Below are 71658 nucleotides of genomic sequence, written 5' to 3'. Positions count from 1 at the left end.
AAGCGAAGAAGTGCTCAATCTTTGTTGTCTAATAGGTATAAAGATTAAAAGTTACATGAGCTCTATAAGAACTAAAATCTAATCACACTTTTTTAAGTTTCTACGAAGTCTGTGCAAACGATTATTGTACAAAACTAACTGTGATAATGGGAATGCATCTATATATTACCTCAAATGAATGTGAAATGAGTCATATGGTAAACAACCCATTTTTGCAAAAGAAACAAGGTGATATTTGTGGACATATCCATGCAGAATGCGGACCATTCAAGTGATTTATGACTATGGTGGATGATTCAAAGTGTTGAATTAATTATGTTTCACGAGAAATTATGCGTTTTTGAAACAATCCTAATATATTTTATACAATTTAAGGGATCACAAACCTTGTCAATGCTACATATTTACATCAAAAGGACTTGATGAATACTGCATGTTTAATATGATCAGTGTACAACATCCTTACTCCATGGTATCGCATGGACTACCATAGAAGGTTATAGTTGAGGTCTAAGGATAGGTTATGCGTAACAACCTTCCTACAAATGCTTTGGGGATACGCAATATTGCACGCACTTATTCGTTTTAGAACCCACAATTATTCACCCATTTTTGCGTACCAGTTGGTGGATACAAGCCTGACATTTGTGTTCTTACGCATTTTTTGTTGTGATATGTATGTGCCATTACTACTCCACATCATACTATAGTTGGTCATCAAAACGATTAAGTAATTATGTTGGATATTAATAACCAACAATTATCTGCATTTTGAAACCTTTGACAGGTGATATCTTAACCACTATATTTGTGAATCGTCACTGTTAGAGCATTGCTCGGTCGAACTCGCATGCACTGCTATCTCAAGCATGTTTGTCAATATTAGTGATCAAAACTATATGTCTTAATTTCTAAGTTTACTTATGACTAATTCTCGTTCTATGATAGTTAAGTGTAGTTGAAGTTACACACTCCGTAGCGATCATCTTACGAAGACGAAGAACTACTCGAGGAACCGGTGTAACTTCATCTGACTAAAAGGTATGTGGAGACTTGAACTTATCTGTCACTCAAAAGTCTATTTTATCTCATACTCTAGAGACAAAGTCGTTTAAGTATGATAGTTTTCATACATACACATTTTCTATTTAGAGCTGAATTTACTCGCCTATTTTTTTCTCGAAATATGTGTTGGTAAGCTTTAGATTTAATTATTTTCATCTTTAACCGTGAAGAAATCCATGATGACGTTTCAATATTGAATATAGCTTTGATGACGATAGTCGTGAATAACGATTATTATAACATTATAGAAGAATATTTCAATGATTTAAATGTAAAGTTGAGATTACCATCTATGGATACAAGTATATATAGTGTGTTCACACATTAGTATATAAATCCATGTACCGGAAGCCAAGTGTGTGCATATGTGTGCGTGCGGTATTGGTGAAGCAGACAGGTTGAGTACGCGTACCCACGAAAGTTTTCATACCGAAAATTTCTGTTGGAGTTTTTAAGTTTGCAAACTAGTAAACCAATCACCTAAAGTACACATACCCGTACGCCTACCCACAGAAGTTTTCGAGCCTAAAATTCCTGATAAGTTTATAAACTCAAATCTGGTAGCTCAGGTACGCATACCCGTACGCGTACTCAAGCTGGTGATATCTCAAATTGTTAGTTCATGAACTTAAAACAATAAATTATAAGTAATGCAATCTTTTCAAACCGTGGATATATTGTTCATGAATTGATTCAAGTGGATCAAACCGATTTTGTTTCAATTGTGTCTATGAATAAAGACCTAAGTAATTGAACAACTCTTCAACTAGTTCTTATGAGTCATTTGAACTAGTTATGAGAAAGATGAATACAGTTAATATGAAAGTGCTCATATGGCTAAACATTGGTTAAATATTTTTGAACCAACTAAGTGTATATGTTTGGGTACGGTTATTCAAACCTAAATGAATGCATTTCATTTGTGTGTGTGACAAGCTAAGTTTCGATATAACGGTTGAAAGATATTAGCTTGGCTGAATCAGGTTTTTCATTTAAAGGTGAATATTGAATGCTTTGTTACCAAGGTAACGTAGATTGCAAACCCTGATTTGAAAACTATATAAAGGAGACATCTAGCATCTGGAAAAACTAATCACCACACCTCTTGTACGATACTAGTTGGTTTGCTTCTCCTTTAACCTTAGGTTTGTTATCGAGACCCTGTAGGTTAACGAATGAAAAGACTTCATTGGGATTGTGAAGCCAGACGAAACTACTTTTGTTGTAGTTGAGCGATTGATAGACGCATTTATGTGTCTAATATGTCTCAATTGTATGCATTGTTAGTGCTCGATTTTGTCTTTATTGTGTTATTTTATGTCTTTGTAGGAAATTTTAGAGAAATAAGCCCTTGCGGCAAAATGGGCTCAAAAAGTAGTGTTTTACACCCCGGAGAAAATTACTAAAGGCAACCCAGAAATGCACCGGAGGCACCCCAGAAATGCACCGGAAGCGTCCCAGAAATGTGCCGGAGGAATCCAGAAAAATTATTATTTCCACCCCAATTGCTAAAGGGACACCGGTACAGGATTAGGGGGAGGACAATTTTCTTCTCAAAATTCAAATTGGAAAAAGGCGGGAAAATATTTGTTACCACTAGCAGATTTTTGATCGAACATTTGGACGTGATTTTGTGCGATTCAATGGCTGAAACTTTGTGGAAAGATGTGAATTATCATTAAGAATCTGTTATGGGTGTTGGGTTCGTTCAGAATTGGCTGGAATCATCGCAATCATGAAATCAGGAAGCACGTTCAAAAAAATGAATATCACACGATCACATCAAATTTAGACGTGTACTCACTTGTTTGGAGAGTGTTGAATCAATTTTACAGCGTGTAAGATCATGTATGGATTGTTTCTACATATTTTCAGCGCGTGGAGAGCTAATTAAAGGTAGAAAATATCCGACAAATATTTTCTCTTCAAGCTGAATTATCTTGACTTATGGCGTGATTAAATGAGGCTGAGGAGTATAAATAGGTTACTAGTATCACATATAAGGGGTGTCGAGATTTTGGGGTTGATATGAGAGCTCAGGAGCAAGAAATCAAGAGTTTTCAGAACTCTGTTACTGCTGCTCATGCTGCTCGTGAAGAACAGGGAAACATCGACGGTTTCTTCATCCGTCGTAACAGTTTCTTCAACAGTTTGTAACAGTTTCTTCAACTGTTTTGCAACATTTATCTTCATTGTAACAGTTTCAGACTTGTAATGATTATCTTCATCATAACAGTTGAGACTTGAAAGTCGGTCTGTAACGCACATGCGCTATTGCAGATTTCCTGTTTCATTGTTTTCTCTTCTTGTAGGCACTTTTTGAGCCAGAATTAAATATTTTGAGAGTCTGTTTGCAATGTTGAGCTAATTCCATCGTAACCAAGGCAATGGAGGAAGCTATTTACGCAACATAAATGGTAACTATTTCATTTTCTCGTATTATATAATTCAGTTAATCACTGCTTTTGCAGAGTTCTTCAAACTGTCTGAATGATAGTCTTAATTATTTGTTATTCAGTTTGATAGGTTATGCTTAGTTTAATCTCTTGATAATCTATGCTTAAGGTTTACAAACAATGTTTGAGAATTTGTATGATTGATAGTGAATTAAAGATAAAAGAGGACTTAAGAATTGAATAGAGTTTCGAAATATTAGTCAATCAATCTTGCGTAATAGTGGAATCTAGTGTCTTGGTTACCTCTCGCACCCATTGTTAATATTTTTGTATATATATTTTTAAATCTAATAATTCTATTTCCTTCACAAGTCTTAGAGTTCGAACCATCCTTACCACTATACAACAACCATTTAAAAAATCATTAATCAGCGATCTGATCTTTTCATTTTCTATCGTACGATTTCAATTGAATAATTGGCTTGAGATTGTATCTCCGATAGGGCAAGATAAAAATAAATCAAAAACATCTTCGTCACATCGTTCGTGATTCCACAATATCTAGTTTCTCTACCATACAATTTAGAATATTGTGAGGTGATTGATAATACTAGGATGTTCTTCGGGAATATAAAACCAGCTTATCAATTAGTTATTGTTCACCTTGATTTATCAAAAGATGGAACAAAAATCTTGGGTATTTCTGTGGGAGACAGATTTATTCAATCCTATAGACTTTTCTGTGTGATACAGATTTGTCTATCAAGTCTTCGACTTTGGGTCATAGCAACTCTTAGTTGTGGGTGAGATCAACTAAGGGAATCAAGTGCGTAGTATCGTGCTGGGTGATAGACACATTTTTAGTGTCTGAATTGTCCTCAATGTCTCTATTGTTAGTACTTGTCTTTGTCCATATTATGGTGTTTTGTGTGTTTTTAGGTATTTTTTGGAAATAAACATTTTTGGAAAAATCAGCTCGAAAAGTTGCAAGGGGCACCCTTGGAGGATAATTGTTATTCCGACTCTCACTAATGGTTAAGGGGCACCTCAGTGGATACCTGCTATTCTCACATCAGGACTGGATAGGGGGCATCCCTTCTCAATTTTCAAATATTCAAAATGGCGGAAAAAATGGTTTTCATGCACAGTTCTCTGGATAAATTTCAGCTCAATTGTTTGGGTAATTTTAGGGAGACTAAAGGGCTGGAAATGTTTGGGCTTACTCTTTGGACTTATAGAACGCTAACAAGAGTGATCAGATCAACCAGAATTGGCTGCATGATCGTGTGGAGCAAAACAGGGTCGTGAGTCAATTACGGTTTCTGTTTGGTTCTAACTGAAGTTACGTGGCCAGAATATCTTGTCTTTGATTGCTGCTCTATCTTAGGAAGTTTTACAACCAACAGCCGCGTAGAAGAGAGAAATAATAGGGAAAGAAATACCAGACTTGCCGTGAAGAATAAAAAAAAATCCGAGTTAATGCTTTTACTGTAAGAAGATTTGGGAGGATTATCATCAATTATGGCAGGAGATTTCAAAGCTGTGGAGTATATAAAGTCTCTATGGGAGTCATAGAGGGGATTATGGAGAGTTAGGGGTAGGCTGAGGCGAAGAATCACGCTGCAGGAGAAGTGAAGCAGCAGCAGGAAGTAGTTGCAGACGACGAATCCGAAGTGTCGTTGTCAAGAACACGAAGAACAGACAAAACAAAGCTGTCGTTTACGAACAGTCTTCGCTAGCAACAGTGCTGAAGGGTTCCATTTGTAACAGTGAGTTCTGTGACGCAGAAATAGCGTTGCAAATCTCTGTTTTCTAATATTTTTCAAATAAAAACACCTTTTGAGCTATGAGTTATCTTTTTAAGTGTGCTTTCACCATGCGGATCTAGAACCTATCACTGGGACAACGGAAGAAGCAACTTTTCATGATTGTGGTAAATGAATTAATTCTTTATATGACTTTTTGCATAGATTTAATTGTTTTATGATTTCTAAAAATTATTTTTTATTTTGTCTGATGTCGCATGCTTAGTTTAAATTACTTTTGATGCGTCATGCTTACGACTTACAGATAATGTTTTATGAAATCTAGTTTTGGCAAAGAATTAGAGTCACAAATTCTTTTGTTTGATCTATATTCTCTAGAGTTAATGATTGAACCACAAGAATATGAAAAGTAGTGTAATCCTGCGTCCTAGTGTCTCTTCACCAGTGTTAATATTTTTTTTGTATATATTATTTTTTTTATTAAGTCTAAAAAATTATCCTTCACAAGTCCGAGAGTTTGAACCTCATCATTACTACAACCACAGAAAAACATTAATCACTGGGATCAGAGACGTAAGGAGCGCAGCTGTACCTTGAATCAATATTAAATTTATTAGGGTTTAACTACAGTCCAGATCGAAGTTAGTTTTTAGCAGGCTAGTGTCTGTAGAGGCTTAATACAGTGTGGTGTTCAATATGGACTAGGTCCCGTAGTTTTTTTGCATTTGCGATTTCCTCTTTAACAAAATTTCTGGTGTCTGTGTTATTTATATTCCACATTATATTTTGTTATATAATTGAAATATCACAGGTTGTGCATTGTATCGATCAATTGTGAAATCCAACCTTTAGTTGTTGATTGGAAATTGATTGATCCTTGGATATTGGTCGTTGGTACCATCCAAGTTTATATCTCTTGTATCTAATCAAGACTCGCAGATTTGCTTGAGTCAGAATTAAATCAAGAGATAAAGATATAAAACTCTTTGATATACCTTTCTATTGAGTTTAACTGTCTAGTTGATTCTCATAAAAGTATAATGGAGCTTGTCCATACAAATTGCTAATCGAAATATTGGGTGAGTTTGTTAGACCCCCGCTTTTTCAATTGGTATCAGAGCAGGCAAACACGTTTAAGACCTCAAAAGTCTGCGTTTGTAGAAATCTGAGTTTGTGGACAAAGTAGTATCTCATATCTACACATAGTCTATGTATTTCCATACTTTTGACTATGTCAAGTGTCTTGGTTTTTCCTCAAAGGATAACTCCTTAGCTGATTCTTCCGAATCCAGAGAAAGGAACGAGACTATTGGCAGGATGTCAGAAGTAGAAAGGAATGTCACCAGAACCAAATAAAATTCAACATAGACAATTGATTTACACAATCATTCTAAACTCTTGGATGAATTTGAGAAGTCTCTTAGTCGAGAACGTGAATTCTATAAAATCATTGAATCATTCTCCAACAATATTAAAAGACTCACTCAAGAAAATATGATATAACAAGAAAAGATTAGCATCCTTGAAAATATCTTTAAAGAGGGAACAACTAGAGAAAAACGTTTGATTGAGACACACCTCTCCGATTTGAACAGTGTTGCATCTCTTCACCTAACCCAAAAACATTATGTCACCTTGGTGAAAGGAAATGCTGTAACGAGAAATTCTCGTATGTTACATGCTGAGTTACCTGACATGGAAAAACATTCATCAAAGGAAGTCCCTGAAAAATACAAATGGCAAACTTCCAAACAGGACATGGGTTTGAAGCAGATATCTTTTAACAATTATCTTTCACGAACTTGTTCCTTCCGTGAGAAAATGAATCATAGTGATAAATATTGTTTTGCTACGAAGAAACAGATCTCTGATCTTCAAAATCTTCTTTTATTTATCGTCAGCCGTGTTAATCATCGGGCTGCACCAACAATGGATTTCACTCCAACAGAAAACCAATTTTCTCGTAAAAAGATTATTAATAATCACTGATTTCAAAATCTTTATAGGGATTGTATTTATACTCATGGTGGAAACTAGACCACAAAAACACAGTTTCCAAGTGTACATGAAAATAAAACTGGTAGATCAAAGTCTAGAAGGTGGAGACCTGTCTTAGGTAATCCTCTGGAACCAATTTCTAGAGGTCCTAGACTTAGTCATCAAAAGGTTTCATTTGATGGATTCTCTTAAAGGACTGTAAGAAACTTTTATGGAGTTAAAAACAGTTAAAGAGAGAAAAGGGATACAGAATTTAGACTGACCGATGATATCCCCAAAACATCTCTAAACACTCATGGTGAGATGATATCTCATCCTATGACATAATATTCTTTCTCTATGAACTCCTAGGATTAATTTCTGCTTAGAACTTTTGATTTTGATATTCAAGTAACCTTGGGCTTTCAAAAGACCCTAGCATAAAAAAGAAAAAAACTGTTGGTGAGATAATTGGCCGTATCAGACAATCACAGTTGGACGAAGTTTTCGGACGGGAACATCAAGCAAGATCAACCTATAAAACACCCAAGACAATTTGGTAAGTGGGACCCTATTAGTCACTACTCTTTGGCTCCACATCGCAGCCAATTGCACTATTTTAAGTAGTTGTTGATCCATTCAAACGATTGCCTGAGTTCTTAGATCACTAAACAATTTCGTATCATTTGTTTTTTAGCTTTGATATGTCTCGAATACGCAACCATAGACTTTATACATATTATTAGCAATTCAATAATCAAGTTGCACCTAACAAAAATGTCTTTGTTCTAATGCACTTGCAAAGAAATATTTATATAGAGAAGAAAAAATGTGCATCGTTAGCAGCAAATGGATGTTATAAAAATTTCGTTTTTCTTCATCGTCTTCCTCCAATTCGTTCCATATCCAACTCGAGGTGCAGAAATATGTCCAATCTATCAATGGTGTACAAAAGATGAACCAACAGTTCGATTTCCTTTTACATTAAAAGGCCGTGGTAGCGAGGTATGTGGTTCCCCCGGTTACGAACTCACCTGCAATGAAATGAATAAAACAGTGCTAGAGCTTCCATTTTCTGGTAAGTTTTTTGTACGGAACGTGTATAGTTTAATGCAGAAGATTGAAATCTATGATCCAGATAACTGCCTTCCAAAACGCATTTTGAAGTTGAATCTTTCCGGTACACCTTACGAACTTGGTTCTTCATATCGAAAATATTCGTTTCTTAATTGCTCCTCATCGATTGATAGTCTGCTTAATATTACAAAATTGGTACACATCAGTTGCCTAAGTAGCTCCACACATACCGTCATCGCTACAAACATTTCGATTGCCAATATTGCGCCGTTCAATACAAGTTGTTTGCTAATTGCCGATGTTTCGGTTCCAATTTCACCGACTGAGGACGACGGTTCACACGATTTGAATGAGAATTTTTTTCTGTCTTGGCCATGGCTTCAATTACCACCTTATCTCACTAGGCCACCAAAGAGAGGTAAAATTTTCTTACTAATCTTCACATGACTTTCGGAATTACTGTAATTAATTATAATCGAGCTTCGACAAGAAGTCGCCTGAGTTTTTTTTTCTTTTTTGTTTTTTTTTTTGCAGGTAAACGAAGAACGATTCTCTTAAGTACTCTTCTTAGCATTTTCATCGGAATACCACTTTTGACAATTTTCCTATGTTTCTGCTGGCCCCCGATAATCAATTGGTATAAACGTCTACGCGCTAGACGTGCTCGCATGAGAGCTACTACATATGAAGGCCCCAGTCCGGCTCGCCCGCTACCGATAATTATCCCTCGACCACCGGTAGTGAGAACCGGCCTCAGCGACTCTACGATCCAATCCTATCCGCAGGTAATTCTTGGTGAGAGTGGCCGACTTCCTAATCCAAATGATACTACTTGCGCGATATGCATAGCTGACTTTCAACCTAAGGATATATTGAAAAATATGCCAACATGTAACCATTGTTTTCATGCTAACTGTTTAGAGCAGTGGCTTCGAGTGAATGCGACTTGTCCTGTTTGTCGAAAATCTCCACTTCATTGACTGCTGCTGCTGCAGCAGCATAAACATTAATCTTAATTGTAATGTAGCGTGTGATTTGAATACAATAATAACTTGTACATACTTGCTCTGGTTTCACTGCAACATTATTTCGACTTGAAGACGCACTAATCCATTTGTCTACGCACTTGGGGTCTAAAAATGATTAGAGAATAGTTTGGGTGTCGATCAAAAAATTCGCCCGAGTTGACTACCTTGACTGTGCACAGGGATTCAAGAACTCAGAGATTACTAAGCCAAACTTTTGGATTCTTTTCCTAATAAATAAGAAAAATAAAAAAAGAGCCCATTTATTTGACCCATATCAAATGGGTCACCAAAAGTTATACTAACCCATATTAAATCATGATGGATAGAGATTGAATGATTCCCCCTAGACAGACAAATATAGGTGTTGCGAAGAAGAAAACTCTCTTTTGTTGTTGGTTGTTGGATTTGGATAATACCCAAAGTAATTGGGGTATGCTCAAATTTAAGGAACCATTTTTTGTGGCCATGATTTTTTTGGGGACCATGGTCTTATTAGGCCACCTACCCTGCAATGATAAGAGATGTCCTAACAATAATCCTACTTATCAAGTTTACTAATTTGTCCTTAACCCCAGAGATGGAGGCTGAAATTGATTGGCTACCCCAAGAATTTTATTTCAGCCCCAAATTGCTAAGCGGACACCGAGACTGGATAGGGGGAGGTCACCTTCTTCACGTTTCAATTTAGAAATTTTGACGGGAAAATACTCTTCACTTCTGCAGATTTTGGAATCAAATTTTAGAAGAGTTTTAGAGAGATTAAACACTGGAAATTGATTGGGCTGGACTTGATATAGCATAACAAGTTTACTAGAAGCAATTGTATCGATCGATATGGGCTAGAATGGCTGAAATAGGGAAACATAGAAAATAAGGAAACACGGTCCTGTTGGGTTTGTTTTTGGATATTCAGAGAGATTAAAGGAAATAAACTCTTTCCAAAGGTTCATATTCTATCTAAGGAAGAGTTTGATATAAGTAGGAGAGCTCAGAAACGCGTAAAACAATTTCTGGAAGGAATTATTTGCCGTGACTGCCAAGGAAGGAAAGAGGAGATTTCGAAGCGATTCGGGAGAGATTTAAACGTCCTTTGGTGTATAAATAGGTTTCTTAGGGTCCATAGAAGGTTTTCGAAGAGTTTGGAATAATTTAGAGCACCACAGAGATGACAAGATCGAGTTGCAGAAGTCTGTTTTCTGCTGCTATAACCTGCTGCTGCTGAAGAACAACTGTTGCAAAGAAGAACAATGTCTCAAATTTGCAACAATGCTACAGTTTTCTCTCTGTAACAGTACAATATATCACACACTTTCATTCACCGTCACCAATTCTTTCTCTGTAACGGAGTAACAGCAACTTCGCAACAGGAGCTGCTGTTGCGATCTTTCTGTTGCATTGTTTACTTCTTTTAATCAACTTTTGGAGCTTTAAACATGTATTTTGAGCAAGTGATTAATATGAGGAGATAAACCCCTGAGCCAAGGCAACGGAGGAAGCCATTGTTTCATGAAAATTGGTAAAATTTTATTTTATCTATTTATTGCAATTATTTTATAAGATTATTTGCATAGAACTTCAAAGAATAATTGATTTTTATTGAGTTGTTGTGAATTATTTTGATGGAGCATGCTTGTTTTTAAAACTTTTGATGTTTCATGCTTGGTGATTACAACTATTACTTCAAAAATCTATTAGAGGCAAAATATTAGATCACTTTAAAAGAAAGAATTGCATGAATATTGATTAGAATTTATCTCTTAATTGGTCATTGGTGGAATCCTGAGTCTTGGTATTTTCTTATTATCTTTGAAACAGTTTTATTCAATTTTCGAAAATCCTTCACAAGTTCGAGTTTGAACGATACTCTACTTACCACAATCTATAATCACATCAGTATATGATTGTGTACTTTGGAAAGCGATAGAACAAGCGCATCATAAATTTGATGTTGTCATTGTTACTGCGTTTGCTGAGAGAGCTTATCCAGAGACGGATACTTTCCGTCTATCCTTTGGCGAGATGGCAATAACTCCAAATGGTTTTTATAGAATCACAGGCCTACCAATTACTGGAACAAGTGTTCGAGCTGGCTACAATCATAATATGACTTTTGGAGCTCTTGAAAAGTTGGTTGAAAAGTGCCTAGGACGGGACTCTAAAAAGGCACAATGTGAGTTTAGAAAAGCTGCAAAGAAGCCTAAGAGAGGTGATGAGCTTAATCCGTTCAATGCTGACCGCACTGCCAAGAAGATGTTGAAAAAGATCAAGTGGAACACCTTGTTTGATGAGTTCTCAGGGACTAGAGCCAAAGTTCTTGGAGGAAAGTTGGTGATGACGGAGGAGAAGCTTACAAACCATGTGACTGCTTATTTGTTGTACCAACTGGGAACCATTTTCTTCCCTGACACTTCAGGTGCTGCGGTAAACGCCCATTGCCTCCAGCTATTGAACCCACTAGATGAGGTGAAAAACTACTATTGGGGAATTGCGGTTCTTTCATTTGTTCAAGCGGAGCTCAGAAAAGCTTCGAGGCTAAAGAGTCTCTAATTTGGAGGGTTATACACACTTGTTCAGGTACGTCGTTAAGTTTTCCTTTGTTTTCCATAATTGAATTAATGTGTATTGTTACTAATCATAATTGTATCTTTTCTTGGTTTTTCTCATAGGTTTGGGTGTACGACCACTTCTCTGAACTGAAATTGTCTCATTCTCACGACCCCTGGCCTTATGGGAAGCCTACAACAGGTAAATATGATTTTTTGAACTCACAAGACAAGAATAAGGAAGAGAAGGTGTTGAGGTTGAGGAAGAAATTAGATGATTTGACTCTTGAAGATGTGGTTTTCCATCCATACGCTTATAATGAAGATCAAGATGATATTGATGTTGAGCATATTGATTTCTCTCCAGTCGCGGGTTACAACGAACCGTTGTTTCATCTTGGAGGTTGTACAATGTATAATCCTCGGAGAGTATTGAGACAATGTTCTTGCATTCAAACTATCCCAGATGAGGACAAATTCAACTTCAAGGTGACGAAGCGGGGAACCAAAAACACCGAACTGAATTTTGTTCCCAAATACGACCCAATTCCATATGTGGACCATTGGAACAACTTGTATGATTATATGGTTCCTATTGAAGATTTATCGGATATCACAAATGATCCAACTGCTTGTGAAGAGGGTTACATTGAATGGTATCAAAACTGGTCTCATCCTTTGGTAATAAACCATGTCCAACAAGCTCGTGCTGATAAAGCGAAAATGAAGATGGTTGAGAAAGAGACTCAGAGGATTATGAAGAATACTCTCAAATGTGGCGATGAGGCTTTGATGTTATGGAATGCGGCGGTAAGATATTTTTCTCGTCTTTTATTTCTAGTCCATTATTTATGATTTTGATTGAAAATAGAAATAATAGTCGTTTATTTATGCTTTTGTTCTCTAAATAGAAAAAGGATAGTGCTAAAATGTTGAAGAAACTTATGGAAAAGATCAAGAGTGGAGACTCGATGAAAACTAATGAACTGCAAGACCTCTACGGTGAATTGAGTCATGTTTTTGCACGCCCCACTATTGATACAATGCCGGCGAAGAGAATTCGCAAAGAAGGTGAAGGTACAAGTCATATGGTTGAACAACAAAGCAGTGAAGAGGATACTCATAGTGACGAGGGAGTGCTAGAGCTCCAAGACGCAAGAAGGGAAGAGTTTCTCGTAGGGGTCGTGGTAAATGAGTGACTGGAGTTATTTGGTTTCTTATTATGGTGAAAAATACTTATGTTGACTCGGAGTTAGTTTTATGAGTTTGCAATATTTATCTGGTTTCATTTTATGTTGAAAAAAGCTTTGAAGTTTGCAATATTTAGTTTTTTTAAATTCCTGACTAGTATTTTGGTTTGATAGCAATTTTGGAGTGTGAGTTCAGTTACACTTCAAATGTCCATTATAACCGAACTGAACTGTTGAACTAAAATGAAAACATGCTAAAACATCCAGGAGAAGGTTCGGTGAACTGTCAAAAAATGGCAGGTAACCGAACTCCTAAGTTCGGTGAACTATGACCTACAAGTTCGGCTCGATCGCAAAGAAATTGTAAAATCTCTATGTAACCGAACTCTAGGGTTAAAAAAATTAGACAAAATTTCTTTTTATGTAACTGAACCTTGTTGTTATTCCCATTATTTTGAGTACCGTAAGCACCGAACTATGACCTACGAGTTCGGTTGGATCGCAAAAAATTGTAAAATTTCCATGTAACCGAACTCTAGGGTTAAAAAAATTAGACATAATTTTTTTATGTAACCGAACCTTGCTGTTATTCCCATTATTTTGAGTACTATAAGCACCGAACTATGACCTACAAGTTCGGTTGGATCGCAAAGAAATTGTAAAATTTCCAAGTAACCGAACTCTAGGGTTAAAAAAATTAGACAGTATTTTTTTTATGTAACCGAACCTTGCTTTTATTCCCATTATTTTGAGTACTGTAAGCACAGAACCTTGCTGTTATTCCCATTAGTTCGGTTACTTGTTCATCTCAGCAGGAAACTGAACAGCATCTTCATATGAGTTCGGTTACTTGTGCATCCTCACAGCTAACCGAACTACACCTTCAGATGAGTTCGGTTAGTTGTTCTTCATATAAACTAACCGAACTGTCCAAAATCCAGTTCCAAATCTTACATTTTTGGGGAAATTTTACCAATTAAACATACATTATCTATGTTTTTCATCTTACCTTAGTGATGAAGAATCGGATTAATCAATTGAATACTCAAATGGGGTGAATTGAAAATATTTTTTATTTTCCATGTTTTTCTCCTTCATCTTCTCTAACTCTAATCTCACGAAAAATTCTACTCATAATAATTTACTCATCTAATAAAAACCCATCTTTTAATTTAATCTCACTAATTATTTTTAACTAAATCATTTCACTAATCATAATCTAAAATTAATTAGGAGGGTAGTTTAGGTATTAATATAAATATCAGATATGGAGTGACCTAAAATTACTTCCAATGTCTTTACTCAAAATAGAACCATGGTCCCCCAAAAAAACCATGGTCCCCAAAAAACGGTTCAATTTAAGTCCCTCTTTATCGTCTCTATCATTTCAATAAAATAAAAACGCAATTTCTAACATTGACGACTAAGCCCATAAGATATTAGTCATTATCTTTCTGTTTAGTCGAGCATGCCGCCTTTTCTTACTTTTAGTTCTGAAAGTGCTGATTTCTTCTGTAATTTGAAGAATGAAACCATTAAACAACTTTGCAATCCCCTTTTTTAGAAGTGTTTGGCTAGTGTGATTACACTTCCGTTATAAAAAATCAAAATGGAAAAATCATTTTTTTTCTCAAAAAAACATCCCACATAATTTCATGACTTCTAGTTAATTAAGCTAAACAAATTTATTAGTTCTAATTAAGCGAGAGCAAATTTCTCATGTTTTAAAATATATGGCTAAGGGGCTTTGGATTTTAACTTCCTAGTAACCGTATTTTGTTTTACTAAGTATACCCTAATTATGGGTATACCCCAGTCTCGCCAATATATTAAAACATAGTTGTATTTTTTTTTTATCATACGTCACTTTGTTTCTACCGACTTCACCTTGAAAATTGAATACATTAATTTTATAACCGAAAATAAATTTTCAAATTCCTAAGTAAAAAAAATAAAATAAAGTTAATTACTCACTCCGTCTCCAAAAGACAGTCCGTTTTGACCTTTTCAAAATATTAAGGATAGCATAATACTTGTTTATTCTCAATTATTTACCTATTTTATATGTTAATAAAAATACAAGTATTAAAAACTGCATAAAAAAGGATTGTAAATAGAAAATAAAAAAGTAAAATGAAAAGATATCGAATTGGTGGAGTATAAATTCTTTAGGGAATTTAATTCCTAGAGCCAAATATATTGTCTTTTTTTTAAAAGAAATAAAGGATACATTTGTTTCCTTATTGTAGAAATTTCTTTAATATTTTAGATTAGGTCCATTAATATGCGTTTATGAATATAAAAAAAATGAAAAGCTATAATAGAGAGTTCATTGAAAAATACGTCTGTAAACAGAAGCTAGACACAATTTCGAAACAGACGGAAACGGAATAAAGGACGATCTTTTTGAAACAAAGGGAGTATATAATTTTGATAATTAAAGTTATGTAAGATCTATGGCATAATTGATGATTTTTAAAAAATACTCAATTTAATGTAATCATGATTGGGAGAAAAAAGAACATTATCTTAGAATTTTTTTTATAGAATAATAATGTTTATGGAGTTTTAAAAAATTGATTTTTTGGAAAAGAATCCAAACCTTAACTGATTTCATTTCTTTTTCGATTGATATTGTCGTGGAGAATTTTTAAGGGAATGATTAAAATATATAACCTCAAATGATATTATTATAATCATGATTCAGAAAAAATAACACTATTTTAGAGAGAACGTGTTATTTTTCCAAATATTTAATGGTTGCATTAGATTGTTTTGGGGAAAAGTAAAATTTATGATTTATAATTGGGCAATTTGTAACGAGAGAACAATTAAATTTTGAAAAGAAAAAGCTATGATTTATATTTTGATTTTGGGAAAGAAATAGAATTATTAACAAAAAAATTAAGACACATTTGGTAACTTTGATTTTTCATTTAAACTTAAATTTTTTGGACTATAGTTAATAAAAATGTGGGCTACATTTAAAAAAACCTTTTGATAATCTCCGCCACTAACAGATTTGAACTACCACTCTTTCCAGTTCCGCGTCATTTGATTATACGAAATATCTTCAAAGTTCTTGATTCCCAAGGCCCATAGAACATAACCACATTAATAAGCTGGTCGCCGGTTTTCGTCTTTTTGTGAAACACTCTAGCATTGTGTCTCCACTGAAACACTCGAACTTTCCATCCTTCAGAGATCCTCAAAGTGGTTAGTATTCTTTGTTTCTATTTCCATCCTGAAGTTTTTTCCTTACTAATATTCCATCTTACACGGAGATACATTTGAATGAACATTATGTTCTGTCATGGTCATGGCTTCCATTTGCACACTTTATCTCACTTATGAAAAGAATACTAGTACTTCCTTGGTTATTTTCAGATGAGATTGACATTTAAAATCCAGTTTCGGATAAATTAATCTCGGCTAACATTTGTTTGTTTTTCTACAGGGAATCAAATGAAAATCATCTCAATAAGTACTCTTCCCAGCATTTTCATAGGATTGCCAGTTTTATTAATCCTGATGTGGTACTTCTCCCCCCAAATAATCAAATGCTTTCGACGGCGATAGATGGGCCGGTGAGTAAGCGGGTTATTATTTTTTCTACACTAAATATCTCACGTGTTTCCATTATATTGTTGTGTACGTAATTTGAACATACGGACACCTTGTACATACGATTTCAGGCATCGTTTTCCCGGTTGTAAATGCCTTTGTAACTAGTTGGATTGTTGGTTGATTATTTTTATCAGAATGAGTATTCGATTTTTATTTTCACAGAAAAACGAAAGTAGTTGACATTCTTTTTTTTTAAGCATCAGTTGACATTCTATTTTTAAATGAAAAATTCTTTTTTTATTTCTTAAAAAATAATTGAGATTTCTTTTTCACAGAAGTTCAGAGCTGAAAAATAGACAACCCTTTCAATTGCTTGTATGCTACTCGATTGCTGCATTATTTTTGATTCTTTAATATAATTGAATGGGTCTATTCAACAACACCAAAATAGCAAAAAGACTATACAGTTAAATATATAGAAGGTAATAACTAATAACTCATCTATTATCTCCAGATGGGTATCATTAAATTTTCGTTCTTCTTCTTTGTTTTTCCCCTATTCGTTTTTCTCCTATTCGTTCCATATTTGACTGAAGGTGCAGAAAAATGTCCAAGTCAGTGGTGCTCGACAGATGAGCCAATGATTCGATATCCTTTTACTTTAAAGAATCGTGGTAGCGAGGTCTGTGGTTCCCCCTGTTACGAACTTAATTGCGATGAAATGAATAAAACAATACTAGAGCTTCCATTCTCCGGTAAATTTTTTGTTCGAAATCTTTATAACTTTCCGCAGAAGATTGAAATCTATGACCCAGATAACTGCCTTGAGAAACGTATTTTGAAGTTGAATCTATCGGGTACAGCTTATCATCTTGGTGAGCATGGTGTTTCATATCAGAAATATTCGTTCCTTAACTGCTCTTCATCGATTGATAGTCTTCTTAAAATAACAACAAAGTTGACACACATCCGTTGCCTAAGTAGCTCCACACACACAGTTATCACTGCAGATGTTCCGACTGCAAATAATTTTTCCGTCAATACAAGTTGTTTGCATATTGCTGATGTTCCGATCCCATATTCACCGATTCAGAAGGGCGTTCCAGTTGATTTGAATGAAAATTTTGTTCTGTCTTATCTCACTTGTAAAAAGAAAAGTAAAATTTCCTTTGCTAATTCTCAGATGATCCTTACCAATTATAATGTAGGTTTGCATAATCTCAGCTGATTTTTTTTTCTATTTTTTTTGTTCTTTTTCCAGGTGATCGAATGAAAGTTCTCATAATTACTCTTGTCAGCATTTTCTACGGATTGCCATGTTTATCAATCCTGATAGTTTGGTGCTATCTTTGGTTACGCTCCGGCTCCCAACGGAGCAATGTACGTGCGAGTATGCGTTGCTTCTTCACATGTAACGACACATTTGGAGAATAAAAAATGTGTTCTGTGAGCAACTAATAATTATGCTTCAAAAGAAAACCAACAGTTAATAGTAATTATATAATGAGGAATGTTGTCTTTTTTTTTTTTTTTTTGTATACAAAAAACCGATGGTATTGGATCTGAAACTGTCATTTTCTAAATATGTTGTTTTTTAACAGGTCTATATATGTACCAAAAATGAATATATTCCAAATTATTTAGACTTACAATCTACCGGTTTTCATTTCAATGGATAGAAAAATTCTTTTATTTTCAACGGATCATAGCCAAAATAGTAGACATTGGTGTTATAGGTTTATGAACATATTCATTTAGATGGAAAAGTTTAGCTTCACAAGAGGAACATATCTTCAGAATACGAGCCGGGAGATAGTGTGCAAATAAAAGTGCAAAGAGATCTCAAATAATTTCGTAACTATTATGAAATTTTCCTCTATTTCACATGGAATATATGTTATTTTGGGAATTCCTATATAATTCCTACCCAGTGTCGGGCAAGAATTTCATATCAGTTGTTTTTTCCTTTGTTATATAAGATGACCGCACAAAACGGGTGCCGACCAAAAATCCCGGTTTGGTGGACGTAATTTTAACTGCTCTTTTATTTGGGACGAAAGATATTAGGGACGTATATATGTGTTGTTAACCTTTTTTTACATCACAATTTACTGTATACAACGCTTTTCAAAACAAAACTTTTAATTAGAAACAATTGAAGGTGAAATTTATCGAACTCATTCGGCTTTATGGAGATTAAATATAATTAGAACCCCGTCTTTTTGATTATCAAACCAATTCTGAAAAAGAAAATGATCAATTTTAATGCAATGTAATCGAATCAAACGAAATTGCAAAAAATTGATTAGACCATGGTCATTTTGGGGTATTCGATTCGACATAATCAACAACCAATTCGAGTTTTAGTCAAAGCCGTAGCGTCTCTCAATAGTCGGGGGTTTTAAGTCCCTGATTATGAATTTATTTTTGGAGAGAAACTATCAATTCCAAATCAGTTGAGGGTTGCGCTCGTTGCGGGACTTAACCCAACACCTTACGGCACGAGCTGACGACAGCCATGCACCACCTGTATCATAAAAGAAAAAAAACATCTAAAGTACATTTTCTCGTCGCATAAAAGGCTCAATTGAGTCATCCAATAAAACTAGCCAAATCATCCGTATTAAAAGTTTCGGTGTAATTTAGTTATAAGTATATGTTTGATTATTGATGAGATTATGGGAGAATTCTGATGGATAGTTTTGTATAGGTTTGAGTAGTACTGGAATTTAGTTGGAATAACTCAAGTACTCTCTGCAGATTAAGAAAAAAACAAAGAAAGCTGAAGTTTAGAAGTAGTTCTGTAGTCTTGGATTGACTCAAAAGAGTTACAGGGAGGTAGCTTTTATAGCCTTACAACTGACCATCTTGGGTCTTCTTAACTTAGTTTGAAAGGAAAGAAACTAAAGATATTTTGACTGTAGAATGTTTGGACACCACTCCAAGTAAGCTACAGTAATTGCTTCGGGACCAAACTTCTTGAGTTCACACTAACTAGAAATTTCTGACTATTAACTTTTACATTGAGTAAAGTTGGATATAGTAAACTGTAAAAATGCATTACTTTTAACACTATACAATCACTGTTATTAATTGTTCAAAGAAAGCATATTTTAGTCGACAAATAAGATATCACTAAAACTAAACCACGGCCAAGACCGGAAATATATCAGTAGAGCATCTAATATAGTGGAGGAAGGATTTACTATCTGATATTAGATTTATCCATTAAAAGTTTTTGCAACAATGCAAGTAAGATGAATACATCCAAATTAAGAATACAATCGAAAATATTTGTTTTCTTGAAAAAAGTGTCTACCACTTTATTACCAATTCTATAGACAAAATAAAAACCTAAAAAAAGTAAGAAAAGATTTAGCAATTTATCTTCTTCCATAAGAGTTGTTATCTCGACAACAAGCAATATAAGCTATATAGCCCACCCCTACGACGAATAGTAAATTTGGCAATCCGATAGCCAAGCAGAGTACGAGAATTGTCTTTCGATCACCTGGAAAGAAAAAGAAAAAAAAAGGTCAGCTGAGATCTATCCGAAGCTGGATTTATAATGTAACATCTGGGAATTAGTAAGGAGACTTTACTTTCACTTTTCTTTTGACAAGTGGGATAAGAAAGAACAAAATTTTCATTCAAATCAACGGGAACGTCCTTCTGAAACGGTGAATATGGGATCGGAACATCAGCAATATGCATAAAAATCGTATTGAGTGGAGCAATACTTGAAGTCGGAACATCCACAGCGATAACCGTGTGTACGAAGCTACTTAGGCAACGGATGTGTGTCAACTTTGTTATTATTTTAAGAAGAATATCAATCGATGAAGAACAGTTAAGGAGCGAATACTTCTGATATGAAACACCAATCTCGCCGAGATGGTAAGGTGTACTCAAAAGATTCAAATCCAAATGCGTTTCGGAAGGCAGTTATCTGGATCATAGATTTCAATCTTCTGCAGAAAGTCATATAGATTTCGAACAAAGAATTTACCGGGAAAATGGAAGCTCTAGTACTGTTCAATTCATTTCATCGCAAATAAGTGTGTAACAGGGTGAATCACATACCTCGCTACCACGATCTTTTAAAGTAAAAGGAAATCGAATTGTTGGCTCATCTTTTGCGCACCATTGAATTGGACATATTTCTGCACCTTGAATCAGATATTGAACAAGGTGGATAAAGACAAAGAAGAAAAATGGAATTTTTATGATACCCATTTTGGTGATAAAAATGAGTTTCCTACCTTCTACATATACATACATTTCCTTGACCTTGTTAAGTATCATTAGACCAAAGAATTTTGAATCATCTCCACCTCTTAAAGACTACTGACTAATTCATTATGTTGACTGGATTTCTCACCTCTTTTAGAGATGGCAAAAGGCCTCTATGTGTGTATATTAAAACTCAGCCATTTTCCTTTCAAAAATTCCTTCAAAAGGACCCAAAAAACTGCCGCTGAGATAAGTGGCAAAATCGGACGATAGTAGTTAGATAAACTTTTTAGGACACAAGCACCAAGCAATATCATAGGTAGACCTGGCAAAGACTCCCGGGACAAATTGGCAAGTGGGGAGAAGTGCTCCAAATATCAATGCTCTTGGCTCCATGTTTCTCTTAAAATATAATTGAAGTGAATTTTCCTGACACAATACTTTTTCTATCGGAATGTCTACTCCAAGGGATAAGTCGATGGTGATAAATTCTTCTTCAAGTTAAACCATAAATTCTAATTTCTAATTAAATTGGTTTGTAGTTTCCATTCAAATGATTGATAGATGTCATCCAGACTTGGCATTGATGCTTCAGAAAGAAAGAAAAAAAGACTTGGCACTGAACATGAATTCTTCGTCAAGTTATGTATAAATTCCGTTCTAAATCAACCTTCAGCAGAAAAAAAAAATGCAGTTGGAACACAATGAAACTGACTTGAAATTTCTTTGGCACGACAAAAATCCAAAGTTTCATACCATCTAAAAAGTAAAAAATTGTGTTATCCTTTAGATTGCTTGTAAATTTGCTACTCGGTCGCGGTCGGTGCATTATTTTAAATAGTCGTTGATTCTTTCGTATGATTGAATGGGCGTCTTCAACAATATCAAAAGTCTAATGTTGTTATCCAACATCATCGAAATATATACATGTATAGAAGCTAATAAACGCATCTTTAATCACCAAATGGGTATCATAAAATTTTCATTTTTCTTCTTTGTCTTCCTCCAATTCGTTCCATATTTGATTGAAGGTGCTGGTGCAGAAAAATGTCCAATTTATCAGTGGTGTACAAAGGACGAACCAACAGTTCGATTTCCTTTCACACTAAAAGGTCGTGGCAGCGAGGCATGTGGTTCCCCCGGTTATGAACTTGCTTGCTATGAAACAAATAAAACAGTAATAGAGCTTCCATTTTCGGGTAAATTTTTCGTCCGGAATGTATATAGCTTTCTGCAGAAGATAGAAATTTATGATCCAGATAACTGTCTTCCGAAACGTGTTTTGAAATTGAATCTTTTGGGTACACCGTATCAGCTTGGTGAGTCTGGTGTTTCGTATCAAACATATTCGTTCCTGAATTGCTCTTCATCGATTGAAAGTCTCCTTGCAATAACGAACAAGGTGACGCACATCCGTTGCCTAAGTAGCTCCACTCACACCGTTATCGCTACAAATATTCCTACTACAAATATTGCAACGCTCAATACAAGTTGTGTCCGTATTGCTGATGTTCCGATCCCGAATTCAGCAATTAAGAGAGATGTTCCCGTTGATTTAAATGAAAATTATGTTCTGTCGTGGTCATGGCTTGAATTACCACCTTACCTTACGTATCAAAAGAGAAGTAAAAATGTTCTTACTCGTTTTCACATTAGCTTTACAATTATAATCCATCTTCAGATAAATCTCATCTGACTTTTGTTTGTTTCTACAGGTAATCGGAAGAAAATTCTCCTTAGTACTCTTCTCAGCATTTTTGTCGGATTACCACTTCTAATAATCTTCCTATGTTGCTTCGGACCGAAAATAGTCAAATGCTTTCGAGGGAGATAGACGTGCGGCCTATGGGTAAGCTGACATGCATGTCCCGTTTGCTGAATGTCACCACTTCGTTCACTGCTCCATAAACATATATCTTTGTATTGTTTCTACATTAGACATCTTTGTTTCCATTATATGGAGTGTACTAGCAATCTGAACGTACAGACGCCCTGTACATAATATTTAAGGCACTGTTTTTTCTGTTGTAAATGTCCTCATAAATAATAAAATTGGATTATTGGGTGATTTTTTTGTTCGGAATCAATCGGTTTTTGAAATGTATTTATTAACGGTTGAATTACACAAATATTATCGTAGGTAGAATATAATTTCCATTAAAATGGAGCTAGTTGCACAACAAAGTTGAAATCACTAATCAAGAGGGATGTGAGATCAACCAGTTATGGGCAGGCTAGAGAGTAGAGCTAGATTAGAGTAGGATGATCTAAAAATACAATGGACCAAAACTAGGTGGAGAAAACTTCTAGCCTCATCCACACATTCCTCGAAAGATACAACCCTAATGCATCTTCAACGAAGTTGTAGCCTTCGTAGTTAAGGGATGTCCGCATATATGTACGCCAACTAGGCAAATACATATATGATTTTTTTTTTTGTTTGTTTAGTAGGAGAACAAGCTACCTACCTATCTATAGTCCAAAAGCAGAAAATGTCGTCTTTCTTCTGTTTGCTTGAGAAGTGAATAGATCAATGATATTAAGCATTGAACTCAAACCCGATTTGGAAAACAACAAAAGAAAGGGGTGTTAACAGACCTAAAATTGCAGTTTCTAGTTCAATAGTACACAACTTATAATAGCAGTAGAACTAGGGTGCACTCCTTTTTTGATGCACACCGCTTAAGTAGAGATTCTATCAATTAATGGGGAATTTGTCACTTTGCCACTAGAACATTAGATGGTGTGGTTTCTATTAATTTTGTTTTAAAATCTGTTTGGATTTTTTTACCTATTAACTAACCTATTTATTTTCATTTACTTTTTTGAAAAAGATAATTAACCTATTCATAAACGGCCATTGCAAGTAAAATCTCTCTGTGGCCGTCACCTGATTATTATCAAGCGGTTAACATCTTATTATGAAGACTTTGTCTGAAACTTTGCGCCTGTTTGTATTTTAAACTTGTAGTGTTAATTGTTAACTTTCAACTCAACCTTAACTAGATGTACCTTTTCCCACAACCCATAATGAATCGTAAATATATACATCATGCACACAACCTTCTAAAACTTGATGGGTATCTACTCTTAAACACCTAATTATAGCTAATTTTAACCCTTTTATAAAACTCACTAGCACTAGTGGAACTACTTGTAAATCCATGTATTTATAAAGCAAACGCGCATGAGAATGAATTAAGCTTTCTTGTAAATCCATACAAAGAACATTATCAATATCAATCATGGCTACCCTAGGGTTTCTTCTATTGTCATTGTATTCCATCATTCTTTTTCTCATTCTAATTCCAGAAATAATCACTTGTGGAGAATCCTATCTGAGTATCCAGAGTAGCAAAACTGAACCTAAAACTCCCTACCCTTTTGGAATCAAAGATTTCCAAGGTGTCCAATGTAGTAATGGTTACAATCCCGGGTATAATATTACTTGCAACAGTAAGGGTGAAACCTTGATAGATAGTCTACCATTTCTCTCTGGAAAATTTCTGGTTCGAAACATAAACTATCATCATCAGGAAATACAGATTCAAGACCCTGGTAAATGTCTCCTGAGACGTTATCTCCAAGACCTAAATGGTGCATATGGTATGGCCATGTCGCCATCACTTTTAAAAGCTTATGCTTAACACATGCATACTTTTTTTAGTTGCTTACAGTCATCTATGGATACCAACATCAATAGATATTCAGCATATTTTCGAACAGTTGGCTGCCTAAGTAGCTCAACACACACTGTACTGGTCACAGTTTCAACTCTAACGACGTTGTTCTCAATATTAACAAAATATTGATGGATTCGGGTTATTGTGAGGTAATCGATCGTATATCAATTCCTGTTCCAAATCCTTTGTATGGCGATGTTTATGATCTTACTCAAGACGACCTATTTCTCTCATGCGGCGCTACTCCACCTTTAAGACGCGATTTGCAAGAAGCTGTTGCGCCAGGTCAAGACAATAGCCAAGTTGCTGTTGCACCGTCCCCGAACAATGGGAATAACGCAGCCGTTTCACCATTACCAACCGACGGGAGCCAAGGAGGTGGAGATCTTAACCAAGATGCTGATGCACCAACCCAGAACAATGGGAATAATGCAGCCGATTCACCGTTGCCAAATGGTGGGAACCAAGGAGGGGGTTCGGGTGGAGGGGGAGGCAATGGGAAGGGAGGCGGTTTGGGTGGAGGCGGAGGCAATGGGCAAGGAGGTGGCGGTTCACGAGGAGGCGGAGATTATGGGGAAGGAGGCGGTTCGGGAGGTGGAGACAAAGGGCAAGGAAGCAGTACTGGAGGAGGTGGGTGCATTTTCCCCCTCCATTTACCATATCAAATGTTTACCGGTCTAGCTATACTCTTTTCTTCTTTTTACCTATGATGATTAATCCATTTTTATTTTATTTTTGGCAGGTAATCCAAGGAAAATCTTATCATTGGCGCCATCTGTGGAGGAGTTGGAGTATTAATAATACTGCTAGTAGTAGAATGCTGTCCTAACAACGGGAAATTATGGAATATGACGGTGGATTTGATATTGTTGGGGTTAAACGTCGTGGCTAATCTTCACGGTTGTTGTAGTTGCAGGAACTCCTATAACCACATTCTTGAAGAGATCTGAATAACCATTCAGTAATCATCTTAAATTTCATACATTCGTTTATAAAATCTTCAATATGGTTATAAGATTTGAGATGAGTTTTAACTTGGTGAAAAATAATCTTTCTCTCTCCTAAATTCTAAATCTAAGCTCTCCAAAAGATCTCTCTTTACAAAGTCGCCCGGTCCCCTTATATAGAGGTTTACATAGTGGATGCCAGTTAGTAAAACCTTTATTTTTGGATATGGCGTGCGTCATTATCTCACGCTTATCTTGACTCTTCCCGCACGAGCTCTATAACTTCGCACGACTATCACACTTTATTCGTGATTTTTCTGATGTCATCTGATGCGTCATCTCAAATATACTATACGCGATATCCTCCGTTTGTTTATCGAACTATTACTTCACGCACATATTATGACGTGCGGTATCTAGTATCTACATTGTGCCTTTCTCATGTCGTTTCTTTGGATAGGGAGCGATATGAGAAATTCCAATTTAAAATGCCGCGCACATTCATCTTTTCATATTCTTTTCAGCTGACATATTTCCCTAATTTAAGCGTGAGAATTTACGCGTGTCTTTTTAGCTACTCTTGATCTTACACGTCTTTTATAACCACTTTTTCTTATCCGTTCATTCTTAATCATCGCATTAATGAGTGAATATGTCGGGAATCGAGAGTAAATATTTTATTTACCCTTTTTCTTCTACATACTTCTCTTTACTCTTGATTTTTTTATTCTGTGCAACTATTTTCTTCTGCTTCTTTTCCTCTGATTTCTTCTCGCAATTCTTTTGTTTTTTCTCTTCCATTTTGATTTTGATCTTCTTGATCATCTCTTATCATCTTTTCTTCATTCCCATACTTAAAAATTCTTGAAGCTGGTTGGAAGACTAAACGTGCATTCGATAGATTGAAGAAAGAGTTTGGTGCACGGGTTTTTTCGTTATCTGCCTCCGCTGGATCAAAACCTTCATCCAAACTCGGACCTGAATGGTTTTCTCTAGAGGAATGGAGTGATCAAAAGATCATCCTTTCAGTGGGACAACTTCTTGCTGGTCTTCCTATTCCCCTGTATGATCCCAAAATTCCCTTGTTTTATGAGATCCTTTCAAAGGCGAGTTTTAGCGTGGCATATTTCAACTTAGTGGTAATAGTAGAATAACTCTTGAATACGCTCGTCACGCAGCAGGTTTAGAATCTCAGTACCCAATGGATAAGAGAAATCCTGATCATTGAGATGAAGAAATTAATCTTGCTGATTATACCCTTGAATTTTTTTTCAAGAATTACCAAGTTACCATCATGAAATATAGCTCCTCTAAATGGGGTGTTCGCTTGTCAAGAAAAGATGGTATTGCTGAAGAGGAAAGGATCATGCAAGATGTTGATTGGCATGATCCTTCAAATAATACCGCTCGTTGGTCGAACGACACGCAATGGTTAGACTACCCAAACATCTTGGTGGGTCCATACATAACTGGTAGGGATGAACATGGCTTAACTCTTCCCTTCCTGAAGGACTTCCTGCTTATGATCCTTGGATATTCAAATGGCCCGAAGAGAACAAAGTGGTATGATATCTTTACTTATCTTTACTTCTCTTTTTTTCCTTTCACCTGTAACAACTCTTACCTATTTTCCTCATTTCATATGGATGGTCCAGCAAACAAACACATAAAATTGTTTCAGGCGACATCTTCACACAATAATGAAGTAAGAAACATCTTTTATTTAATTTTAACAATATTGTTGCCTCTGTTTTTTATCTTCCATTATGTCCATAGGAGGAGATCGTAAACATAAGCGTGAAAGGGAAAAGGTGTGATTCGCAGTAAAAAGACTACTTCCAAATCTTTTTCTAAGAATCCCTCTAATAAGCGGAAAACACCTTTCTCTTCAAGCTCTCAATCTTTTTAGAAAAGAAACTAGTTTTACGTCAATCACGGTACTTTCCATAGTTTCTTCATTGACTTGTCTGATTTTTCCATTATTAGTTTAAGTAAAAAGCCAATTACAGTAACTAAATTAGGATATAAAAACCAAGAATAGAGTCAGAGATGATGAAGTAGAATGGAGGAATAAAGAAAAAGGAAACAGAGAAGGATAGTGATACAGAGTTTCGCGGCATAGAGAAGAACATGGCGCCTTTGGCACTTAGGCTAGTGCCTAACACTTACTTCCGCAAGGCGTTTTTGGCGCCAAACTTACTTGCCTAAGAGAAACTGCAATGGTGTGAATATAACCAAAGATCAAAGACCAAAAAAGATGATCAAATTTGATTTTAGTCTAGTGTGTGACGTTACGTGTGGAAGACTAAATTTGATCGAGCGTACACTATATATTCGCCTGGTGTGGGGCCTGGACTATACGTCCGCCTGATTGGGGAGATTCTGAAAAAAAAAAAAAAAAGAAAGTCCGCCCCACTAAAATTGTTTTGGAAAACAAAGAATGGGGCGGGGGTATAATGCCCGCCCCATACAAAATTAAAAAGAAAAAAAATGGGACGTAGACTTTGTGTACGTCCCATGTGGAGCGTAGACTTTACGTTCGCCTGATGCGGGGCGTGGACTATACGTCAACCTGGTGTGGGACGTGGACTATACGTCCCCCTGGTGGTGGGGCGTGGACTATACCAACGCTCGACTATATTTGGGTTTAGTCTTGGTCCCAGACCAAATATACTCTGGGTTTTAGTCGTCGATCAAAATTTGATCGATAGTACGTTCCACTGCGTCTGTTCAAAAGACCAAATATTTGGGTTTAGTCGCCCACTGTGGACACTCTAAGACATCAGCGTGGAAAATGGTGTAGAATAGAGTTAGGCAAACGCTAGACATACGGTTAGTACCTCTTTGGCGCCTAGGCGCTCGCCTTTTACAACATAGCTTACGTCTATAAAAGTTTGATACTCTGTTTTTGTTCATTCTCCATAAGAAATGTGGCTCCAAAGAGCCCCACATTGAGTTCACCAAACCATCCTTCTCTCCTTCCCCTAAGTCATTAATATGAGCATTTAATGTTCTGAACCCTCGTATAGAGGAATGTCCTTCACTAATATCACGTTTCCCACTCTCGGAACCTGACACATATAGGGGTGTGTATTTTTCCGCTGTTTCCACCTCCACACGATGATAATCAAACTCTCCTTCCTGAACCAACACGCCTTCTTCAATGTTAGTCAGCTGGTTGTCTCTTTGATGTGCGATGCTTGTACCCTCTGCTTCACCATCAGCATTTAATGTTACTTCATTTCTTAAACTCAAATTCCTGACTTTTTTGTCCTTGAGACGTGGAAGCTTCCCAACCGTTTGAATTCTCTCCACGCTTTTCCGTTGAGAGTGGTGTTTGATACTTTGATACCGGCACCCAAAGTTGCTCTTTTCCGTTGCCCGTAACCTTCACCGGAGAATTAAAAACCAATTGAGAAAAAACCTGGCAAGTATATGTGCAATTCAAACGCAGGTAATAAGATCTTTATCAGTTCATCTTTAAGATCTGAATCACTGATTGTCCCATTATGTCATTTAGAAGGGTTTGAACCAAATTGACGACTACGCGGTTGGGAAGCGTTCATATACAACTAATACTGAAACTGTGTCTAAATTGCATTATATGAAACCAAAGTTGTGTTCCAAAATGGTTTGTTATGGTGCGCCCACCATTATTAATGTCAAGAAGTGGGATAATAAGGACAATAGAGATCTTTATGGAAAATAAATGGTCTAGGGCATTAGATAGATAACGATAAGATGTGGCTTTATGAATTAACAAAGAGTCCAAGTGATTTTGGACTGAGATTTCTCGAAAGTCACATTCCATATCTATGAGATTCAACCAATGCATTTTGTCAATGAGAATGTGGTTTGTTGCCATTCAACGAGGCTCTACTTGTTTTTTTCTAAAGTCAAAACAAAAAATATTACTATGAGGTTTTTTATTGCAAAGAGAACAAGCACTGTGGTGATGTAGGAGTGCAGTGCAGTGGAATTGCAACCCTTTGAATTCGTTGAGTTGATTTTTATTCGTAAAAATTACGTCCAAACCTGTGGGATTAAAAGTGTGAGAGGATCTCCTCATACTTGAATTCATGAATTAAAATTGTTATCCACCTGTGTAACTCTGTTTTTTTTGCTGTTATAATTTTTGTACAAACTGCGCAAGTGTTGAATACTTGAATCTATGAACTGGTAGTCTGTCTTATCGGCCGCTCGGCAACCGGGAGCATGCACAAAATCCTACTCCATGGCGTGAATACTTGCTTGAGTTGCTTCCTTTGTTCGGAAGATGTAGTCTGAGAGACTGCACCCCGGGTGAAGTCGGTAATGTGCGTTCAAGATAGCCTCTTTACAAGCCCTAAGAGCAACTGCAGTGGTGCTATTAAACCCAAAGATCAAAGAATGAAAAAAATGATTAAATTTGGGTTTAGTCCGTTGTGTGACGCAGTGGTAGAAGACTAAATTTGGTGGGGCGTGATCTGAAATTACGCCCCACTCAAGAAAATAAATAAATAATGGGGCCTAATCTGAAATTACGCCCCATTCGATTGAAAAAAAAGAAATAAAAAATGTGGCGTAGGTATTAATCCCGCTCCATACAAGATTTGAATAAAAACAAATTATGGGGCGTCCACTCAAGAGAAAAAATAAATAAAAAATGGGACGTAGGTATAAATTATGTCTGGTGTGGGGCGTAGTTTTAAACTACGCCCGACCAAAACCAAATTGTCGATCAAATATAGTCTGGTATTTGATCGATGGTCGTCTCATAGCGTCTATGTTTTCGACCGAAAATTTGGTTTTAGCCGATGACCTTGGTTTCTCTAACATATTACCAATTAATTTGGAGAGGATAACATTCACTGGATCTTCAGTCCACATCATTGGAAGAAAGGATGGAAGTCCTTCCGAAGCGAAAAGGAAGAACGGAAGTCCTATTTGGGAGGCTTTCACTTCAACTTGCATGTATAATCAAGTAGCTTAGAATGTTCCAATGAAGGTGCAACTTCAATTTAACTAGCCATGATTGAATTTATCTATGTATATATACATGCATATATATTTCCCAAAATCAAAATCATCATATCTAAGTAAACATGGCTATCACATACTTCTTCTTTATCATTTTTCTCACTTTTTTAAAGATTGTCACAGGCCAAAAGATGTGTCCAAGCGTCCAGTGCAGTGACGTTAGGAATGAACCAGATATTGTCTACCCATTCGGAGTTAAAGATCTTCAAGGGGTAGGATGTGGTTACCCGGGGTTTAATCTCACTTGCAATAATTTTGAAAAAATAGTTTTAAAGCTACCGCAGTCAGGAGAGTTTGTTGTTCGGAAAATTTATTATGCTAACAAGGAGATAAGACTTTACGACCAGAATAATTGTCTTGCGCGTCGTCTTCAACAGAAAATTTTGAACGTCAATATGTTGCCTTTTAAGGCTAATGCATATCATATAATATAACTTCTTCAATTATCCACCATCGACAACAAGTAATATAAGTTCTTTGAAAGGAAGTCCTGTACCTGTTTCTTGCCTTAGTACTGCGACAAACACCGTATTGGTTGCGGTTTCTTCGTCCAGCGATACCAATATTAGCAAAGAGATGGTGAGGTAGGTGCTTCAGTTTCTGTTCCGATTCCCTTCAGCGCTGTTACTAAAATTTCTTCTTATGATTTTACTACTGATGATCTTTACCTTACATGGGTTGAACCAAAAAAACCGGATGACAGTAAAAAAAGACAATGACAAAGAAGGTAATACCCTACTATTTTATAAGTTTCTTTACGTTCAAATACTAATTGATATTCCATCAAGTACTAACAAAGAAGACTTTTCTTTGTTTTTTCAGCGAAACTCATTATTGTTACAGAGAAAATGTCTTAAAGAAATGAAAATATTCATAATAACTAAGTCAGTTTTTATTGGCATCAGAATAGTTGCTGTCGATCTGTCTACAACCGTGGAGGTAATGGAATGAATTTGGTATTTTCTGATTTTTTTGGTACCGAGAATCAGTCACCTACTTTCATAATAGCGAAAGTGCTAGGGAGACCTGCTTTAAGAGCAACTGCAATGGACGAGTAAACCCAAATTTTCAGTCGAGTGGGCTGGCGTAGTGGGACGGACCATCGATCAAAATTTGATCAAAGAGTAAAATCCATACCAAATTTGGTCTGCGATCAAGACCAAATCCAAATATAGTCGGGCGTTGATATAATCTCCGCTACACATTGGGCGTTGATATAATCTCCGCCATTCATCGGGCGTTGATATAATGTACGCTACACAAGGGGCGTTGATATAATGTACGCCTGAAACGGGGCGTTGATATAATGTACGCCCGATGGGGCGTTGGTAAAGGTGGTCGCGTGAAATGGGGCGTTCATATACTTAACGCCCCACTCCAATTTCTATTTCACAATTTTTGATTTCTGCATGGGGCGGGCTTTATACCTCCGCCCCATTATTTTTTTTTTTTTTTTTTTTTTTTTTTTTTTGTTTCTGAAGCGTAGACTATACCAACGCCCCACTCGGGCGTTATCTTTACCAACGCCCCACTCGGGCGTTATCTTTACCAACGCCTGATCCCAGGCGTAATGTTTATCAACGCGCCACCAAATATACTCTTTTACCACTACGCCACATGACGGACTAAACCCAAATTTGGTCTTTTTTTTTAGTCTTTGGTCTTTGGTTATACTCGCACCACTGTGGACGCTCTCAGACCCCATGCTTTTACACCACTATTTGTCACGCCATTGATTTTCTTTCTCACCCTGCCCCACCGGGAAATACAGGGACCGGATGTGCCAATGGGAACTTGACACATAAGCGGGTTATGATTTTGGGTATAAAAGCCGGGGCTATAAAGCATTTTGGTCATAAAAGTGGTTCTGGAATAACCTCGTATTTATTATTTATCAGGTACCGTACTTGATAATCAAGCCCATATATTTTTGTTTTGCAGAGGAAAAAGGTTTAATGGGAACCTCACCAGTTACAGGATACCAACAATACCCACCAAGGGGCCAAGGACATCCCCCAACCACATATCCAGCAACAGGATGCCCACCAATGGGCCAGGCGCAGTGGAGATGAGAGTGTTGATGCGGGACAGAGTAATGTAGAAAGTAGAAACCACAATGGAGCGGTGAAATGATTTACATGCGAGAGATGGATACAATCAATGAGACCTCACTCTTGAATTTGTCGGAATGGACAAGTGCTAGACGGTTGCTAGCATGTTATATATTCTGCATGCTATGCGAATGCAAAAACATCCTAATGTCAATGATTTATTATTACGAATCTGTAAGTAATAATGCACTCCGTATTGCTAGAGCGTCCTTTTTTTTGGTGCACGCAACCTAAATAGATAGTCAAATCCTGTCGTCAGGCAGACTCACGGTGAATGCATATTTAGGAGTAAATACCAGAAGTTAACATTTGATTTCTATCATATTTGTCTTAAGAACTACTGGCAGGGGGTGGAGCCAGCCCACTGTAATGCACACCCTGTCCAACTGACTCCAAAACCTATTTCAGGCGCAATAGGAAAAACAATTGTATCCGTTAAGCCTATGTATTTTTAACGAAAATTGGTAATATGCCTCAAAAATCCAATGCAATCTTGGAGATATGTCCCAGGATTCCAATTCTCGGGAATATGCCCCGGCCTTTACATTTTCCGTCCAACAATGTTAAATAGTCAATATGTGCGCACGTGTGAGTTACGCATGCGACAAAAAGGCAGAATCACCCTTCTATAATCTAAGGGCCAAAAATGAACATCACCCGTTATCGCTTTTGATATCTTTTGATCGAAATCCATTATTAAAAAACCAAATCAAAAATCATCACAGATGGTTGAGATGCCGATGTTGATGGTAGTGATCAATTTCTCCTCGCAATAAAATCAAACAAATTTCTGCCCCCAACAAATATGAACAAGATTATCATCTTCTTCTGCTCCTTTTTGAATATCAACACTAGCTGAATATCCATCCCATTCCCCAAAAATCATTACAAAGATATCGTTTATGATATAAAAACATCATCTGTTTCCATGAATTTGATATTGAAAAAATAATTATGAAAAATGAAAAATCCCCAATTACATATATGAACCCTAATTTCATCTAAAAGCTCTAAATTGGGAATTGATGAAATCATATTCATAAACCCACAATTCTACGTGATCATTAAGTACCATTCATCATCAATTGCAAGAAAAACACGTTAAATCGTAGTGGTAATGACCATATACATACTGATTACTTCCCGGTGCTTTAGCTTTCTCTGTTTGTTTTCTCATGGGTTTTGATTTTGAGTCACCCACTAATGCTTTTCTTCCCCCAAAACAGTTTCTTCTCTCATGGGTTTCTAATTTAATTTTAGTTGCTTTGTTGTTCTACCACAGGAAACTAATGGAACATAACACATAGCAGGTAATACGTGAGATGAAGAAGGAGGTAATAAGTGCATGGCATGTTTACAGGCTACAAGTGTCATTTTAATCATCTTGTGAGATCTCATATTCCGAGATTTTGACCGGTCAAGGAGTGATAATTTGACTATTTAACCTGCTTTGACGGAAAACGTTACACTGGAACATATTATCCAAAACTAGAATCATGGGACATATCCCAAACTTGGGGTGGATTTTGAGGCATATTACCAAGTTTCTCATATTTTTACACCCAATAGCAAAATTCTTGGCTCCACCGGATGAAATTCCTTGTACCTACGAAGGCCTCTCAACTACAATCTCTTTATCCCCTAACAAGTAGGATTTGGGACTTCGAAGCACTTTTTTTTTTTTTTCGAAGCAGACTTCGAAGCAGATGATATAACTGTCAAGTGGGTAGCATCTCCAATTTAGTGTCGCTATATCATTGACGAGAGATTACCGGCAAATTATCTAGGGAAATTCACTTCTACGACTTATTGATCAATCCATTTTGCAGACAAGATCAACAAACACCGAATTTAATCAAAAGAACTTTGGCATATCACTTCTGTTATTATACACATGCATCAGATTTCTAAAAGACGACATGTGGATATTCAAAAGTGAAACCTACGGTCACACCCAGTTTTCAATTTTTTTCATCCAGAAACCCACATGTGTAAAACTTAAGGCGCCCATCCAATTTCTGAGACAAAATTTCTCAAAGACCCATGTTTTTTACAATTATGTTTTCGTTTATGATCTGTTTCTTCTCATTTATTTTTTATCTTTCGGGTGATTTTCTTGAGAGCGAGACATAATCCATAACCCTAGAGAAGAGGAAATTTGCAACTGAGGGATCAAGACTTTCATGATTTATTTCATTTTCGTCGTCTTGATTCTCTAGAAATATGTTCCTCATTTTGATTTCACCTAGAAATGGAGAATAATATCATCTCTAGGTTTCTGTTGAGATTATTAGTCCCACATTGTATGGGCAAATGACCTGATGCTGCTGACTATTTAAATACGGGTCAATGGTGAAATCTGTTGAGTGTTGTCAACAAATTGGAGTTTATTTTGAAGTTGAGAAGGGAATGAAGATAAGGGTTTGTGGTGTTGTTTCAGGAGTTACCAAGGGAGAGGAAGTATGGTTTGAGATTGGGTTCAGGTTTGGTGAAAGTCAGTGAAAGTAGGCATGCTACTGCCAAGGGTTCGAAGTGGTCTCAATTGAGACTAACAAACAAGTCTGCAGATGCGATTGCATCATTTTCTTGTTTTTTGTAGTCATAGCTTGATGGTCGTGTGGGAGGGGTATTACGCAATGGGCTAATGGATATTTTCCATAACCCCGGGAGGAGAAGATATGGGCACAGATGGGTCAGTTTTGGGTCTGTTTTGTGCCGATAAGTCAGCAAAAAAAAGTATCTTTAGCCGTTTTTTTATGTGAAAAGGTAGCAGAAATAGCGACCCGATGGCACTAGTTCCGAATACTGGATGTTGAAACTAAAAGTGGGAATCCTAAAGTTTCGTAGAATCATGAAGGGCGTACAAGTCAGATGTAAAAGTTGGTGGCCGTGTATGAGTTTATATGCATGGATAAAAGTCGGGAAAGTATATTCTATTCATAATAGTTGAATAATAAGTTATACAGTTGTGGAATTGGTTGCATAAACTGTTATGCAACTATAAAAATTGTTGCATAACTTGTTATGCAGTTAAGAAAATGTTGCGTAACGCGTTATGCTGTAACTTTTTTGTTAATATCGAAGAAAAAAAATGCACTACTTGTCATGCACCTATAATAGTATCTACATAACATGTTATGCAGTCGAGAAGATAGATGCATAATGCATTATACATAAATTTTTATGTATAACTAAAATCAACCAAAACATAGCTACATAACTTGTTATAGATGCATAATTCATTATGCGGATACATAACTTGTTATGCAGTCGAGAAAATGGTTGCATAATTCGTTATGTATCTTTTTTTTCTGCTGGATTCAGGCATGTGCAGTGTTTTGGAGGCTGCATAACAAACATGTAGTTAGTCTTCGAAAAATTTTCTTAAAATGATGATCGCCTCCGATTTTTTCGTGAAAAACTAAAATTTGATATTGTTGTTTGTGCTCGTTGCGTAGCTCTCAATAAAAGCTTTCAAACGAGATAAATTTTGTTAAATTCCAAGGGCTGGTTTTTTAGATATCTTATATTTAAATTTACTTACCAATTATACCCCTGAAAAATATACTAGAAACTCTTTAAATTGATACTCGTTAAATTAATTATCTCTTTAAAATAATAACATTCGATGATCCCAACTAGGCTTGCACAAGCTAAAATTTAACTCGCTAAATTAATAATCTCTCTAAATTAATAGATTTCTCTGGTCCCAAGGCTATTAATTTAAAGAGTTTCTACTGCAGGATGCATAACAAGTTATGTAACGATTTTTAATAATTTCAGATAATTTTAAATGTCACACAACCTAATAATAATTGTGGGCCGGACAATAAAAATAATATATTGTTTGGGTCTTAGCCTAAATATTCAAAACTTGTTCCAGTATTTGGTTCTTTTTATGTTGGATTATGTAATTAATGTTCTACATTTTATATTTTTCTAATTATATACTGATATAAATGTAATCAAATAGCTACCAATGGAACTATTGTTATGGTAAATTTTCAAAGTTTTATGGTAGTTAAAATCTTAACTATGATCTTCTCTCTTGTTGTATAAGTAGCTACTATTGGAATTATTGTTAATCATCTTCAATTTTAAGTTGACTTAAAATTTTTTTTATGATACTGAAATCAAATAACTATTATGAAGAATATTCTTTTTGGTTTTCAGTTGGTAACTGAGTTTAAAGTTAATTTTAGTAAGAGTGAAGTGGTTGGTATTGGAGATTAGAATATTGGTGCACATTTTTCTTCAGTTTTTTGTTGTCAACTGGTTGAATTTCTAATAAACTATGTAGGTATTCCCTTAGGTATTAAATCCAAAACAAAGGTTGTCTGGGATGTTTTGAATATGTCAGCAAAAACTGAGTACTTTGGGGAGGAGATACTTTCTAATGGTCACAGATAAATTGTTCTTACAAGCATGCCCATCTACTATTTGTCTATGTTTCAATTGCCTATATGTCAGTTGTTAAGACACTCGAGAAGATTTTGGTGGGGTTCTTAAGATAACTCTAAAAAGAGAAGTTAGGTGGCCTGGTCAAAAGCAAATGTTCCTAAATCAGATAGAGGCACTGGAGTTAAGAAGCTGAAGTTGGTCAACAAGGATTTACATTGTAAATGTATCTAGTTATGGAAAGGAAAAATATGTTCTCCGGAGAAAACTAATGTGGGAGAAATTTGGAGGTAACCAGAACTCTTTCATTCCAAGTGGTAACTCAAAAGCTGTTAAGCATGTTCACTGGGCAGGAATATTAAAAGCAACATATTATGATAGAGGTAACACCTTTCTTATAATTCAAAATGATAAGACTATTCTTTTCTTGATGGATAAATGGGTTGCAGGAGTTATTCTTAAAGATAGTTTCCCTTCTATTTTTTGATTCTAAAGGAACCTATTTCACCAAGTAGTGCTAATTTCTCCCTTTTTAGAATGGCTCCAGTGGCTACATTCATTGTCAATGATATGCTTAATCCATAAGGTTCTTGGAGTTTTGAGTTTAAGAGGGAACTAGGAAGTGGAAGTTGGGGAAATAACGCATCTTCTGGATTTTCTTGATGGTCTTAATTATAACATTCATAACTGCATGGCTGAAGATATAAGAAAATGAGACTTTGGTGCCGATAATTTGTATCCAATTGTTATTCCTCTTTTGATGTCGATGGATTCTTATTATTTCCTTACAAGCAGGTTTAGAATCCTAAGATTCCTTTAAAGTTGTCTTTCCTGGATTTGACACTATGTTATAATGGTACTCCCACATTGGATTATATGCATAGAAATGGCTTAGTTAATCATAATCAGTATCTTCTTTGTTCTTCTACTGAGGAAACTCAAAGCCACATGTTTCATTACTGTAATGAAACCGGCAAACTTTGGAATTACTTTCCCGATAGCTTTGGTAACTGGGTCTTCTCTCAAAGTGTGAAGACAATATTTGGGAATGGAGAAACAGGAAAAGTAGTTCAATGATTAAGAAAATATGAGGATTTGTTCTTTTTGCTATCTGGTGGAACATTTGGAAGAAGAGAAACTTTAGGTTGTATAACAATAATTATCTCTATCAAATACATTATGTTTAATTGGTTTGTCCACACTAAGTTGTTTGAGTTATATTCCTTTAGAAATTTAATTTGTAATTGGAATGTTGTTGCTCGAAATATCTAACTTCTTTTGTTTTCTCTTCATTCATTCCTTGGATGAATGAAGGTTTCTCTAATAAATTTTTCCATATTCTTGTCAAATGAAAGTAATCAAATCATAGAAATTTTTTATTAATCTGAGTATTTACCTCTTCCATTATATACAAAAGGAAAAAGAAAAAACTAAAAAAAAAAATCGTCAATAGTCGCACAATTCGTTTTTCATTTTAAGTGCCAAGCCTATGTTAAATCATGAACTGAATTTCTTTGGTTAATTTTTATTTGGTGATTCCTTTTGTTTTGTTTTAACAACGTGTATATATAAATTTGTAATATAATACCAAAAGAACGTGAGTTTTTAATGGTCGGTTGTTCAATTTTATGTGTTTTTGGTCGTTTAAAGTTTGAATTCTTTTTGTAGGGAAAAATATTGCACACTTTGATATCATGCCAAATGTTGCCTTGTGTGACGCGAACGCGATCGCACACAACATATACCGGATGACGAGTCCAACGACATCACCAACTCACGAGTAAAGCATGAAGGGTCATGCGGTGTTAGAGAGCACGTGCAAAAAGATCCATTGTAAGCGTGCATCATTGACGCACGCCAGATCTGAAAGTAGGGGATTTATTAGCTGTCCTCCACTATGTAAACTCTTATATATAGAACCAACCAACATTGTATGAGGGGAAGATCTTTTTGGTAGAAGGGATATAACTTTTAGGACAGAGAAAATTTCTTTTCTTCTTAAGTTAGGGTTTTATGTCCACTCTTTGTATTGATTTCTAAACTTAATAAAATTCTTTTAAGTGTTCTCCACATGATTTCATAGTTAGGTTTACATAATATTAATAGGGTGTAGTTGTGGGATTTCCTACAACTACATTTTGGCGCTAGAATATAGCTCGGGAGAAGAATCCTGCTTGTTAAGGTTTTTCAAGTGTTTTCTAAAAAAATTTGTAATCTTGCTTCAAAAGAAAGTTTCATTGTTATTTTCGCTGAGTTTCAGTAGTTTTCTTGTCTTAAAATCTACTTCATAAAATAGAGATTCAGATTTCAGAGAAATAAATTTTGTTTTCAAAGATCCATAAAGCGTACTTTGTCACTTCGTCAAAAGACAGGGTAATTTAGGAACAAATGATGGTGAGACAAACATCTGCAGGAGAAAACGCAATACCAATCAGGAGGAGCACGAGAATTGCAAGAAGAATGAGAGGTGAAATCGCAGAAACGTCAAGAATGGGAGATAGAACAACCAGTCTCAACAAGTCAGATCTCAGATCCAACAGATACCATAGGAAAATGACCGCAAAAATTATGATGAGTTCTTCATAATACTAATAAATATATTGCAGAAGAAAACGAAGGCAAACACAAGAGGAAAGAACAATCGGAGGAACCGAGGAGAACATGACCATTGGGAAACTCAGGCAAAGATTAGCAGAAGAAAGAAGGAGAGAAGAGGAAACGCACACAAACTTGACGCGCCAAAACGATGAGCTAAGAGAGGAAAACAACATGTTAAGAGAGAAAAGGTCACAAACCAGATCAATAACAACTCATGCGAGCTCATGATCAAGGAAAGTAGGAGAACCTCCAGGAGAAGCAGATCTGATCGCAGAGACAATACGCCAAAACATACACGAAAACTGGGCGAGACAAGCATAGCTAAAAAGACCAATGCAGCAACAAGAGAACCAATTCACAAACGAGGAAGTGCTAATGGAAATAACAGCATTGAGAGAATTAATGAAAACATGAAAAGATGGAGGAAGAAGACAATTAGAAGAAGTAATAAAGGAAGCACCAAAAACACCCTTCGCACAACATATATAATTAGTATGAATATCATCAAAATGCACACTACCTACATTTCCTAACATTTTTGATGGATCCACATGTGTGAGTCAATTCTTCGTCAGCAAGGGATGTTAAGGAGTTACAAAATATGCCTGATAGTTGTTCCATATGAGATACGGGGGAGGAAATTTCAGGAGAAAAAAGTGCATCATCACGAGAACAAGTGTCCGGAAGTGTTGGAGAGGAGAACTTACTTTTCTTAGCTAAATCCTTCATACCTTTACCATTAGTCTTTGAGGGAACACCTCCTTTTGGGAGAGAGACTTCATCATTGGCACGATCAGCATCTCCAACCCTTATCTACGCACATAATGAAAGATAAGAAATATAGGCAACAATACTATTAAAATATTCTATAAGTATTTCTTACTTCATTATTATGTGAAGTTGACGCCTGGGACGCATCCTTGTTAGCCTTCTTATTCAGTTTCTTGACCTAAATGAAGAACAAATGAAAAAGAGGAGCAATGAAAGTAAGCAAAATGATAAGGTCGGAGATAATGCACCATATCAGCTTCCTCGATCTATTTGAATTCCCAAGGATTGTAAGCGGCAAGCTCCGTAGGAATGGGAATAGGAGAATTATTAGCATCCTTACCAGAAACATAAGGACCTTCCAAAATAAGGGGATACTCATCCCAACGCTCATCCTTCGATTTACGCACGGTACTATTGGTGAGATCATGCCAATCAGATTCTCGCATAATCCTATCTGCCTCGGCGATACCATCTGCTCTAGATAAGCTAATACCCCACCTAAATGATTTATTATCCATTATAACAATATTATAGTGCTTGAAGAAATTGTCTACCGTGTACTCCATTTGATTAATCTCCTTTGGAATGCAATTCGGATTCCTTACTTCTTCTGAATAAATAGATTCTAACTCAGCTGCATGATGGGAATATTTCACCATAATCCTAATGGAATCACCGCTCAGTTGGAATATACCACGTGAAAATTTCTCATGAGATAAAAGTTATACAATAGTGGAATTTCAGGATTAATGAGAGGAATAGGAAGACCCGCAAGCAATTGTTCAAGAGAGATAATAACCTTTTGATTGCTCCATTGTTCAAGAGAAAACCACTGGGGCTCAAGACAAAACAAATTCTGATCTAGGGGAGCGGATAAGTTAAAGCCTCTCTGATCGAATCCCTCCTTTGCCCTCTTGAAATCTCAAACATTCTTCCAACCAGTGGGCGGCATTCTTGGAATGAAAGTCTAAATAAATTAAATCGAGGTAATCAAGATGATCAAGATCAGAAGGGAGAAGATGAGGGAATCTACAAGTGAGAAATGGTAAAGAAGGGATAAAAAAAAAATTGGATGGAGAAGGAAAATGCGAAGTGAAATATGATAATCATAAGATATGATGGAGAGAAATTGGAGAACAGTTGAAGAGGAGAAAGTTGCGGAGAGGATAGAAGAAAGAAGAGAAGGATTAAAAAAGGAGAAAAAGTGAATGATGGAATATATAAAGGACTGAGCCACCTCTTTTCGGGAAAGATTCTTTACGGACGCATTAATGACAAGATAAATACGAGGAGAAGATAGTCATATTGTAAAGCGACGTGTCGAAATATGGACGGTGGAAGCAACACGTGGGAGTAATAAGACCGAGATCCCGAAAAAAATGTCAGTTCAGAGAATACAAAAAAACAAGAAGGTGCGACAAGCAATATAAGGTGGTGGGGAAAAACGGTTGGTTAAGATTTCTCTCATCGCTCATTCTTTCATAAAAATCACTAAGACAAGAGGAAAAATGTAGGAGGAAAATATCGCACACTTTGATATCATGTGAAATGTTGCATTATGTGGAAGCGAACGCGATCGCACACAACATATCCCAGATGACGAGTCCAATGGCGTCACCAACTCACGAGTAAAGCGTTAAGGGTCGTGTGGTGTTAGAGAGCACGTGCGAAAAGATCTGTTTTAAACGTGCATCATTGACGCATGTCAGATCCGAAAATAAGGGCTTTATTATCTATCTTTCACTATGTAAACTCTTATATATGACCAACATTGTACGAGCGAGAAATCATTTTGGTAGCTGGGATAGAACTTTTAGGAGAGAGAAAGTTATTTTCTTCTTAAGTTAGGGTTTTATCTCAAACCTTTGTATTGATTTTTAAAGTTAATAAAAAAAATTAAGTGTCCTTCAACATGATTTTATAGTTAGAGGTACATAATATTAGTAGGGTGTAATTGTGGGATTTCCTGTAACTACATTTTTTTCAAAAACCCCCGTATTTTATCGGGAGATTTGGGTTTTCCAAGTGTAAGGTAAATATAGTTCACGATCCTAACCATCCGAGAAGCCGTAACCTGTAAGAGGACCATTAAGTTCCCACCCGGAAAAAAAATCCTCGGGGAAAACGGTGTCAACTAGAACCATTGACCTTTTAATTGAAAAAAACATCATTTAGCATCTAGGTTTGAACAAAATTCTGGTGTCTTATCAAAAAAAACAAAATAAAAAAAAAATGGTGATCTTCCGGACAGTTTGTTCCTTTCGTGCAAAGATGTGGACTGTATGCATCAACGCATGTCAGACATAATATGTTATCCACTTGGGTGTTGATGACACGCGGATGATGTCGGTAATGTGCATTTAAGGCCTCAATACAACCCCTACCTCTACTTATAATTTTTTTTAGGGTTGACCATGGTTTCGGTTTTACGTTGGAACCGGATCAAACCAGATCGATTAGAAAGAAACCGAACCGAACAGTTTACTAATGGATTGGTTATGATGATCTTTTTTGAAAACCGATATTACTGGTTTGCTTTTGATTTGACCCCAAAAACCGAATCAAAAACCAATAGAAAATCGGTCATGTCCAATCGTTAGATTAAAACGTAAGAATTAACTACACCTTCATTTTTCTTAACCTTAGTACTAGATATCTACACCTGAGATTGGTTATGTTTATGTTTTTTGAATTTGTAATGTTTATGTTTTATACCGTGCTGCTACACTTGAATTATGAACTATGCTTGTATTAAATACACTCTGCAGGTAGGTTAAAATTCTACTTTGATTATTTTATTTTTAAGATTTGAATTGTCAGTTTTCGAAAATTGACATACTGTCGGTTTTCCATTAATCCAATGGAACAAACCAAAACCGGCTAAACCATTAAGAAACCGAACCAATAGTTAATGGTTTGGTGATGGTAATACTTCTTAGCAACGGATAGTATTGGTATTGGTTTGGTTTGGCTGAAAACGAACCAAAACCGACCATGAACAGCCCTAATTTTCTTTTTTCGTCCACTACATGCATTTAATTTGAATGGATAACATTCTCTGGATTTTCAGTCCACGTCTTTTTAGGAAATGGAAGAAAGTCCTTCCGAGGCAAAAAGGAAGAATGAAAGTTTTATTGGCAGGCCTTCCATGAAAAGATGTAGATTTAACTCGTCTGCACTAGTAACTTAGAATGTTCCAACGAAGGTGCAAGTCAAACTAACCGGTCATGGATATATATGTGTACATATATAGATTTCCAAAAGTCAAAATCACCAAATCTAAGTAACATGGCTTTCTCATACATCTTCTTCATCTTTCTCGTTTTTCTAAATATTGTCACTGGTCAAAAGACTTGTCCAAAAGTTCGGTGCAGCGAGGCCGGAAATGAACCGGATACAAAGATCTCCAAAGTGGAGGATGTGGAGGATGAGCGCCAAATATTGTATATATTTATCCCTTTTTGTTGGCATTTTAACTCATCTTTTGTGCAGTAATTCTACATTTTACCCCATATTCTGTATTTTCATTGTTTTCAAGAATAAATATTTTTATTAATTAATTTTGCATTTTTAGGTAATAAATAAAGTTCGGATGAGTCGCGGAGCGAAAAGAGCAGAAAAGTAGTGAAAAGCCGGGTGAAATTACGCAAGGAAGCCGCGAAGAATGGTGCGCACAACCTCATTTTCTACACACAAAAGCGCCTCCGTTCTCAGCCATCAGATCATTTCTCAGAAGCATCCGACGGTCGCTCCTTCATAGAGCATCAAAATCTGAAGTCTCTGCCAAGCACCACAGCGCTGAAATTCCAAGCCTTCAGATTAGATGGTAGTTGAATCCGACGGTCGCTCCCTTGCTGTTCATCAACGTTTGATATCTCCGCCTTACACTACAACACCTAACCCCATCTAGAACCGTTAACTTCGTTGTATAAAAAAATCCAGCGGTCGCTACAAGCTTCACTTCACCTCACCGTCCGATTGATCTTTCATCTCCCTATCCCACGGCGCAGCGTCGCAGATCATCACACTCGATACACTCGCCTCACACCCTAGCGACCGAGCACCTACACCTCAAACAAACGCACCCTTCCCTTTCTCCATCGAACCATCTCCTCCATCAACCCCCTCTGCAGAACCACCATACTCTGTACCACCACCATGTCCGTCTCCATCACCACCACCTCACCCCAAATCACTCCACTGTTTTCTCCCCAACTCTATTCCACCTAAACCCATCACGTACCATCTCTTTAGCATCACTAATAACCTCAATTTCTCATCTCTCTGCCTGAAACCCTAGGTGAGAAATTGGGGATACAAATGATGATTAAAGCATCAATTGGAGCTCGAGAGGAACGAGCAGGAGCGTCAGAGGAAGAATGGGTCGACGCACATGGGAGGAATTGTGCCATAAAATTAGGTAATTTGAAAAACCTAATTTCACTGATTTTGGGGGAAAATTGGAAAAAACCCTAATTGGGTAATTGAGTATAAATTGATGTCATATGAAGTATGTAGAAGACACTGTATACCTCTCTGGACTAGCCAGTAGAGAATTTGAGACAAATTTTTATGAACTTAAAATTTCAGTGCTTGTCAGTTAAGTTGAGTATTGCATATGTTTGTAGTTGTCTGATATGTTGCAATTTGTGTCTAATTTATATCATATGATGAATGTGAATATTTTATTCATGGTTAGCATGAGCTAATCAGCTTCAGGCCAAGGCTCAGTGAAGTCTTGTGCACTGTCAAGTGTGAATGAGCTAGGATAGTTACTTCCTGTTGCTATGTTTTGATTGTGTAAATGAGAGATGCCAATGCTCATAGAGCCTGTGATTGGCTGTACTGTCAAAAGACAGCCAATGCTAGGGGTAGACTAGTGAGCAAGTTGGTGTTCTTCCATTTCTAGTTGTATGCTTAGGAATGAACATAACCTAGAAACATGTCACTTGATTAGGACACAAGGTGGATCATAAGCCTTGGCTTACCCACCAATTCCCTCTCTGTAACTTTTATTTTTCAGTCCTGTGTGCTTGTATTTCAGTTACTTTTCTTGCCTTTCATTTTCTTGCACTTTGTAGCTACTGTGCACTGAAGTCAGTGCACTGAACTCACCCTGCCCTTGGCTTACAAGCCTTGGTTCTTTGCTTATCTTTCCCTGCTGTGGTTCTTAGCCTGTTTCCCTATTGCTTTACCTTGCATTCTTGTTTGTATGCCTGAAACCTTGTTTGCCCTTAGCTCACTGCCATAGTGCATTGCCACTCTTATTAGCCTAGGAAAACTTCTTATATGCTCCTCTCCCTGTGGACAAACCCCTACTCACCCTTTTATTACAAATCTTGACCTTGTATACTTGCAAGTGTATTGTGTGCATTTTATAACCACAACAGTGGATATCGAGGTTTTAATCTTAGTTGCAATAGTTTTGATAGAACAATGTTAAAACTACCACAGTCTGGAGAATTTCTTGTTCGTAAAATTGATTATTATAACAAATTGATTATGATAACCCAAAGCATGCTCATTCCTTATACCCAAGTTACTTCAGGGGGAGTACCATAGGGAAATTCAGATTCTTAACTATGACGAAGATATATCGGAAATTGATGTATCAGTTATTAACAACTCTGATGATATGGTCAGATAATCTGTTGATGAAGGTTCTTCAAGAAAAGAAAAAGGAAATACTGTATTGGATCATAATATAGAGATTCAAGATGAAGTTATGATAGAAGAGATTCCAAAATCTACGTTACCTTAAGAAGATGAAACACCAAACTAATCGGCTACTACGGATGTTCTTGAAGAATCAAGGTAAAAACTTCCACAACCTGTAAACAGAGATATTCCTAAACCCAGATATGCACCTGAAATCTCTAGTATGGTTAAGTACCCTATGAGTCAGTATGTCTGTCACCATCGTTTGTCTAAATCTTATAAGGCATTCGTGAATCAACTAGCTACCATTTTATTCCTAACAATGTGCAGGAAGCATTAGCTAATCCAAAATGGAGAGGAACTATAGAAGAAGAAATGAGGGACCTTTTACAGAATGGTACTTGGGATTATGTTGATTGTCCATAAGGAAGAAAGATTGTGGGGTCGTTGGATTTTCACCATTAAATACAAGGAAAACGGTGAGATTGAACGTTATAAAGAAAGATTAGTTGCTAAAGGGTACAACCAAACTTAAGGTATCGACTATACAGAAACTTTTGCTCTAGTAGCGCAAATCTACACAGTACGAGTCTTGTTATTGCAGCAGTTTGATGTAAAGAACGCCTTCTTGCATGGTGAATTAACTAAATAAGTTTACATGGAGCTCCCACCTAGTATTTCAGTTCCAGGATCTCATGGTAAGAAGGTATATAAGCTAAACAAGTCATTGTATGGACTAAAACAATCTCCAAGGGCCTGGTTTGGAAGATTCACCAAATCTATGAGGAACTTTGGATATCGTCAGGTTAATTCTGATCATAGTTTATTCATAAAGAAAAGGAAGGATAAAATTACTGCTCTTATCATATATGTAGATGATATGGTGGTGACAGGAAATGATCCAGAGGAGAGCAAATCTTTGCAAAGATACTTACCAAAGGAATTTCAAATGAAAGATCTTGGTTCGTTGAAATACTTCCTTGGGATTGAGGTTTCTCGATCTGGTAAAGACATTTTTCTTGTCATAAAGGAAATATGTTCTTGATCTGCTAAGAGCATCCACAGTGGGCGAGTATAACCAAAAATTTGGGATGAGATCGTAACACAGTGGGACGGAGTAAAGATCAAATCCCAATCAAAGATCAAATTCCAGACCAAATATGGTCGCGACCAAATCCCAAATTCTAATATAGTCGAGCGTAAATTTAAAGTACGCTTGTTGCTGGGCGTAAATTTAAAGTACGCTTGTTAACGGGCGGAGATTTAAATTACGCCCGATGAAAATTCAAATTAAATAAAAAAGAAAAAGAATGAGGCGGACTTTTAAAGTCCGCCTGATGAAAGTTACAAAAAATGGGGCGGACTTTTAAAGTCCGCCTGATGAAAGTTACAAAAAATGGGGCGGACTTTTAAAGTCCGCCTGATGAAATTTTACGAAAAAAAATGGGGCGGACTTTTAAAGTCCGCCTGACGAAATTTTAATCATGTACCGTTGCGTCACAACACGGACTAAACCCAAAATTTGGTCTTTTTTTTGATCTTTGATGTTTGGTTTTGATCGCACCACTGCAGTTGCTCTAAAAGAAGTGGGCATGTCAACCAGTCCATACGCCTTTAGAAGAAAAGGTAAATTTGTGTATTTAACCTGATCAAGTTCGTGCTGGTAAAAGGAGATATCAAAAACTTGTAGGGAGATTGATGTATCTATCTCACACAAGGCCATATCTTGCTTATCCACTCAGTGTTGTTAGTCAATTCATGCACAATCCAGGTGAACAACACATGGATTCAGTTTTACGTATTTTGAGGTATTTGAAGTCAGCTCCTGGAAAAGGAATTTTATTCTCTAAAAATGAAGATTATAGAAAGGTTGTGGCATATAAATATTCTGACAATGCAGGAGAAATAGATGGCAGACGTTCTACTGCAGACTACTTTACCTTTATGGGAGGTAACTTAGCTACTTGGAGAAATAAAAAACAAAATATTTTTACACGATCAAGTGCAGACGCTGAATTCAGAGGTATGGCAGATGGCATTTGTGAAACTTTGTGGATGAAGTTTCTCCTTAAGGATTTCGGGGTTCCTCTCAAGGATCCTATTATTCTGTATTGTGATAACAAAGATGCGGGTGATATTGCTCATAATCCTGTTCAGCATGATCGTACTAAACATGTGGAGATTGACAGGTTTCTCGTCAAAGAGAAGCTGGACAACAACATTGTTGAGCTGCCACCGGTTCGGTCTAAAGAACAACTTTCATATATTCTCACACATGGAGTGTCAAGCAAGAAGTACTTGAGTTTTCTGGACAAGTTGGGCATGTGTGATATGTATGCACCAACTTGAGGAGGAGTGTTAATATTATCCTCATTCAAGAATATATATTCTTTCCTAGTATATAGGATCTTTACTTTATCATAATATTGTGTTTCATATATTCAAGAGCTGTGTAACCAGATTTTATTATTAGCATCATAATAAGAATTATTATCTTCGTGAAGATCATCTTGACCATGTAGCAACCCTTGCATGCATTTATGTCAAGAGTTGTAGCTTCCACTGACTTGTGCATTGCTTCTTTGCTACATTATCCTATAGTAGAAACATTTACTCCTGAAGATTTACAACTCAAGTTCAGCTGAAGATTGCTCAGTGTCTCTGGCTTACATGCATCAAAAAGCAAGATTGGTCGGTAGAAAAAATGACTATGGTCGGGCCCAGCGTCTCTGGCTTTTTTTTCAATTTTTAAAGGGTGCTACCATTCAGCCAAATTATGTATAATTTACACAGTAGGTGTGGGCAAAAAGTTCATACATTTAATTATATGTATAAAACTTTTTTTCTTTTTGCATTTAATTTTCCCCATGTACGTTCATATTTATTATGTACAACAATAATAAACAGACTTCCAAGAAAGAATCTACCGGTTACGTGTTAAAAGTTCATGCATCCTAAAGATGAAAAATTACTATTAGAGGTTTAAATTACCAACTCCTTCTGGTATGGACGGTCTTCTCTCTCTAAATTTAAGTCTAATAAAATCATCAGCACCAACTCCTACCACTCCTTGTGGTATGAAGGTAATTTACCGCTGAGAATCCTTAATAGATAAATAAATATCATGGTCAGTAGTATTAAATATGCGCCGCGGTTCTTTCATCTTAGCCTGAAAGATAATACGCTCTTCCTGATGAGTAGGGTGTAAAACCTGAAGGTTTCAGACCTGAAGGTTTCAGACCCAGTAAAGTACCATATATCTGAGCTGAAAAACCGAAGCTGTGAGTAGGAGGTGTAGAAGTATTGCCGAAGCAAAAAGCAGCAGGGATCTGGTGCCAGCTTGCTTAACCTTGAGGGATTCTAATTGACACGAATATCAAAGCTCTCTTCCGTAACCCACACTTGCTTGACTTTATCTTTCAATACGTACAAACGAAGTGTACCAGCAACTACTATTACTACCCTGATTATCATCAAGGCAAAGATGAGGATAATCACTTCCATTCCCTGAGGATAATCAACGAATTGTCAAAATCCAAGCCTTCCTTCTCTAGCTCATAGAACGTACTATTCTAATTAATGCGCCCAGTCTCTTCACCATTAATGCTTACAACCATACCGTCTCTCAAATTTGAATTTTGAGGAGAAGCTCTTCCCGTGACCGTCTCGATAGATGGATTAGTTCTGACTTTGGTGGTGACAGGTGCAGAAGTAGAAGTACCAATGTGCCCCTCTCCCAGGTAGGTATTATCATGTGGAACCTGTCGCTGGGGAATTGGAGACTGGTGATCATCTTTAGTCGGAGACAATGATAGAGCTCTGTTACCTTTAACATTATGCTGATCCTTCGTGGATGAAGGAGAAATTCCAGGCACAAAACACTTGATTTTATCCAAGTTCCCTGTAGGAATAATCTCTACTAGCAATTGAACTTGATCTCCTTCTATCGTAAGTATTCTTCATCTGGTACAGTTTCTCATAAGAGTGGGGAGATGAGATGGGAAAATTCTGTTTAACCAAAGATATTTGAGATTTTGATGCTTTGGAGATGGTCATTTCCTCAAGAAGAGAAGCTAAACTTTCCCATACCCAACGTTCTCTTCCGGCAGGAAAGATGAAATACTTTCTACTGTCGTTGTTGTTCGAGTAAAGAAATGTTGAACCCTTCTCTCCTTTATCATTCGAGAGTCTCTCAAAAATCCACCTTGCGTTGCTTTCCAAACATTTAACCTGGTCAAACTTACAGTAACGAGTAGCATGGTGATGTTTCAGAAAACCAATGAGAACATAAATCGACTCCAAAGATAGAGAAGCTGTCCAAGAGTAACCCCTGCTTCTCTCAGTAATCTCAAACTGATCCACATAATTAGAACAAACAAAAGTCTTCCTTTCAATCTCAAACCTTCTAGACCCCGCCATTAAAGAGTTCCAAGGCAAGTAAAGAAGATAAATAAAGGTAAGATGTGAAATATAAGATTAGGAGAACTATTTCAACAAAAATCAAGCTCTGAATATTCCAAGATCTGTTTTCAAACCACCAAACATGGCCTAAGCAGCTTGGGACTAGAGTGAACTCAAGCTCAAAACAAGAACTCAAAACAAAAATACTATTTCTGAAACTAAAAAGTACTATTTCTGTAAACAAAAATAAGAAACTTCCAAACCAGAATAAATCTGAAACACACCCCACTAACCAAACAGACTCGGACCCAAGGGGAAAGATCAGCACTGCTGACCCGTCCTTGGACGTCGGAGAATATCAATTAGCACACTCCCAAAAAGTTTCAGAAAGATCAGCCATGCCGATCCGTCCTTGGACGCCGGAAAAGTTCAGGAGGCTGGGTTGTTCATCCATTTCCACTCAAAAAGTGGTTGGGAGAGAGAGAAGTCTAATTCAATGAGGGTTCGTTCCATAATTAAATCATGAGCAAGGTACTTCTTTCCTCTATAAGCATCATCACCAAGAATAACCATGCAGTTGCCGATAGAAGAAGAAGCAACTTTTGGTGTGATTAAAAGTCTAAAACAAAATAAATCTTCTGGCCTGGACGGGATGCCAAACAAATTCTACAGAGTAATTAACGCGGGATATTACGGCGGTTGTTAAAGAGATATCTGGCATATTCTCGTACTACAATTGCTTAGTCTAGGTTTCCCAGTTTACTAGTTCCTTGTATTTATCTCTTTTCTTAGTCTTGCGTATATCTAGCTATATTCCTTTTATTCTGTATAAGATCTTTATCTCTTGTAACCTCCTAGGAAAACCTTATGTAACCTATAAATATCAATGAATAAGATATCTAGAATCACAGTTGTGAAACATAAGAACATTGTCTCTTAACTCCTTAGCTTCTTAGTTCGTTTATGGTATCATCGTGCTAGGTTAAGATCACAACTTATTCCTCACCCAAATCACAGCCAACACAGTAACAATGGGAGATGTCAGCAACCAAAACACAGACAATAGCAACCCTGTCACTAACCTTGTTGATGCTAATCCTCATCTTCATCCCTCTAGTCCATACTATGTTCATCCTGCAGACAACCCTACAACCATTCTCTATCAACCAGTTCTCACCAGTGAAAACTATGGCACTTGGTTCAGAGGATTTAGTAAGGCCTTGAGTGCAAAGGCTAAATTAGGTTACATTGATGGTCTAGTTGAGAAGCCGGAAGTTCCAGCAGATATCCCATATTGGCAGCGCTGTGACGATCTAGTTGGCAGCTGGATTTGCAATTCCTGTGAACCTGAGATTGGTCGTAGTATCATGTCGTTTGATACTGCACATGAGATGTGGCTGGATTTGAAGAGTATATTTGCTAAGTAGAATGCAACAGAACTGTATGCCATCAAGCAGTCGATTTCCAAACTGAAACAAGAACATAATACTGTTGCTCAATACTATACACAACTCAAGACTCTTTCGGATCAATTTGACTCTTTTCGACCTCCTACACCATGTATTTGTCATGCTGGTAAGTCCTTCATTGAACAACATAATCAAGACTGTGCTATGGAATTTTTGCAGGGCCTTCATGATCTCTTCTCTGCCTTGCGAAGCCAGATCCTTGTTACTGAGCCGTTACCCTCTGCTACCAAACTATATAATCTTGTTCGTCAGGAAGAGCAGCAACAAGAAATCAATTCTTCTGTTATGCCTCTCGTTGAGTCTGTAGCGCTGAATGTCACTCCATCTGACAACAGAACCCATCGTTCGTTTTCAAACTTCAAAACTGTCAATAGAAGTCACAGTGGAAACAAGCGTCCCCGGCCATATTGCGATCATTGCAATAAGCATGGGCATACTCGTCTCTTATGTTGGAAGCTTCATGGCTACCCAAACGATGCATCTACGTCCCAAGCTGCTGATCCTCATGCTCTTGCGTCTATTGCTGCTCCCATACCGGAAACTGTTGCCCCTACCATCACAGCTGAACAATATGCTCAGCTTCCAAATCTCCTGAACCCGACCAATGGTAGCACTGTTGTTCCTCCATCGGCCAGTTTTGCTGGTATGTCCTCCTCTACTCTATTGATTTCTTCCCCACGTGTTTTTTCTTGTTCTACGCATATCTGGATTCTCGATAGTGGTGCTACTCACCACATCTGCTCCTTTATATCATTTTTCACCACTTATGCAGTGGTTGATAAACCAATTGAGGTACAATTACCAGATGGATCACTTACATCTGTGAGTCATGTTGGTAATGCTGATTTATCACCTATAATCAAATTACTTGATGTTCTTCATGTTCCCATTTTTAAATTTAATCTTATTTCGGTTAGCCAGTTAACCATCACAACCAAGTGTTGTATCAAATTTTTACATGAGTCTTGTATAATCCAGGACTTCAAACGAGCAGGGAGATTGGATGGAGTAGACGCATTGCAGGCCTCTATCATTTTAGCTTCCGTCCTTCTGTTTTTTCTTTCACTGCAAATAACAAGCTAATGGATACATGGCATTGCCGTTTAAGCCATCCCAATGAGGATTGTTTTCGTTTTTTATCTCGCACTTTTGATTGTATTGCATCCAAGAATACTCACTCTTGTATTGTCTGCCCTTTGGCCAAACAGAAAAGATTACCATTTAATAAATGTATGTCTTCATCTTCTTATGCTTTCCAGCTCGTTCATGCTGATATTTGGGGGTCGTTTTCAGTAGCTTCGTCTACTGGTGCCAAATACATTCTAACTTTAGTTGATGATCACACAAGGTGCACTTGGGTCTATCTCATGGTTGCCAAATCAGAAACACTAACGATTTTACAGAATTTCTTTCACTTCGTGATCGGGCAGTATGGCCAAAAGATTGCTACCATATCTTCTGGAACCAACATTAAGATCATTCCCCAGCTGCAAACTTTACGTTCTGACAATGGCTCTGAATTTAAAACCAAAGCACTTCAATCTTGGTTTCATCAGAGTGGTATCTTGCATCAGACGAGTTGTGTCTATACTCCCCAACAAAATGGCATTGTGGAACGAAAACATAGACATCTGCTCAATGTAGCTACAGCTCTACGGTTTCAGTCTAACGTTCCATTAACTTTTTGGGGTGAATGCATATTGACTGCGGCTTATTTGATCAACAAACTGCCAACCCCAGTTTTATCTCACAAATCTCCCCATGATATGCTATTAACCACAGCACCATCCTGTTCTCATTTACGTATTTTTGGATGTCTTTGTTTTGGTAGAAACACACGCCTATCTCACAACTTCGATGCCCGTGCTAAACCTGCCATCTTTGTTGGCTATCCTTATAGTCAGAAAGGCTATAAAATTTATAATCTTGAATCCAAATCAATTTACATCTCAAGAGATGTCATATTCCACGAAACAACTTTTCCGTTTCATGAGCTGAGTCCTACTCCACCACCAACAGCAACCCAGTCTGTCCGAGCCTCTGACATTGCTTTCTATGACTCAATGTTATTTTCACACTCATCTACTACTCATGGAGATCATCCTCCCCAGCATTCTCCCCTGGCAAGCCCAAATCCAAGTACGATACAGCAACATCCTCCTATCTCTTCTCGGACCACCTCGACTGCAGAGCAACAGCCCTCTGCAGACACTTTCCTGGTGGATGCACCGCAGCCTCATTCACAAAATGACACTACTTCTTCTGCACTTCCATTTTGTAGCTCACCATCTTCCGCTTCTCATACGTCTGTTCCTGTTGTACAAACATCAAGGCCAGTCCGTATGAAATCTGCACCTTCATATTTGAAGGATTATCACTGCACCAATTCGAAATGCAATTCCGCCACAGCTTATCCAATGACTGACTATTTGTCGTTTGACAAATTTTTATCATCTCATTAAGCTTTTCTAACTCAGGTAATTCTTACAGAAGAACCCAAAACAAATTCCCAAGCCAAGCTGTGCCCTAAGTGGAGAGCAGCTATGGCCAAAGAAATTCTTGCTCTACAAGCTAATAAAACTTGGATTCAGGTTGATCTTCCACCTGGTAAAGTGGCAATAGGTTGTAAATGGGTGTTTAAGATCAAATTCAATGCGGATGATATAGTGGAACGATATAAAGCTCGCCTCGTAGGCAAAGGCTATACACAACAGGAAGGCATTGATTTTTTTGACACATTTGCACCAGTTGCTAAGCTTGTCAAAATGCGTGTGTTGTTATCTATTGCAGCCATTCGAGGCTGGTCACTACATCAACTCGATGTCAACAATGCATTCCTTCAAGGAGATCTTGAAGAGGAAATATACATGAAACTACTCCATGGCTTAAGTTCTGAGGGAAAACCTAAAGTTCTTAAACTCAATAAATCCTTATATGGCCTTAAACAAGCATCTAGGCAGTGGTTTGCCAAACTTTCTTCAGTTCTAATTGATGAAGGTTTTAAAAAGTCCTTGTGTGACAATTCTCTCTTCACCCATCAATTTTTGTCCTTATTTATGTGGACGATATAATTGTCACTGGTACTGATGATGTTTTCATTACATCTCTCCAATTAAGGCTTGCGTCCCATTTCTCAATCAAGGACTTGGGAAGATTACAATACTTCTTGGGCATAGAGGTCTCTCGTTCTTCCAAAGGAATTTTCTTATGTCAACGAAAGTACATCCTAGATATCCTAAAGGATTCTGGACTCACTGGTGCCTGCATCTCTTCGTTTCCCATGGATGCACACCTAAAACTCACATCTGAAGCTGGTCCATCCTTGCCTGATCCTAGTATTTATCGACGATTAATTGGTCATCTTCTATACCTTACAATCACCAGACCAGATATCACTTATGCAGTGAATTATTTGAGTCAATTTATGCAGAAACCATATTCATCTCATCTGGATGCTGCTTATCATGTTTTACGATATCTCAAAGGTACAATTGGCCATGTAATATTTTTGACTTCTTCTAGTCCTTTAATTCTCAAAAGATACGCCGACTCTGATTGGGCTGGATTTCCAATGACTCGTCGATCAACCACTGGTTATCTTGTTACTATTGGTAACAATCCAGTTTCCTGGAAATCTAAAAAAGCAACCCACTGTTGCTCATTCATCAGCTGAAGCTGAATATCGTTCCCTTGCCCATTTAACTGCGGAGCTACAATGGCTTTGTTATTTATTTCAGGACTTACACATCCATGCATTCTTCCTATAATTGTTTCCTGTGACAGTCAGGCAGCCATTCACATTGCTCAAAATCCAGTATTCCACGAGGGACTAAGCACATTCAAATTGATTGTCATTTTGTATGGGAAAAGTTGCTCAATGGATTAATCTTACGACAACATCTCCGGTCTTCTGAACAACTTGCGGACCTATTTACCAAGCCTTTGGGAGTCAAGCAATTTCAGCATTTAGTTAGCAAGTTGGGTATTCGATCTGGATCTCCTCCTCCAACTTGAGGGGGGGTGTTAAAGAGATATCTGGCATATTCTCGTACTACAATTGCTTAGTCTAGGTTTCCCAGTTTACTAGTTCCTTGTATTTATCTCTTTTCTTAGTCTTGCGTATATCTAGCTATATTCCTTTTATTCTGTATAAGATCTTTATCTCTTGTAACCTCCTAGGAAAACCTTATGTAACCTATAAATATCAATGAATAAGATATCTAGAATCACAGTTGTGAAACATAAGAACATTGTCTCTTAACTCCTTAGCTTCTTAGTTCGTTTAGCGGTGCTAAAGGAATTTAAAAATTGGGGAAGATTGGATTGGCGGGGGTTATAAGATCATTACTAGTAAAGCTCTGGTTGAAGGTGCACACCAGACATTATTTGCCACTGCCAAAGTGCGTTCGTAGAGAAAAATCAGATCCTTGATAGTGTTCTCGTGGCCAACGGGGTGCGTAGACTCAAGATTGAGATCAAGAGTACCAGGGTTTGTGGATAAATCTGATATCCAGAAAGCTTATGATAGAGTGAACTAGGGATGTATAGACTATATGCAAGTTAGATTCCATGTCTAAACTTCTCACGTAATCCACCCCAACGAGAAATTCAATATTGTGGATTGAATGACTTGCCTGTTCATGTCCCGTCGGCACACCAATGGTATAATAAGTGAGCAAAACAGTGTGCTACCAGCAATAGAAAGTGCGGCAAATGAATACTAAAGAATACCGACGACAAGCTAACCGAAGGAATTAGAAAAGAAAACTATGCTACGTTAAAGTGCAATCCAGGTGATGGAAATTTAAGTCCAAGTGACAGAAATTCAAGTTGAGTTCATTAGAATTTATGATCATAAAATGTATTGGAATTGAATATTTATAGCTTTTCTTATGGAACCTCTACACTTTTAGAGGTGGTGGGTGTGCGGGGATATATATCCTTGGTAGTCCACATTCATTCATGCAAAATCCGCATCACTTATGTATATAGGAATACCGATTCTGGAAATTGCACGAATTTGATCTTTTGTTCTCGACGGATGCAGTGTTTTCTAGGACCCGAAAAAGGCAATATTATTGGATGGTATAATGTAATAATATCAACTTTTATGGCTAAGGTTGGGATATCAAAAGTAGGGTTTCTGTTACCGATTTTAATCATCCGTATTATGATTTTAATCTTGTTTTGTTATCATCTTAATCATGTTATTGATTCCAATTATGATTATAATGGAGCTATATATACCAAAGGCTGCCTCCCTCATCATCCATTTCTACTCTTCCTCATTAGGGTTTCTGCGCCTCCATATTGAATTCTCAAAATGGAGGATCACCATCATCATCAAATCTTTTGGGAAATCAAGATCAGGGAATAGAAGAAGTTAATCAAGACCCATCTTCTGAAATAAACAAGAACAAGGGATTCAAGCTTCTGAATCACCAAACACCTCATCTCTAATACAAATTTTTGAATCAATGTCTAATAAACCTCAAAAATTACAACCTCGTAGATCCAATACATCAAACAACCCTCCTCAATTGAAAACCCATCAATACCCATCTCAACATTATGAATCACAAGATCAATCACAAGAATCTACATCTCCACATGATCAATTTTGTCGTGAAACTCAAAATCAAATAGATCTGAACTCAGAAGTAGTACAAGAAGAACCAGAAATAGAAGAAGATGGTGGTCGTGGTAGTACTTCAGCTGCTACTTCAACTGGTGGTCAAGCACAAAATACGCCCCTCCTATTTCATCTGGTGGTCAAGCACAAACTAGTGGTGAAGGGATTGAAAAATGAGTTGAACTCACAAAGGGTGAAATGAAATTAGTGGCAAGCTTGTCTGGTCTTCATGGGTATCTGCTTTCAAACAAGGAAGCTAAAGTAGACAAAGGGTTTACCCTCACCAAAGCTGGAACTCTGGAGTTTAAGCGCTTGTTAGGTCTTCAGGAGGGAGATAAAGAAAGACCGACTTGGTTGAAGCAGACATCCTTCGACAGCTTTTGCAATCAGATGACCAAATTCGTAAGCTCTCAAACTCATTATCAAGGCAATTCGTATATTAGTATTTGATTGATAGTTCTTCCACATTACTGCTTCTGGATTGCCGAGTCGGATCAGCTGACCCGTCGAGTCAGAACGATCATTACAAAATTGGTAGACGTTACTTTGGGCCTTTGCTTAGTGTTTACTTTACTTGCTCACTCGATTACGATGAATTGTTCCTTCAAGAATGATTGCTTTGGAACCAGAGGGCATCATCTATTGATTTAATTATTTGCAAAGCTTGTAGATAAATTGTTTGTTGCAAGTGAGGACAGAATAGACATGGACTCAGACTCCATGGAGATTTTCTTTTTTGTCTTTTGGGAAATTTTTTGATGCACTAATTCAACTACTGAAATTAACTGCTTTAATTTCAAAACAATAATGGCTGATTAATATACTGAAATTTTCTTGTTTGTCACTTCCCTAGTTTGGCTGATTTGTGCATAATGATTAGCTTCCAGTTACATTATGTTGTCTACTTGAGCTGCTGTTTACCTTTGTTTTATTTTCCTTTCCTTTTTGGTTTGGGGAAGTGGCAGTAGTACACTAGTTCTTATTTGTAACTGTGTACCTGCACGGAATTGTAATTTGTTGAACTTGTAAAATTGACACTGCCGATAGACACCCGTAGTTTGACATTCTGCTATTTGTGTACTTGCTTATATTCTTAGAGTCTCTGGCATTGGTTTTCAGCTGCTACACGATCCGAGATCATTGAGAATCTATTTATTGACTTGCAGTCGTGTGCTTTTATCTCTGTCCATTGTTACTCACTAAATTGTTAGTGTATGTCAATGTGAGGTTTGGAATTACTTTAAATCAGTATTTTTGGAATTACAAACAGTTGTGAACTCTTATATCCGTGCCTAATTTTTAGATAAATCGTCATCAACTCTCACCTTACACTGTTAGGCCTTTGTTTAGTTTACTTGCACACTCTGATGAATTGTTCCTTGAAGAAATTTTTATCGTCTCAACTCTCACCTTAGACTTTTGTATTATCAGATATTTGAAATACTACTACTGATATTTGAATTGTTTTATTGCAGCATTTCCGGAGAGGTGGCACTGGAACCAAAAACAGACCGTGTGCTTTTAAACACGATCAGTTCACGTTCAATCGTCCGAAGATAAAAGACATCGTCTTGAAAAGAGACAAGTCAACAGAGGAGAAAAGTGAGGATAGGTTCACAGCTTAAGACCACGCTTACCAGTTCTCCCACCCAGTCTACGAAGAAGAAGAAAAAGAGGAAGAACAAGTCTTCTGCGAGGAAAAAACTGATGCTTGACTCTCCATCCAAGGACGCTGAAACTCAAGTCCTGAACAATCTAAGAACCCAAAGAAGCCTAGGTTCTTAGACAATATCGATCCTGATTACAAGCAGTACGGTGCTAGATGGTTAAAGCAGGTTTGAATTATTTTTTTTGGATAACTATCTATGTAATGGTGCTTTCTACTTTTTCGTATCATTTAACTGGACAATTAAAAGTGTGTGTTTCTTATTATTATGGAGTTTTAGACTGATGCTGAAAAATGGAATCAAGGAGTGGGCTCCCGATGATTTAAAGAAAAAGATGAAAAAAGTTGTGCTTCAGTTGTCATCGCCACAGATGGCTTGTGAGATGACCAGTCAACAATTGGCAGCCACAATTGTTGGAGACTCAATCAGTGCAATGCTTAAGTTTTCTGGTGTTGAATGTTACCAAATGGATACTGTTATTAATTGTGGATGTGAGGTATACTTTAGCATATCTGTTTGTTATATGATCACATGGTTTACTTCTTAAAAAATATCCTAACTCTTTTGAAATGCTACTTAGGGGGATAGCAATGAAAACCAGAAACAGGTATTTTCACTGATCCAAGAGTTCAGTAGAAAAGAGTTCGATGCAGTTTATCGACGCCTTGGCATTGCTGTCACTAAAAGGGTATGTTCCTATCTTATGATTCTTTTTTTTTCTGCTATTGCTGTTCTATTTAATTATTGCTTCTCATTTATTTTTACTGGTTTCAGAATTACAAGTTCTACATGAAACATTTCCGTTCAGCTTATGACGAGTTGAAGGGTCATGGAATGATCAAGGCTGCTGGTTCTCGCATTGGTCTTATTAATGGGAAAAAGTTGTTACTTCTCAAAGGAACTGATGGGAACTGCACAACAGTAGCCGCTGACTTAAGTGCATTAAGGTAATTCTGTATCTTTTGGTCCATCATAAACCTACATTAAATTGTTTTATGACGATGCATTGTATCAATACTAGTAGTTTCTTAGCGAAACATAATTTTCTTGTAGGTACAATTTGGTAGTTGAAAATCCTGGATGGATTATTTATGTGGGGGATAAATTGCATCTTGAACTTTACAAGTCTTATTTCAATGTGAGTTTTTCTGCGTCATTCCATCAGATTTGTTTTGTTAAATTTTCAGTTTTATTTAAGATTATTTTGGATTCCGATTGATAATATGTTTTCTATATAATTCCAGATTGCAAAATGTGTAGGTTGGCTTCCTGATGATGGGAAGCCAACAGCGAAATTGGATTATGTTGGGTTAGATGTAATGGACGCTGAGATCCCGAGTGTGTTTTCTTTACTAGATGGAATAAAAAACCGTTTTAAGGAAATACTCACTGGAAGAGGTAGGTTCACATTTCTTCTTTTTGATTGTTATTCTGTTTGGTCAAAAAGAGATTCCCTTTGCTGTTATTTATTGTTACATGTTTGTTTAGTTCGTGAACAAAGGTCTTCCTGAAGAAAAGAGAGAAAAGGTAGCGGAGATATTAGCCAGTGGAGGCTTAAAATATGCCATATTGCAAAATAGGAGGGATGAGAATTGCATCGATGATATTCTCCAGGAACAGGTTTGAATTTTCACATATTAATTTGTGTTGCTTTAATTTTTTTTGTAATATATACTAAACTGTTTGTAATGTATACTAAACTGTGTTGCTTCAATCTTTACTGTGCAGGGAGACAATGCATTCTATATCCAAGGTCTTTATGTTCGTACTTGTCAAGATATTAGCGAATCTGGCCTAAATATTCAAGACATGAACAAGGTATGTGACTTTCTTAAGCTTGAGAATGGGTCAGTTATCCTTCTAGAGGAAAGTCAGTGAATGATGATTGACTGCAATGCAATTGATACTTGTGGCTCTTCCTTTTCTCGCAAGAAAAATGAGCGTCTAAACTTTGTAACTGCTCCAAGTTGTTGTCCTAGTGACTGTAAGAGAAGGTCTTTTATTTAACGTGACTGTAAGACATGCATGTGCTTATTAGCCTCATCTGTTATGCACTATGTTTTTCAGTCCCTGTATTTGACATGACGAGACTACTTCCTCCATTCTGGAATAGCTTTTTCGTATTTGACAGTCTACTCTTGTTATATTCTAGAGGGGTTTTTGAAAGAACTTATCAACTCCTTTTTGTGCACTATGTTTTTTGTGTCCCTGTATTTGACATGACGAGACTACTTCCTCCATTCTGGAATAGCTTTTTCGTATTTGACAGTTTACTCCTTTTTGGAATGACATAATTTTGGTTAAGATATATGCAGCGGTCTGTCTGTCTGCATTAGATATGACACTAACTCATGTATGTTGGTAGGTTAGTCGAACATCCAGCATAAACCAGGGTTTATAGAACTAGCAGGGGAAGGATTTTTAGATGTTTAATCTTCGTCAAGGCGCAAGTTATATAAGCTTATAGCCTATTAGGTGATCTGAAATAGTAGTGCTGGTACTCTGGTAGTGTTCTCCAGTACTCTGGTATAGGAATAGTACTCTAGTGGTTTCATTGTTGCTTTACTTTTGTGACCTATTGACCTGTGAATAAACTCTAGTGGTCTCATTGTTCCTTTATTTCTTCAATTGTGACTAACATTATATTGCTTTAAACAGGACTGTAAGGTCATCTGTTTGCAAAAGCTGTCGAAGGATGTATGCTTTAACCAAGTCGGTCTTTCTTTATCTCCCTCCTGAAGACCTAACAAGCACTTAAACTCCAGAGCTCCAGCTTTTTGTCTACTTTAGCTTCCTTGTTTGAAAACAGATACCCATGAAGACCAGACAAGCTTGCCACTAATTTCATTTCACCCTTTGTGAGTTCAACTCATTTTTCAATCCCTTCACCACTAGTTTGTGCTTGACCACCAGATGAAGGAGGAGGGGGGTATTTTGTGCTTGACCACCAGTTGAAGTAGCAGCTGAAGTACTACCACGACCACCATCTTCTTCTATTTCTGGTTCTGGTTCTTCTTGTACTACTTCTGAGTTCAGATCTATTTGATTTTGAGCTTCACGACAAAATTGATCATGTGGAGATGTAGATTCTTGTGATTGATCTTGTGATTCATAATGTTGAGATGGGTATTGATGGGTTTTCAATTGAGGAGGGTTGTTTGATGTATTAGATCTACGAGGTTGTCATTTTTGAGGTTTATTAGACAGGGTATTGATTGATTCAAAAATTTGTATTAGAGATGAGGTGTTTGGTGATTCAGAAGCTTGAATCCCTTGTTCTTGTCTATTTCAGAAGATGGGTCTTGATTAACTTCTTCTACTCCCTGAACTTGATTTCCCAAAGGATTTGATGGTGATGGTGAGTCCTCCATTTTGGGAATTCAATATGGAGGCGCAGAAACCCTAATGACGAAGAGAAGAAATGACTGATGAGGGAGGCAGCCTTTGGTACAGATACAAAGCCTAAGAAGAAGATTTGTTGTGCATAATGTAATGTTTTATTCTGGCTGTTGTTGGTTATACAAATAATATTATTGTATAAATCTGTTAAATGTGATATTGAGAAAGCAACACGCAGCATGGTAAATGTAACTCTTCTAACCAACAACAGCCAGAATAAAACATTACATTATGCCTACACTATAAGACTAAAAAGGATGCGATAGAACTCTGGTGACTGGTAAATTACTCAGCCAATATTCAACAAAATCAATTCAATGTAACTTCCAATTGAAAACTGAAAACCGTAGTAAATTACTGCACAAATGTGAAATTGGTGTATAAAGGCATCATTTACTGCTTCTTATTCTTCACTTTAAACATTAAAACCCTCTGAACGAAGACAAATTTTGTGAGCTTCGATCCACTTGGTGCATGCATCTTCACCATGCTGCACGATGCACTCATCTCTCAGCTTCTTAGTCTCCGGGCAGGCACAACAAATCTTCTTCTTAGGCGTTGTATCTGTACTTGGTGGTGCCGAGGTTGGTGACCCTTCTTTTTGCTGCGTGGGTGGTGAAGACATGGTTCTTTTTTATGCTCTGAACTCTGTGAGGAACAACGAACTCTTCTGCAAGAATCAAGATTTGTTACACTTTTAACGAAGATATATCACGGCTACGAGAACCTAGGAAAAGAAGGGATGAACAAAAAATTATCAGGGTGGATCAAAACAGGCCATCAAACTTAAACTAAACTTAGGTCACACGATGCCCCAACCCAACACCTACTTTCATTCTCACCATTCGGTTTCAAGTCTCAGCACAGTGTCATTCAAAATGCATTTAGGAATCAATATACAACGCGCACACCTGTTATTCGGTTTATAAACACAAGGTAACCAAGAAATCAGTACAATGAATAAGGCACTAAATCTCAAAGTTCCATACTTATACATTCTTGTACTGACTAAGCATATCCGTGTCATCCAGATTTCGCAGGACAACCACCAAGCTACATAACAGAATATAAAATTCACTCGAATCACAGTCGCTCCACATCTTTTTTAGTTCCTCATCTCCTTTACTGAGTACAAGCTGTTCAAGTTCCTACATATTTTGCTCGAACATGTATGATAAACTGACACCTACCCAATAGAAGTAGAGAGAAATCAAACAAACAAAACTTTAGGATGCTAGGATCGATTGAGAGATTGGAACACAACATGAATCTCATATAGGATTACCAAATTTCTATACAAAGATTATAACTGAAACACTTTCTATCCAACCAAATAAGCATAAAATACATAACGAATCCCAATTTATAACACATCACACCTTACCAATCAAAATACAGAGACAGCGAACAAACAACAATTTACGATTCTAGAATAGATTGAGAGCGCGGAACACTATATAAATGTCATACAGGATTGCCAAATTTCAACAGAACGATTCATATGAACTCACTGGATCACTTTCTATCACACCTGCCAATCAAAGTACGGAGAAACCAAACAAACAACAACTTTGGATTCTAGGATAGATTGAGAGCCTAAAACACTACCTAAATCTAAGACATGATTAAAATTTCTATAGAACGATTTATATGAACTCACTGAAACACTTTCTATGGAGCAAATAAGCGTCAAATTCATTATGGCATGGATACAAGGATGATTGATAACAAATAAGCATCGAATTCATGCATAACCCCTCCCAATTTATAACAAATCATACACACCAATCAAGCAAACAAAAACTGTAGGATACTAGGATTGATTGATTGGGTGAAACACTAAACAAACTTCCAGTTCATACGAACTCACTCGGGCATTTCATCGAACATTCAACCATCCAATAGTTTCTGAACCCAAATCTATAATCAAATCAATCAATCCAATAGTTCATATGCAAAATTTCTAACATTAAACTATAATCAAAATTCAATTACAAATCCCCCTGAACCACATAAGAGAAAGATTATTCATTCAGTTGATAAAATCTAAAATATGTTTGCTCACCTTCTTGGATCCAAAGAAATTCCCGCGTGCCGGTTTACCCCCAAATTTGTTGCTGTAATTTTCATTCTTCAGAAAAGAGGAGAGAAGCTTAAACCCTATAAATTTGTCGTACTGTGTAGTTTGTACGTGTTAGTAGTACTACACTACAGCTATTACGTTGGGCTTGGGGATGCCACAAACATGTTTTGCTTCTGCTGCGGTGCTGCCTTTGTTGAAGCCTTTTTATGTTTGGTTCTGAGTCGGAATCTGAATCTAATTAGGTGTCTGACTCGGCTCATGTTTCCTCGTCTGTGTTTTCCTTTTTCTGATATCTGACTTAATATCTAACTCTCCTCGTACATCTAACTCAAAAGGGCATCGATAAAACGTTTATGATTGTCGGTGTCATGATGGTTTTTTCAAAGTGTTGTAGTTGTAGTGGTAAAAAGAGGTTTTTTCAGACTTGTGAAGAAAACAATTTTTGGACTTAATAAACGTAACAGATAAAACAAATTAAATTCAAAATGATTGTAAATATTATGGAAACACAAGGGTTAGGATTCCACCATTCATCAAATACTTATGTGATTCAGAGTTAATATAAATCATGCAGTTTAAACAATTGGTTCGATTCTAAATTATTGCCAAAATCAGATTTCCAAAATATCAAATGTTAATAGCAAGTATAACACATCAAGAGTCTAAAACAAGCATGCATTATCAAGATAAAACACACTTGATTAATAAAACCATTTAATTCATTTTTTATCAATGCAATTAATCATATAAAAATATTGCATAAATTTATAAAATATAAATTACCACATAATTCTTGGTTGAATGGCTTCGTCCATCACCCCTGGGATTAGGTTTAGCTCTTCATGTTGAAAGACCTCTCAAAATAATTCATTGATGCTCATATAGTGTTTACACTGAAGAGAAAATGCTAAAACAGTGAGTTTAAGACCCACATACAGCGTCAGAGATGAACGATAAAAAGAAAGTGTTGTTGTCGTTGTTGTTTTAAGACCCTCCTTTGTTAGTCGTTGTCATTTTTGAAGAACGACTGACTCTGCGAGTCTGTTCTTCCTCTTCTTCTTCCTCCTCGAGCAGCAGCAGCAACACTTCTCCAATCGATTTCTCTGCTCTAAACTTCTCCTAACTCTCCCCTAAAACTTTCTCCCCTTTTTATGACGTAAACCCACTTTTTTTATAGCTCAACATGTCATCAAATCCCTATGAAATCTCCTATACCAGTGACTATTCTTTTTTCTTCTTCTCTGCGTATAGTTGAGAGAAAATCTCTCTTGTCACTCTCTACGCGTGTTGTTAGCTATAAAATAGCCACCAAACTCTTCTAAAGACTTGAACATGACCAAGTGTGTGTATTTCCAGCGTAAAAGTCTCCCAAAAATCTCTCACAAAATATTTGAAGCTAAACAGAACTTACGTGTCATGTTGGGACTTTGATTGATTCTTCCGGCTTATCCATCCCAATTGGTTGGGTCTAATTGATTGCAACAGGTCTGTTATGTCTTGTAGAGTCCATAAGTACCAAATACAGCCATTGAATCTCCTCAAAACTCGCTCAAATTCTTACACAAAAAATGCTCCTCGTTGCTGCCAGTTTCCCGCCAAAACTTGTATTTGAATTATGAAGATGACCTCCCCTTATCCAGTTCGAGAGTCCCTTTAGTACATGCCCTGAAATGGGGTCCCCTTATCCAACTTAGGGTGCCTTTAGAAATTCTTCTGGGATGTTTTCCGCACTTTTTCGGGGTTCCTCCGGGGTATTTCTGGGGTGTCTCCAACATACTTCTGGGGTGCTTCTGGTAGTTCCTCCCGGGGTGTAAATACCACTATCAATATACACAATTGAGATATATTAGACACATAAATGCGTCTATCAAATACCCCCAAACTTATTATTTGCTAGTCCCGAGCAAATCAAAACTACAAAATAAAATTTCCATGTAACCGAACTGTAGGGTTAAAAAAAATAGAAAGAATTCTTTTATGTAACCGAACCTTGCTGTTATTACCATTATTTTGAGTACTGTAAGCACCGAACTATGACCTACGAGTTCGGTTTGATCGCAAAGAAATTGTAAAATTTCCATGTAACCGAACTGTAGGGTTAAAAAAAATAGAAAGAATTTTTTTTATGTAACTGAACCTTGATGTTATTCACATTATTTTGAGTACTGTAAGCACCGAACTATGACCTACGAGCTCGGCTCCGTCGCAAATTGTAAAATTTCCATGTAACCGAACTGTAGGGTTAAAAAAAATAGAAAGAATTTTTTTATGTAACCGAACCATGTTGTTATTCCCATTATTTTGAGTATTGTAAGCACCGAACTATGACCTACGAGTTCGGCTTGATCGCAAAGAAATTGTAAAATTCCATGTAATCGAACTGAAATGTTGAAAAAAATGAAAAGATGCTAAAACATCTAGGAGAAGGTTCGGTGAACTATCAAAAAATGGCAGGTAACCGAACAGCTCAGTTCGGTTTTCTGTAGAAAAATGGCAGGTAACCGAACTCTATTGTTCCAAAAACATGACATTGTTCGATTACCTGCAGACATTTACGAGGAACCGAACTAAAGCCTTGAACTTCTGATTTTTTTTTAAAGGTTCAGTTCGGTTACCTACACAATTTTACAAGTAACCGAACTCTGTATTTTGAAGTTTGAATGACACGGATTTCAAGTAACGGCTGTTTTTATAGCCGTTATACACCTCAGTGGTATAAATATGTGTCTCATAGTTAGCATTTTTTCTTAAAATCTTCAGAATATGGCTGATAATACGGCTAAATTTACTCTACATGAAGATCTTTCTCTTTGTAGAAACTACAAACTATACTATCCAAAGAGGGGTGAAGAACGAAGAATGAATGGTATTATGATTCAAAGTTATTGGGGGAAAATTCATGAGCAGTTTTGCTCCGACACAGGAAACCCTTGTAACCGTGATCATATAGCTTTGTTACTCCGATTTGATAAGATTAAAGAGAAAGTTTTGGAATTTATGGCTATGTTTCGGATTGTAAGGCGGTATCGACTTAGGGGTGAAACATACGAGGACATTCTTTTAACACCAAAAAATGAATGGCGAAGATGGAAGAGAAAGCATTTCAAGTATGAAGATCATTTCCGCATCCTTGTGCATTTTTTTGTAACGCATTTCAGATATTAAATGTTATGTAATTTTAGCTCTAGAAATTTCCTGCACTTTTTGTTTGTTATAAGACCAAATACACTTTTGTTTGTTATAAATGTAATGTTATAAGACCCAAAAACACAATGTTTCATTCTTATGTTGAGGTTCAAAGCATACATAAGACCAAATGCCAAAAAACACAATGTTTCATTCATATGATATTCAAAAGCATACATATATTCTAACCAAGGGTAAATCTAATCATCCCCAAGGGAAACCGCAGGTCCGTGTATGATTTTTTTCGATTCCTTCAAAGCTTTCCACATCTCCATGTTATATTCATACATAATGCACCAACCCAACATTGTATCGGGGTTGAATCCCGACCAATAATAGCACCTGCATATTGGTGGCAATGGACAATTGTATTTTAACCGGAGGCCTATAAAATGGTTGTTGTTAACCAACGCAATCACCACTCTTCTATGTCTAAGTTTCTCGACGCATATGGTTGTTTTGGGGGTGTATGTGAAACTACCACCTTTTGAAAATTAATGCACTACGCAATTGAAAGCCTCGGCGATTAAGGTCCCACATATCGGCATTGACATCTAATGATCCCTTGTGATTGGATCGTCCCCGTGGAGACGAATGTGAAACCTAAAAAGTTGCACACCTAAACTAGCATCGCCATCGGACAACATTGTCTTGTAAAATTACAGTTTCTCCTTTATTGTCATCAACAACCTTTGACGAACATAAGTGATTTGATTATCATTATATATCTTGGTACCTTGAGTGAAAGGCCCTATTTTTTGTACGATTACATGGAAACCGCAATTACCATCCAGAGGGACGTCATGGGTGGATATGACGTAATCTCTAATTTAAGGAGGTAGGTCTTCCAAGTACCTTTTATCATCAAAGGGTGGTGTATCAATTGGAGCCTTTAGATTCACGCCTCGTTGACTTGGTTGCATTTGTTCCGACGGAGTAGGTTGAGAGCGTAACATCGGTCCTTTTTTCTTCATATCTTGTTCACTTGACTTGCCTTTTTCAATAATTTTTCTTCCCCTTTTCTTCGAATCTTCTTGGTACTTCGCCGCGGTATACTCATGCCCACAAATATCTCTAGTAAAATGAGTCATTTCACTTGCCTTCTTAGACAACACCTTTGCATATTCTCTAACTTGTTTTTTTGTTTCTTTGGTTTTTGTCCTACCTCTTCCTCCCTTGCCTTTACTCGGTTCTTGCACATTCTCCGAAGTGTGCGGGAAAACGATAGGCCGCATGTCATCCCAAAAGATTTTCCTTTCGACCCTCCCGGTAAGAAAACGGATGCACGTGACTAATCGCACAACATCGATGGCAAGCACATGACTCTTTCATCTTTATTCATGTTTCGGTATTTTTCGATTACCGCTCTTCCCATTTCATGTCACCAAACTCTTCTCCTACATCGCCCTTTAGAGGAGGGACAAAACTTAGTTGTTTCTAGTGTGGATCAATATCGCTTAAAGGGATTATGTCGTGTTCATACTTAGCTATCATGTGGCGACAAGGGAGTCCCATAGACTTCATCATGTTGCAAACACACACCTCATCCGGCTTGGTTCCCCATATGTCGATCAAATTCACGTCAACCATTAACCTCTTAATGCAAGCATGTGAAACATTATAGTGGAGTCCCCTGAATAACCGAAGGTCTGCCATTTTCTTGATGTTGCAACCTTTGGAACTTCTCTTTAATTCTCTCAATATCGCGGTTGAAGTAACTCTCCATTACGTTAAACACAATGACAAAATTATCGACACATCCATATAGATTTTTGTTCAACAGGTGGTGATCCGATTCTACCAAACTTGTCGCTTGATTACCAAAGTGTTTATAGTTGTTGGTAAAAGCATAAACCAAATGCTTTTTATGCGGTTCCAACCATTGCTCCACCACATACTTTATTATATCCTCTGGATATTCGGGGCTAGACCAATGTTGTCTAAATTCGGCAAGATTAAGATAATACTCTTCTTCGGTGAGAGACCAAGTCAATGCCTCACATTCCCCGAAGAAGGCAACCCATTTAGCGTGATTTATGGTGTATTCTTTATCGATTTTTTTTTTTGCTTCCTCTTGTTTATCAACCGGTAGCTTACTAATCTCTTAAAATCCTTTCCTCTTAGGTGGACAAAGTGGAGGCTTGCACCTATTCATCACATTGCACCATATATGAAATGTACGAAGAATATTATGTGCTAATGGGAAGACTTTCTCTATTGCGTTCATAAATGCTACGTCATTGTCCATCACGATAACCCCGGGGATCTCATCATCTCGGTAGATGGCCTTCATTTGTCATAACGCCCAAGTGAAACTTGGTTCTTGCTCGTCCTTTAGAAAACAAAAAGAAACGGTAAACGGTGACTTCGGCGATGTACGACCAACAATGTTCAACAATGGCATCTCGTATTTGTTTGTCTTGTAAGTGCAATCAAGATAAAACACACTTGATTAATAAAACCATTTAATTCATTTTTTATCAATGCAATTAATCATATAAAAAAATTGCATAAATTTATAAAATATAAATTACCACATAATTCTTGGTTGAATGGCTTCCTCCATCACCCCTGGGATTAGGTTTAGCTCTTCATGTCGAAAGACCTCTCGAAATAATTCATTGATGCTCAAATAGTGTTTACACTGAAGAGAAAATGCTAAAACAGTGAGTTTAAGACCCACATACAGCGTCAGAAATGAACGATAAAAAGAAAGTGTTGTTGTCGTTTAGTACATGCCCTGAAATGGGGTGCCCTTATCTAACTTAGGGTGCCTTTAGAAATTCTTCTGGGATGTTTTCCGCACTTTTTCGGGGTTCCTCCGGGGTATTTATGGGGTGTCTCCAACATACTTCTGGGGTGCTTCTGGTAGTTCCTCCCGGGGTGTAAATACCACTAACAATATATACAATTGAGATATATTAGACCCATAAATGCGTCTATCAAATACCCCCAAACTTATTATTTGCTAGTCCCGAGCAAATCAAAACTACAAAATAAAATTTCCATGTAACCGAACTGTAGGGTTAAAAAAAAATAGAAAGAATTCTTTTATGTAACCGAACCTTGCTGTTATTCCCATTAATTTGAGTACTGTAAGCACCGAACTATGACCTACGAGTTCGGTTTGATCGCAAAGAAATTGTAAAATTTCCATGTAACCGAACTGTAGGGTTAAAAAAAATAGAAATAATTTTTTATGTAACTGAACCTTGCTGTTATTCACATTATTTTGAGTACTGTAAGCACCGAACTATGACCTATGAGCTCGGCTCCGTCGCAAATTGTAAAATTTCCATGTAACCGAATTGTAGGGTTAAAAAAAATAGAAAGAATTTTTTTATGTAACCGAACCATGTTGTTATTCCCATTATTTTGAGTATTGTAAGCACCGAACTATGACCTACGAGTTCGGCTTGATCGCAAAAAAATTGTAAAATTCCATGTAATCGAACTGAAATGTTGAAAAAAAATGAAAAAAATGCTAAAACATTTAGGAGAAGGTTCGGTGAAATATCAAAAAATGGCAGGTAACCGAACAACTCAGTTCGGTTTTCTGCAGAAAAATGGCAGGTAACCGAACTCTATTGTTCCAAAAACATGACATTGTTCGATTACCTGCAGACATTTACGAGGAACCGAACTCAAGCCTTGAACTTCTGATTTTTTTTAAAGGTTCAGTTCGGTTACCTACACAATTTTACAAGTAACCGAACTCTGTATTTTGAAGTTTGAATGACACGGATTTCAAGTAACGACTATTTTTATAGCCGTTATACACCTCAGTGGTATAA

At 36.8% G+C, this 71658-nt stretch overlaps 6 protein-coding genes and 1 long non-coding RNA gene across 8 annotated transcripts; 4 read left to right on the top strand and 3 right to left on the bottom strand.

Annotated features, from left to right (window-relative positions):
- Positions 1 to 7983: 7983 nt before the first annotated feature.
- On the top strand, positions 7984 to 9327 carry LOC113339331 (RING-H2 finger protein ATL20-like). The gene is made up of 2 exons (XM_026584623.1): positions 7984 to 8699; positions 8816 to 9327. The coding sequence occupies exons 1-2, from the start codon at positions 8054 to 8056 to the stop codon at positions 9259 to 9261; spliced, it is 1092 nt and encodes a 363-aa protein (XP_026440408.1). The 5' UTR covers positions 7984 to 8053; the 3' UTR covers positions 9262 to 9327.
- Positions 9328 to 17330: 8003 nt separating this feature from the next.
- LOC113339521 (putative RING-H2 finger protein ATL21A) lies at positions 17331 to 18050 on the top strand. The gene is made up of 2 exons (XM_026584774.1): positions 17331 to 17766; positions 17871 to 18050. Exons 1-2 carry the CDS (start codon positions 17331 to 17333, stop codon positions 18041 to 18043), a joined length of 609 nt encoding a protein of 202 aa, XP_026440559.1. The 3' UTR covers positions 18044 to 18050.
- Positions 18051 to 19810: 1760 nt separating this feature from the next.
- LOC113339243 lies at positions 19811 to 20648 on the bottom strand. Its single transcript, XM_026584544.1, has 3 exons — positions 20475 to 20648; positions 20212 to 20281; positions 19811 to 20120 (listed from the first exon to the last, which is right to left on the bottom strand). The coding sequence occupies exons 1-3, from the start codon at positions 20592 to 20594 to the stop codon at positions 19993 to 19995; spliced, it is 318 nt and encodes a 105-aa protein (XP_026440329.1). The 5' UTR covers positions 20595 to 20648; the 3' UTR covers positions 19811 to 19992.
- Positions 20649 to 21455: 807 nt separating this feature from the next.
- On the top strand, positions 21456 to 22910 carry LOC113339242 (putative RING-H2 finger protein ATL21A). The gene is made up of 2 exons (XM_026584543.1): positions 21456 to 22467; positions 22558 to 22910. The coding sequence occupies exons 1-2, from the start codon at positions 21708 to 21710 to the stop codon at positions 22674 to 22676; spliced, it is 879 nt and encodes a 292-aa protein (XP_026440328.1). The 5' UTR covers positions 21456 to 21707; the 3' UTR covers positions 22677 to 22910.
- A 17170-nt stretch (positions 22911 to 40080) lies between these two features.
- On the bottom strand, positions 40081 to 41536 carry LOC113339922. Its single transcript, XM_026585144.1, has 3 exons — positions 40710 to 41536; positions 40482 to 40547; positions 40081 to 40411 (listed from the first exon to the last, which is right to left on the bottom strand). The coding sequence occupies exons 1-3, from the start codon at positions 40839 to 40841 to the stop codon at positions 40115 to 40117; spliced, it is 495 nt and encodes a 164-aa protein (XP_026440929.1). The 5' UTR covers positions 40842 to 41536; the 3' UTR covers positions 40081 to 40114.
- Positions 41537 to 57081: 15545 nt separating this feature from the next.
- Positions 57082 to 62787, top strand: LOC113340068 (arginine--tRNA ligase, cytoplasmic-like). 2 transcript variants are annotated; one of them, XM_026585289.1, is made up of 10 exons: positions 57082 to 57931; positions 59005 to 59364; positions 59470 to 59692; positions 59777 to 59884; positions 59971 to 60143; positions 60250 to 60334; positions 60441 to 60594; positions 60698 to 60816; positions 60925 to 61014; positions 61855 to 62787. In XM_026585289.1, exons 3-10 carry the CDS (start codon positions 59480 to 59482, stop codon positions 61933 to 61935), a joined length of 1023 nt encoding a protein of 340 aa, XP_026441074.1. In that variant the 5' UTR covers positions 57082 to 57931; positions 59005 to 59364; positions 59470 to 59479; the 3' UTR covers positions 61936 to 62787. The 2 variants fall into 2 exon arrangements, with proteins under 2 accessions (XP_026441074.1, XP_026441073.1); XM_026585288.1 differs by having other exon boundaries at positions 57083 to 57931; positions 59476 to 59692.
- A 107-nt stretch (positions 62788 to 62894) lies between these two features.
- LOC113340069 lies at positions 62895 to 64821 on the bottom strand. The gene is made up of 2 exons (XR_003355287.1): positions 64661 to 64821; positions 62895 to 63265 (listed from the first exon to the last, which is right to left on the bottom strand). It is a non-coding gene; the product is annotated as an uncharacterized LOC113340069 (long non-coding RNA).
- Positions 64822 to 71658: the final 6837 nt, after the last annotated feature.

This window comes from Papaver somniferum, unplaced genomic scaffold (genome assembly GCF_003573695.1).
Source record: "Papaver somniferum cultivar HN1 unplaced genomic scaffold, ASM357369v1 unplaced-scaffold_21, whole genome shotgun sequence".
NCBI classification, from domain to species: Eukaryota; Viridiplantae; Streptophyta; class Magnoliopsida; order Ranunculales; family Papaveraceae; genus Papaver; species Papaver somniferum.
The sequence above is the reverse complement of the archived record's forward strand: the minus strand, read 5'-3'. Positions and strand labels throughout refer to the sequence as shown.

Coding starts and splice junctions, on each gene's coding strand:
- LOC113339331 (XM_026584623.1), top strand. CDS start 8,054: ATGGATGTTATAAAAATTTCGTTTTTCTTCATCGTCTTCCTCCAATTC. Junction 8,700..8,815: donor CACTAGGCCACCAAAGAGAG/GTAAAATTTTCT, acceptor TTTTTTTTGCAG/GTAAACGAAGAACGATTCTC.
- LOC113339521 (XM_026584774.1), top strand. CDS start 17,331: ATGAATAAAACAATACTAGAGCTTCCATTCTCCGGTAAATTTTTTGTT. Junction 17,767..17,870: donor TCTCACTTGTAAAAAGAAAA/GTAAAATTTCCT, acceptor TTCTTTTTCCAG/GTGATCGAATGAAAGTTCTC.
- LOC113339243 (XM_026584544.1), bottom strand. CDS start 20,594: ATGACTTTCTGCAGAAGATTGAAATCTATGATCCAGATAACTGCCTTC. Junction 20,282..20,474: donor ATTGGTGTTTCATATCAGAA/GTATTCGCTCCT, acceptor TCACCGTTTCAG/AAGGACGTTCCCGTTGATTT. Junction 20,121..20,211: donor TTGTCAAAAGAAAAGTGAAA/GTAAAGTCTCCT, acceptor TTTTCTTTCCAG/GTGATCGAAAGACAATTCTC.
- LOC113339242 (XM_026584543.1), top strand. CDS start 21,708: ATGGGCGTCTTCAACAATATCAAAAGTCTAATGTTGTTATCCAACATC. Junction 22,468..22,557: donor CCTTACGTATCAAAAGAGAA/GTAAAAATGTTC, acceptor TTGTTTCTACAG/GTAATCGGAAGAAAATTCTC.
- LOC113339922 (XM_026585144.1), bottom strand. CDS start 40,841: ATGGTATCGCCGAGGCAGATAGGATTATGCGAGAATCTGATTGGCATG. Junction 40,548..40,709: donor GGAAGGTCCTTATGTTTCTG/GTAAGGATGCTA, acceptor TTCTTCATTTAG/GTCAAGAAACTGAATAAGAA. Junction 40,412..40,481: donor CAACTTCACATAATAATGAA/GTAAGAAATACT, acceptor TTATGTGCGTAG/ATAAGGGTTGGAGATGCTGA.
- LOC113340068 (XM_026585289.1), top strand. CDS start 59,480: ATGCTGAAAAATGGAATCAAGGAGTGGGCTCCCGATGATTTAAAGAAA. Junction 59,693..59,776: donor TTATTAATTGTGGATGTGAG/GTATACTTTAGC, acceptor AATGCTACTTAG/GGGGATAGCAATGAAAACCA. Junction 60,335..60,440: donor TTTACAAGTCTTATTTCAAT/GTGAGTTTTTCT, acceptor ATATAATTCCAG/ATTGCAAAATGTGTAGGTTG.